We start from the raw sequence: 72089 nt of genomic DNA on the forward strand, positions 1-72089 counted from the left end.
TTTAAATAGAAAGTAGACTGTTAGCTCAACTTGTGCTGAAAAGAAAAAAAGGAGACAAAACTTACCTAATAAATGTTTATTGAATGTTGCAAAAATCTTTGTGTAACTCTATGCTCCACGAATGATTAATACCTTACTAGTTATGTAAGGATAGGTGCTGTTTATCCAGTTGTGGATTAGGGAAGTTCTAGGTACAGCATTAAGGGGGGAAGAACATGACAATGAAACCAAGTAAAATTGTATACAAAGATAATGGACATTTTGTGGTGTTGTAGGATGTAAAAGAATGAAAACAAAAAGCTAACTCCAAACGTCTGTATATAATGTAGCAAACATCAGTCAACAGGGCATTATCTTCAACCACTTCACTTCTTCATCGTCTCACTCACTCACTCAGTTCCTTTATTAGGATTTCACTGCCCTCTAGTGAACATACTCAGTATTACAATGATTCACAGAACACAACATATTCCCTCTCTTTTAAGAACACTGCTTGAGTAAATAACCACTTTTCATATTATGAGATTATTGCAATAAAGGCGGCAACAGTAGTTACATAAGAAGGTGCAGTTTGAATTAACATAACTAATATCTGGCAGTCAAAAGTCTTTAACAAAATTCCTTACCACTCAAATTAAATGATTCCACCTTCATGAACTCAAAACATTTTTAAAGATTATTTATTTCACAGTTTGGTTCAACCAAATACTTAACCCTCCCAATCTCGATCAGTTACATTACATAGTCTCTGTGCCACTTAGGTTTGGATCTAAGACGTGGCTGTTTTGAAGTACCCTGAACGGGTTGTGTGTACGTTGGTGTACCATCTTGACCTCTACTCTCAGGCACAGAATGAGAGCGAGCCAAGTGTGTGGCATTCCATCTCTTCCCATCACTTAGCAGAAAGGTGTTTGGACTCACACGCTTTTCCACTGTTAACGGATCAGAGAACCTGGGGTGTGCTTTAGGGACTAAGCGAGGAATTCTGACCCTCACTCTCTCCCATTGAGCAAAAGACGGAATACATGCATGCCGCTTAATGTCTGTACCATTTCATCTTGGCTTGTTTCCTCTCCACAGTGTCATGGACAGATGAATTCAACATAGGAGCAATTGGCAAAATGTCCAGTCTGGTACGCATTTTACGTCCATAGAGCAGTTCGTAGGGTGAGGTTGAGGTAGTGGCATGGTGTGTCGCGCGATACACTTGAAGCCAGTTGGTCACAGCGTCCTTCCACGGCTGTGACTGCAGAATGGCTGTCTGTATGCAGCCCTTCAGAGTACGGTGAAACCTCTCAATAGCTCCATTGGCTGCAGGGTAGTACACAGATGTCTTGTTATGGTGTATACCCCGGGTCTTAAGAAATTCAGCGAGGCGGCTAATGTGAACTGTGTCCCATTATCAGTGACAATGCTTTCAGGATTGCCATGACGGCTGAAAATGGTGTTCAGAAAATCTAAGACACTGTCCGTTGTGGCAGATGGACAAAAGGCAAGTTCAGGCCACTTTGAAAAGTAGTCGTTCAATGTCACAGCATACCGACAGGCAGGAATGGCAGTCTCAAATGGCCCAACAATATCAAGGCCTAATATTTTCTGGGCAACGGCTCGTATAGACGGAGGCCAGCCACGGCTAATTTGTTCACGAAGAGCTGCCATTTCCAAACACAAGAAACAAGCACTCTCGAAGTCAGGGACTGGAAGGGAACTCAGAGTGGAAGAAATCAGAGCCACAAGTTCAGGTTCCCCATCTGTAGAAGGATCCGCTGACACATGCAGAGGGAGACGTGAAAGGCAGTCTGCTGTATAGTTCTGTGAACCTGGCTTGTAAATGACATCATAGTCAAAACAAAGCAGACGTGCCGACCAGCCGGCAATGCGCAATCCAGCCCTATTCATCCCTTTGGTAGTGAGTAAGGTTGTGAGTGCCTGGTGATCTGTGCGCAAAGTAAAGCGTCGGCCCCACAAATACGTGCGCCACTTTTCTGTAGCCCACAAGCATGCAAGAGCTTCTTTTTCCACTATTGAGTATTTACGCTCTGCCATTGTAAGTGTACGTGAAGCAAACGCTACCGGTTTCTCTGTACCATCCGGCTGAATTTGTGTGAACACAGCACCCAGTCCAAAATCACAGGCATCGGTCGAGATCACTAAGCGAAGGGAGGGGTCGTACAGGGCTAAGGCAGAGCTGGACACTAAGAGCTGCTTGACTTCATCAAAACTGGTCTGGGCCGATTCAGACCATGTGAAAGTCTCTTTATCCTTGACACATTCGCGCCTGGGAGCCACCACTGTTGCAAAATTCGGAATAAACTTTGAGTACCATGAAGCAAGGCCCAAGAAGGATCGTAAGGCAGCAGCGTCAAATGGTGCTGGAGCTTGCAGTACGGCATTAATATGCTCTTGGTCAGGCAAAATACCATCTGCAGCAATGACATGGCCAAGATAGCGCAGTGTGGTCTTTCTGAAATGGCACTTTTCATTGTTCAGAACCAGTCCAGCCTCTTTCAGTTTTTGCAGGACAGTATGGAGTGTCTGATCGTGTTCATCAGTAGTGGCACCGTAAACTATTAGATCCTCTAGGTAGTTCTGGATCCCAGGTACTCCTTCCAGAATAGTTGCCATCATCTTTTGAACTGCTGATGGGGCCGATGCCAGGCCATATGGAACCCGGCGAAATCGAAATAGGCCCTTATGTGTAATGAAGGCCATAATGTCTCTACTGTCCTTGTGGAGGGGCACCTGGTAGTACGCATTGGCCAGGTCGATAGTGGAAAAAAGAGTAGCACCTCGCAGGCTGGAGAAAAGCTCATCGACGTGTGGCAAAGGGTGGCAGTCAGTGATCACAGCCTTGTTTGGTTCATGAAGGTCAGTGCACATCCGTATGCCTCCATTCTCTTTTTTTGTAACAACAATGGGAGAAACCCAAGCAGAAGCATCAATTTCTTCTATAATCCCAGCCAGCAGCAGCCGACACAGCATCCCTAACTGCGAATGGCAAACGCCGCAGTTTCTGCCGCACCGGTTGAACTGTAGGATCAATTTTGACCTTGTGCAAAACTGTTTCACACCCCCTATCTCAGCTGAGGTGGTAACCGTATCAGCATTAATACAGAGATGCAAGTTCCTGATTAAGTCCAAACTGAGCAATGCAGTACCGTCCTCTACTACGAAGAATGTGCCGGAAGTGCTCGAATTTTCTACACACACCTGGGCATGGAGACATCCAAGTACTGGAATGTGTGTTTGTGTGTAGGTCACCAGTCTATCGGAAGGTGGAGACAAGGCGGTGGAGCTAAAATATTGTTTATAGACATGGTGTGGTAGTATAGAGACCGCAGAACCTGTATCTACAGTAAGTTGTATCTCCTTGGCAGCAGAGGCAGGTGTGTGAATGGTGGCATTGCAAAACAGTCTCTTTGGAGCATGCTCATCAATATTGCCTGTATACAATATAGTCACATCAGGCAACTGCACCTCATGTACTTTACTGGTCGGAACAGAACGACATACGCGAGCAAAATGACCCCTCTTGTTACAAGACTTGCATTGGGCATTTACAGCAGGGCATTGAGAGGAGATGGCTAGATGCTTGTCAGAACCACACCTAAAACAAGATCTACGTGGAGAAGAAGTGGCCGCAGCATGTGGCTTAGCTGAGCGGTAGTGCTGCTTGTTTGTGGTTTTGTGCGATTTAGAGTGCACAGTCTGTACTGGAATTCCTTTATCCAGAACACCTCTGTCTGAAATATTTTTTTTTTTGCTTGATCAGCAGCAGCTTCCATCTGTATTGCAAGAGTTACGGCTGTGTCCAGTGTTAGGTCTGACTCCAGTAACAACCTTTCTCTAATACTGTCACTCAACAAGCGTTCCAGTAGTTGATCACGTATCATGTCATCTGATTTGTCATCAAAACCACAGGTGGCCTCAAGAGCATGCAAGGCAGCTACATATTGCACAATAGTCTCATGTGGAAATTGAGCTTGCTTCCTGAATGCATAGCGTTCGACAACAACATTGACTGGGCGTAAAATGTTTCTCTAGTGCACTAACAGCAGAGGCATAAGTGTCACCTGTTTCTGGTAGAGCGTAAAATATCCGCTGTCCCTCCGGTCCTAGACAATGGAGTAATGTGGCTCTTTTGCGGATGTCTGGCCAAGCATCCCCCCTCGCATTAATCACTAGCAGGTAGTTATTAAAGAAGGGGTGAAATGCTCATTTTCACTCAATCTCCTGTTAATCTTGAGTACCTATAGAGTAATATTGCATCCTTCATATCTCCAAAAAGTCTTTTGTTTTATTATATTTTTAATTGAAAAATTGGCTGTACCGAGTCTTTCCGGAAAAAAACGAGCGGCTGTGGGCGAAGCTAAAGCTGTGCTAACGCGCCGAGCTAACAACACACAGAGACATTTGTTCAACAGTTTTACTCACCGTTCCAACGCACGACCGCGAACCTTTATCATTATGACTGCTCGATCCTTAAGCATTAGACGATCTGGGCTTTGTTTATAAAACAATCATCGTCGAAATGCAGGGAACAACAGTCTTGCACAACTCCGTTTATGCTCAGGAAAACAAACTCCATCCACGGGTGCCTTAACGCTGGGTTCTTTGGGAATCTGTGCAGGGTTGTCTTGCCCTGGCAACCAAAAACACACTTCTTTGTAGTGATGGGAAGTCCGGTTCTTTTCCGCGAACCGGTTCTTTCGGACAGTTCGTTTCAATGAACCGGTTCAAAAAACCGGTTCACCAGTTCTTTTACGTCATCACGTAATGACGTCAATTCTATCATCCCGGCGTATAAATATACATTCAAATAAAGGCATTTGTAATCATAACTTCAGTTAAATAATAGTACTCATCGTCATAATCATCTTGGATAGGTTTCTTACATTTACGTTTTGAAAATGAACCCAGTAGGCCCAAGGCAATGCGCAAACGCGGATGTTTTACATGTCTTAAAGTGAATAAACTGGTCTTCATCATTTTTATTTTATTTGTAATTAAATAAACTTACATTTCGCCGCTTAAACTTACATTCGGCCCCTCATTCAAGTCCTTGGTTCACCCGTGCTCATGTAACAGCACAGCACGCAGTATATAAACACAGCATCAGTTGGCCAAAAGAAAGTTCGGTTCAGAGACGGTGCGATCACGCATGCGCAGTCTCTCCAGCTCATCGGTTCTCCGTATCGAACGTGTCCGAAAGAAACAGTTCTCGGTTCTGTACTGGTGATCCGAGAACTGCTGCAACAACCAGTTCTTGACTCGAGAACCGTAGCATATGCCTGTGTGTGAGCTGAAAACTACTGAAACCTTACTAGGCTAATTCAGTCGACAAAACTAAAAACTCGATGCATGTCTGACTCCAGTAGGCTATGTTTAATACGTTATGTTTTGATTAACACATTATAAACATTTAATTTGCACCCTTTAAAACCTTGGAAAGAGTTTACGTCAAAAATGTATATCAACTTACTTAGAAATTAAATGATCTGTTCCTGAAAATAATGTTTTAGTATAATAATAAATGTTTAGTTTTATAATCCATTCATTGTTTCCAATCTTTAAAATAATACAGTGAAAAGGTAGTAGCCTATGTGATAAACATGTTTCTAACATGTTTTATTTTGTTACACTTATTGATGTTCAATAAAATACTTAAGAAACATGCATTTCGTCCCTCTGAAAAAATTGCACGCATGCTCAGCTCATCAGCTCATCGGTTCTCCGTATCGAACGTGTCCGAAAGAAACAGTTCTCAGTTCTGTACTGGTGATCCGAGAACCGCTGTATACCTGTACGTTCGGTAGTGCGCGCATGCTCAGTATCAACTGCTCGTGCTCATCACTTCTCTCAGCACAACATGTCTCAGTTCAGTGAACTGTTGGATTTACTAGAGTAACATATATGCCTATTTCGGGATATTGGTTTATTTTGAGTCGAAGGGACTGTCAGGACTCAGGCATGTCCGAAAGTGAGTAACTTAACTTGTGGATCAGCGCTGACGCAAGACGCGAACTGTTTCGAACGATTCAGTCCGATTTAGTGTACTGGTTCGACCAGTTCACTAAAAAGAACCGGTTCAAAAGAACGATTCGTTCACGAACCGGCCATCACTACTTCTTTGGTGACACTGACTTCCCAAAAGCCGGGCAGGGCGCTTTGATGGCGAACTGCTTTCACTCTCTTGCTCTGTTTTACGAGTGCGCGCGCGCCCGCGATCTTACCGGAGAAGTGCCCTTAGGACCCATATAAGGAAATTCCGCTCTATCTTACGTAAGACAGAGCCATACTCGAAAAAAACTTTCCGAAACTTGTGACAAACCGGAAGGACAATTTTTGGAACAAAAATACTCCTTCAAACGTACAACTTAACTTTTGAAACTTTGACCATGTTTAGCATGGAAATCCAACTCTTTAACAGTGTAAAAACTCAGTAAGCATGAAACAGTAATTCACCCCCCCTTTAAACATACGCAGCCACATATAAAAAGGCATCGATGGTTCTCCCGGACAGGGCAAAAACATCGCTGGCGCAGGAACATTAACAGACATCCTCGTCGCCAATTTGTGGTGTTGTAGGATGTAAAAGAATGAAAACAAAAAGCTAACTCTGAACGTCTGTATTTAATGAAGCAAACATCAGTCAACAGGGCATTATCTTCAACCACTTCACTTCTTCATCGTCTCACTCACTCACTCAGTTCCTTTATTAGGATTTCACTGCCCTCTAGCGAACATACTCAGTATCACAATGATTCACAGAACACAACACATTTATTAAAGATGTACATACAGTACCAGTCAAAAGTTTGGAAACATTACTATTTTTAATGTTTTTGAAAGAAGTCTCTTATGCTCATCAAGCCTGCAGTAAAAAAAAAAAAAAAGAAAACAGTAATATTATGAAATATATTACAATTTAAAATAATGGTTCTCTTTTTTAATATATTTTAAAATGTAATTTATTTTTGTGATGCAAAGCTGAATTTTCATCAGCAAGTACTCCAGTCTTTGGTGCCTTATGATCCTTCAGAAATCATTCTAATATGATGATTTGATACTCAGTTATTATCAATGATGGAAACAGTTGTGCTGTTTAATATATTTTTTTGGAATACTTTTTTCAGGATTCATTGATGAGTAAAACGTTAACAGCATTTATTCATAAAAACAGCATTTATTCAAAATAAAAACATTTCTAACAATATAAATCGTTACCATCACCTTTTATCAATTTAACGCATCCTTGATGAATTAAAGTACTAATTTCTTTAAAAAAAAGTTATTGTTCCCAAACTTTTGAACGGTAGTGTATATTGTTACAAAAGATTTCTATTCTAAATAAATACAGTTCTTTTTAACTTTTTATTCATCAAATAATCCTGAAAAAAGTATTTCAGGTTATAAAAAAAATATTAAGCAGCACAACTGTTTCCAACATTGATCATAAATCAGCATATTAGAATGATTTCTGAAGGATCATAAGACACCAAAGACTGGAGTACTTGCTGATGAAGATTCAGCTTTGCATCACAAAAAATATATTAAAAAAGAGAACCATTATTTTAAATTGTAATAATATTTCATAATATTACTGTTTTTTTTTTTTTTTTTTTTTTTAACTGCAGGCTTGATGAGCATAAGAGACTTCTTTCAAAAACATTAAAAATAGTAATGTTTCCAAACTTTTGACTGGTACTGTATATATTTATCTTAAAAGAGAATAAAGAAAGAATAACAACAAGATGAATTCAATAATAAATAAAATAATCCAAAAATAAATCAGTGAAGTACACAACAAAGTTCAGGAGAAAAGGGTTTTGATTCAAATATCTTTTCACAAGAGTAATCACAAGAGATTCTAGCTTATCAATTTGTTAAAGAGTGAGAGGAAAGAAATCGAAGTCCGGTAGCAGTATTATTTAATAAGTTTAGGTCTAAGATTACTTAGAGCACAACAGACGGTCAATATGTCACTGGAGAGAGGAACAAGGGTCAGAGGGAGCGTTTTCAGAATTCTAATGATCTTGATGCGTTCAATAGCTCGCTCCACATGACTACGCAATGCTGAAAGTTGGCGGGCCCTCTCAATATCACACCCAGGTAGCTGCTTTCTCCCCTTCAAGAATGGAGATATGACCAGTGTGGCACCAAGCCTAGCCAGGTGGTCACCTATCAGAAAACCTGCTATCACCTGATTGCCTGGATTAATACTGTAAAAGCCAGACTTACCACTGATCTCTTTATCTGATATCCTCCCTCCCCACATTTTGGAAATAAAAGATATTGAGCCAGGGTGTGATACCTATTAGAGCCTTAAGAGTATTATGGTCTGGGCTCTAGCCCTGAGATTGAATGGCCTGTCAATGAAAAACTCTGTACAGTCAATAATAACTACGCATTTCTTAATCCTTTTCTTGAACTTCTGTGGCATGTTTTTCCAAAGAACCTCTGCAGATGGCCAGGAGATTAAAAATTGGAGACGCTTTGCAAGGACAGGTATGACTTTGTTGATAACATTTGAAACACATGCAAGAGGACACACCAAACTGGAAACCAAGGTCTAAATGGGCAAGTCCATGTCGGAGCTTCATCAAAGTTAAAAGAAGTTGATTCTTCTTGGATATAACCGTTCTTTCTGAAATAAGAGGTGCAATTAAGTTCAAAATCCAAATAAACACAGCAAAGGATGGCAGTTCAAAATAAAATGAAAAGAATTTCTGTTCCCACTTAATTTGACAAGCTGCATCATTCTCTGAGATAATGAAATTGTCTGAAGTGATGGACAATTTTGACAGCTTGTCTTTGTAAGAGTCTCTTTCTAAATGCAACCTATGTACCTCTTGCTGTAGCATTTCACACATATGACATTGCCCCGCATTGTCCTGGTTGTCCCCTTCTTCTTCCTGGTTGTCTTCTATGTCAGGAACAATCTCTGGTTCTGGTCCTGGTCCAGCTGCAGAATAAAGCTGTCTCCTTCTCACTGCTCGATGGTACCAACCCTGTTTATCTGCTGCTCTCTTGTGGTTGGATCGGCTAACTCAGGTCCCAGGTGTTGTGTGCAGTTCACATTTCATTCTTTAAAAACTGCACAGAACACAGTAGCTTCAATAGAACAGCAGATTTAGGACAAAAGGGGGTGCTGTTTTTCAGTAAAAGCTTGCAGTCTTTTTTCAGTTCAAACAAACACTTGACGAAACATTAATCAAAATTGAGTTTGCTTGCACTACATTAAAAAAGACTACAAGCTTTCAGTGTGTTACAGCTCCTAAATGCCCTTACATTTACATATTTAACTTGACCTTGTACTGTGTCAATTGGAAAGCATATCGATTGGAAAGCTTATCTTGGTGCCTATTGCTTACAAACATTCTGAAATGCAGTATATAGCATATAAATGCAAAAAATGCTTTTTGTCTGATTCCAACAAATCATACATCAAATTTGCTCATTGTGACTCATTTTGCCATTTAAATTTAAATCAATACTTTATTCCAAATCAAACCTATTTGGGGATATAAATTGTGTTTATATAAAATCAACCAACAAGATAGAGAGTATCGTTTTTTTGTGTGTGGTTTAAAAAAAAAAAAAATGAGGGTTAAAAAGTTGAATATGTTTTCCGCCAGTAGAAGGCGCTCATGCAACCGAAGCAATGACACACATCCAAATCTAGAGGAAGAAGAAGAGAAGTGAGCGAGTCCTTTATTATTTGTAATTATGATAGACCAGATATTTAAAGACTTGCATGGCCTAGATGGAGTAGCGTTATTTGCGGATGATGGTGCAATGTGGAAGAAGGGAAGGAACATTGAGTTTATTGTGCGTAAGATGCAAGATGCTGTGAATGCAGTTCAGCAATGGGGAGTGAAATGGGGGTTTAGAATCTCAATAGAGAAGACAAAGGTTATGTTCTTTACAAGGAAAAAATTTGCAGAGAATTAAAAATAATGGTGTCAGGTAAAGAGTTGGAGAGGGTTGAGATCTTTAAATATCTGGGAGTCTGGTTTGATAAGAGGTTAACATGGGCATGCCACATCCAAAAGATGGTAGAAAAATGTAAAAGGATACTAAATGTCATGAGGTGTCTATGCGGGATAGATTGGGGTGCTACAAGGTCAGCATTGAAAACCATCTATACAGGTCTAATGAGATCAGTGTTTGACTACGGCTGTATAACATATGGATCAGCCTCCAAGACAAGCTTGAGCAAACTTGATGGTATGCAAAATCAAGCAATGAGGATAATTAGTGGTGCAATAAAAACTTCTCCAGTAGCTGCAATTCAAGTAGAGGTGGGTGAGATGCCACTGCATTTGAGGAGGGACCAGCTAGCACTGGTATACTGGGCAAATATCAGGGGTCATAAAGAGAACCACATGTCTCAGACAGTATTAAGAGAATGTCAGGAAAAAGAAAGTATGAAAGTTAAAAGTTATGGATGGGTTATAAAAGATAAGGTGAATAACATGGGAATTGGGTCACTGAACATCAGCCCTACAGTGGCATATCCAGTAGTGCCTCCTGGATGTTGGAAGAATTGAGAGTTGATTTAGAACTGTTGGAGGAAAGAAAGAAAGATGGAGTGGATAAGTATGGGGTAAGAAATTATATAACAGGAAAATACAAAGAGTGTGTAAAGGTTTTTACAGATGCGTCTAAAAATATTGAAAAGAGAGTAGGGGTGGCTTATGTAATCCCTGAGATGGGAATAGCAAAGGCAAAAAGGATAAATGATGACCTATCAGTGTATACTGCTGAACTGGTTGCCATATGGTTAGCACTCGTGTGGATAGAGTCTAACAATTGTCTGCAGGCAGTGATTGCCTCTGATTCAAGTTCAGCAATGTTTAGTGTTCAGAATTATCGGTCTGATTCAAGGGAAGATATTTTAATCGAAATTTTACAGCTGGCAAGTGGAATACAAGCATCAGGAAGGAGGGTGACATTCTTATGGGTTCCAGCCCATATAGGAGTAGAGGGTAACGAACTGGCCGATGAGCATGCAAAGAGAGCAACAGACAAAAGCAATATAGATGTAGATGTAAAGTATAGTAAAGCAGAAATAAAAAGTATAGTAAAGGCGAAAACGATTAAAAAGTGGCAACATATTTGGGATAATGGGTACACAGGAAGACATCTTTATAGGATACAAGGGAAAGTGGGAAAAGACACACAAATAACCAGATCAAGACAGGAAGAAATTATACTAACAAGGATGAGGTTGGGTCATACAAAGTTGAATAGTACAATGTTCTTAATAAAAAAGCATGGAGATGGAAATTGTGAGTATTGCCAGAACAATATACCTGAAACAGTAGAGCATGTAATAATGCACTGCCATAAATACAATGAGGCAAGGCAGAGGCTTGTTAATGAGTTGAAAACAAAGAAAATGTCTTTAGAAATTAAAACACTATTGAAAAGAAGCTCAAGGGAAAATTTTGATTTATTATTTCTTTTTTTGAAAAGTACAGGCCTGTTAAAAAGGATATAAGTGTTTTTTTTTTTTTTTTTTTTTAGTGCTGGTATATTTAGTTTGGGAATAGCTAGTAACTCCCGTGCCTACTCCAGTCCAGTGGTGGCGGTAATGCACAAGAAATAGTTGCAAACCGCCAATCAAAAAGAAGAAGAAGAAGAAGAAGAAGAGAAGTGAGCGAGGGGAGTAGTTGTTCCAATAGCTAAACCAGGGAAAGATCATTCCAGAGCAGTTAACTATAGACCAATTGCACTAACATCGAACTTATGTAAAATAATGGAAAGAATGGTAATAGCTAGACTAAATTACATAATAGAAAAGAAAAATCTTTTTTGCCCATATCAAAGTGGATTTAGAAAGGGTCGCAATACAATGGATTCTATAATATGTCTAGAATCAGAAATCAGAAAAGCATTTATAAATAAAGAAGTATTAGTTGGAGTGTTTTTTGACGTGGAAAAAGCCTACGATATGTTGTGGAAGGAGGGATTATTAATTAAGTTGGATAAAATAGGTATCAAAGGAAGGTTGTATAATTGGATAATGGATTTCCTTTTCAAGCGTACAATACAGGTCAAGATTGGTTCTAGTTATTCAAAGATATACACAATAGATAACGGTACTCCTCAAGGTAGTGTTTGTAGTCCAATTTTATTTAATATAATGATTAATGACATATTTTCTCTGGTAGGACAAGGAATAGGAAAATCCTTATATGCAGATGATGGAGCCATGTGGAAAAGAGGACGGAATGTTAAATTTGTTGAAAAAAGCATGCAGAGAGCAGTAGAGGAGGTGGAAAAATGGGTAAACAACTGGGGTTTCAAATTGTCTGTAGGAAAAACGCAAGTTATCTGTTTCTCAAAAAAGAAGAGTAGCCCACAAATAAAATTAAAACTATACGAACAAACCTTAGAACAAGTATTGGAAATTCGATATTTGGGGTTGTGGATGGATTCAAAACTTAAATTTGACAGTCACATAAAGAAAATAATAGATAAATGTAAAAAAGGAATAAATGTCTTAAGATGTCTGGCAGGGGTAGATTGGGGTGCAAGTCGGCAATCGTTAAAAAGGATTTATTGTGCAATGATCAGACCAGTAATAGATTATGGATGCATAGTATACAGCTCAGCATCAGCATCCAAGTTAAAGGAAATAAATGTTATTCAGTCGCAAGCATTACGAATAAGTTGTGGGGCATTCAGAACATCCCCTATCCCAGCAATGCAGGTAGAAATGGCAGAAATGCCTCTGGACGTAAGGAGGCTACAATTAAAAATGTCATATTGGAGTACACTAAAGGGACATGATGAGAATCACCCTGTGAAAAAAATCCTAGAAAAATGCTGGGAGTATGGAAAAGGAGAAATTAATAGTTTTGGATGGAATGTAGGAAAAGAAGCCCAGAACATAGAAATAAGTAATATAAATATTAGTCCCACAGTGGTAATACCATCAATACCTCCATGGCTTTTCCCTAAACCTGATGTAGATCTAACATTGCAAGACAAGTTGAAAAAAAAGGAAATAATCATAACAAAGGATACAGTTGTGAAGCAGCATCTAAGTCAAGAATATTACAATAGTATTCAAATATTCACGGATGGATCTAAGAGTCCAGATACTGGACATACAGCGGCAGCAGTTTTCATTCCTCATTTTAAATATAGTATTGAAAAGAGAATTACAGATCATGTTTCAGTATACACCGCAGAAATGATTGGTATTTTAATGGCACTTCAGTGGGTGGAAGACGTTCATCCTATGGATGTAGTGATTTGCTCAGATTCGTATTCAGCTTTAATGAGTATAAACAGTGGAAAGTCAGCATCCAGGCAGGACATTTTGTATGAAATACTTCAAAATCTGTACAGAATATACAGAATAGGAGTAAACATTTCATTTTTATGGGTTCCAGCACATGTGGGGGTAAAGGGTAATGAGGAGGTTGATCAGTTGGCAAAGAGATCTTTGAAACGCAATGTAATAGACATTAATGTATCACTGAGCAAAACTGAAGTTAAAGCAATAATAAAATCTGCTCTAAACAAAATGTGGCAACAGAAATGGGACAAGGAGACAAAAGGTAGACATCTGTATAAAATTCAAAATAAAGTTGGGGTTGAGAGAAGTAAATACGGAAGCAGAAAAGAAGATGCCATAATATCTAGGCTTCGAATAGGGCACACATGCCTTAATTATTCACTGTTTATCATAGGAAAAAGAGATTCTGAGAATTGTGATAAATGTGGCTTGTCAGAAACAGTTGAACACGTGTTGATTCATTGCATAGGATACAACAGAGAAAGAATCAACTTTATAGAATCATTAAGATACATAGGTATTAATACACTGTCAGTAAAAAAAATATTTCAATACGCACAGAAAGAGACAAGGGTTTATAGTGCTCTAATGAGGTATCTAAGAGAAACAGGATTGGTTAACAGAATATAGGTTATATGTTTTTTTTTTTTTTTTTTATATATAATTAGTTGATTTTTGCTTCACTCGATTAACGCTTCACACTCCTGTCCAGTTGGTGGCGGTAAATGCACCATTTAGCTGGTTTGCCAACCGCCATAAAACTCCGAAAGAAGAAGAAGAAGTGAGCGAGGGAAGAGAACATGAACATGTGAAGTGAAACACAGGCGTTCGTCCTGCTCTAAATCTGCTGTCATTCAGACTGTGAGTACGTTCATTTAATCGTTTATTGGGGAGTAATCTAAATCCAAACGACTAAACGATTCAGTTAATTTAGTGAATCACTCACAAACGAATCAAAATGAACCGACTGATGTTTTGCATTAACGCTCGTGAAACGTAAACAACTCGTTATACTGACTGATTTTTCACATTAAAATTTGATTACAAAAATATTATGAGTTGTGTTTACATTTTATGTAATAAACAAATTAAACCAACATAAAAATCAGCTTTAGGCGTTGAATTGATTGAAACATAATGAGAGTTCTTCATGAGAGTTTAAATGCTGGGGAATATTCCCATCTTCCCACAGGAGAAGAAGCAGCAAGCAGGAGCAATTACTCCAGCAGAAACTACTGACATACTATTGTGAAGATGGAGTTTGAGGAAGAACCCTGCAGAATAAAAGATGAATATACAGGGGAACAAATAGGTTGGTGTTTTTCTTCATTTTCTTTAATGACTGACGGGGAACATTAAAATGAAAACTCACATAATTTCCTCCTTAGACCCAGGCATAGACCTGTAAATAGCAATTTCAGGGCATTTCAGAGATGTAGTTTCACTATTACAACCCCTTCTCCTTGGTCTTTAAAATGATTGGCATTAACTGAATGATCAAATTTAGCACTCTTATGGAAATATGATAATATTTTGTATTTTTTTTTTTAAATTTGACTTTAATTGTTTGTTGTAAATAAACTTCTCAGGAAAACGTTATGGGGTTTCAAATCAGAAAATGACTCTGTTAGGAAACAGGCTATCGATTAGAAGATGGCTATCGATTAGCTATCTGTAGAAGAAACCAGGACTTACAGCATGTTTATCAGGCATTTTGGGGAGACACAAGTCAATTGGGAAGGAAATTTTATATCAATATTCCAATGAAATATTATATATTTTTATGAAATTGTTGCCAAGTTATTACTCTCATTATTAAACTTCTTTTTTTCATTACATGTTGCCAAAAGAACACATCAATATGCTAATTAAATACATTGAATAGAATGGAACTACCCATTTATTGCAATTTTACACACATTGTGCATAAAGTAAAATGGTATTTAAAATCATTCTATTATATTTTTCATAATGTAGTTGAGAATCTCCATTATACATAGTTTGGTTAAAAATAGCCTTAAACCTAAAAATTAATTGGTAAATAAAAAAATAAATAAACATGACATGTCTAATCATGCCATTTTATTTTCTTAACAACTGAGTCCTGGTGTCCTCTACAGATGACATAGCGTAAAATATGAACAAAATATCCTTTTTCAAAAAAGTTTTCATTTTTTTCTTATGCTCCAAACAATGTAATTGTTACGACCGCTAGGGGTCAGCCGTAACAGGAAAAGAGAGAGTCTCTCTATAAGAGAGATGCCAAATAATAAGAGTTTTATTATTTTTAACAAGAGTGTAGTATCAGGGGCAGACAAGGCCAAAATAACAAACAAAACAATCTTTTTTTTAACCTCTACATTTCCTAAAACAAAAATAAAGATAACAAAATACAATTTAAACTTGCCTACCTCCATGGTTCGAATTACGTGGGAGCCAGTGGGAGCTGAGCTCCCATAGAGAGAGGATGAGCTTTCATGAAAGCAGTAAAATCATACACCTGTGGGGGCAGGGAACTACACTGCGACCAAAATGGTCGCATATGCGACCTTTTGAAATGCCATTGCGACCCTAATTTTTAATGGGTCGCAAATGTATCACTGATTATTTTTGTACCAATGTTTTAGGCAATATGCTATGATTTACTATGAGCATTTATTAAAACAGAAATGTGTATTTTAAGAATACGTTTTATAACGTGCTCTGAGCATTCTACACATCAAGTTGGCTTCAGTCCCGCGACCGTTACTTAGATTAAAACGTACCAATGTATCAGTGCTGCGCGAGCTCTCTCTCTCTCACAAACACGGACGCGCGCACACAGAGAGAGAAGATAATTGTAAAATGAAAATTGACGGGCTATCGTTTAAATGTTGTTCTTGCTTGTTTTTTTTTCTGTCAAAATGTCAGAAAGCATTTTGTATTATCCATCCGTGTTTTTAAAATTCGTTAAATGACGGACGTTTTACTGTTAACATAGCCCTCATTATATGTCGGATTCGTCTAACTTATACTTGATATTATTTTTAGAATAAGTGATTCGTTATGCTATTATTGGGCTCCTGTCTATTCTTTGTCAACTGTTTTCTATATGTTTGTATTTGGCTAACATTTATGCAGCTAATGCGTGTCCTGTTTAAAATGTGCAATGTTCAAACGCAAAGACAGCACGACACAAATAGAAGCCCTTTTCCCTGTGCTATTTAGTATCATATTTGGATATTGGAATAATAAATTAAGAAGCCTATCTTAATTGTACACAATGTTCCTGTTTTTTTTTTACTGTTTTCTAGGGGTTTCTTAATTTTTGACAAGTTGACCAGCACACATAATATGCAATACAATATAATGCATGTGTGTCCTATGTGTGACATATTTTGCACACAGGTAAAGGTGCCCAATATCAGTCATTTCTATACAGAGATATCGACATCGGTAAATATCGGTATCGGCCATAAAAGCAATATTAATATCGGTTATCGTATCGCCCACAATTTTCACATCGGTGCATCACTACTTAAGAGTTCAGTAGTCTGCCCATCTGTGCCAACCATAGCATGTTGAAATCCATTTTGCTCTTTATTGTGTACGGTATTTTCTATTGCAGTAAATCTGTCCCAACCAATGTTAAAGAAAACAAAAACAAGAAGGCATGTGGTTTAAAATATGGCAAGTAAAATAAAAAGCACATCTGTATGCAATACAGTTTCATTATTGTTCATTATTATCCAGACGGGCTTACTATAAATAATTTGTGCGACCAAATCATGTTTTGCGCCAGTAACTGAAAAAGTTAGTAGCGCAAGTGCCACCAGTGGAAAAGGTTAGTGTAGTTCCCTGGGGGGTCTCTAAAAATCATCAGCACCATTATTTTAAATTACAAATAAAGCACTTTTTCCTTCAGACTACTGTAGCATGACTTAAAAGATAGGACAAGATGCCAAACACATGGATCTCACGGGATCTCGGATCGTCATCACACTACATCCTTATGCTTAAATCAAGTGATCAAAGTGCTCGTTGCCGCTGCGATCAGTGGCGCAGATACTGTGTTTGTTTGTGGCTCGCGCACAGTCTTCACTCAGACGCGTGCTTCAATCCGTTGTGGAGAGTCTCTATTCGTTCCAGTGAAATTACAAAACAAAATGCACACAAACGTGTCTCTGCCTGATATACAACCACTGATAAACATAATCGGATTTGACAAAAAGAAAAAAGAAAACCTATACGAGTACGGATTCGAACCCAAAACCTCTGACACGCTTGGCAAAAGTTCTACCACTGGACCACTTAAGTACACGCTAAGTATGTCGGAGCTGTTTATATCAGACCTCATTAAACGACAAATTAAACCAAATGTACTATTTAAATTGGATTGTGTTTTTTTTTTTATTAAATTTGTATTATATTTACAAATTTTTATATTACATTATTAAGCTACACCGCCCCTGCTCATAGGCTACTTTTTTTTTTTTTTTTTTTTTTTTTTTAAAAGAGACCCCCACAAAGATGAAATCATAATTCGAACCCTGCCTACCTCCCTAAATCAAAACAGTGTGAAAAGATATATACTAAATAAAATGGCGTCAAACCCCCTACATCCCTTAATTTGGCAAAATTGTATATCAGAATATTTACACAAGATATATACACAGGTTCGTAGCAAACAATCCAAAATCAGAATCCAAATCGTAGTCGATCAGGCATGGGTCATGGGCAGTGGCGGCTACTGGTCTGTTAAAGAGGGGAAGCTCATTTTCAGCCTACATCATAAAATTGTCCATTTATTTAAAAGTTAATTCTGCCCTACGTTCCTTTTCAAGAAAATGGTCTGTGACCCTGTCGTACCAACTAGGCGTCTTTTCCAGAGCTAGGCTGCTTAAATGGCCTTGGCCCATTGTTACGGGTGTAGGACTTGAGCCGCTTTAAACAGGAGAAGCTCCTTTCTACACCTGCAGATGTAGCTCCAATTGTTGCCACTAATGAGAACAGTTTGTAAAGCTGAAGCATTGCACTGTCCAACTCCATGTCTTTAAGGAACACCAAGTAATCACACAGCTTTCCCCTGTTACCCTGCAAGTCCTGATCTGAATACAGGACTTGAAGCTCTGCCCTCAGTCTCCCTGAATCAAAGTGATGGCCATAACTTTTCAGGACACTTTGGAAGGCCTCCTCTGGAAATACCTGTCTCATGTCATCAAATTTCCCTGGATTGACTAATTCTAAGAAGAGCATACTTTCCAAATTTGAAAAACGTAGAGGAATCTGCTCTAAGATGTTATCAAGGATGGCCATGTACAGATTTTTGTATCGATCTTGGGGATCCTGCAATTGGGTCAGACGGCGCTTTCTCATGGGCTCATCTCGTGGGTCTGATATGAGATCTGCTGTTTTGGCATAAACAGCTTGGAAAGCCCCCTCTGACCTCTTTTCTTTGACAAATGCAAGAAGAGACTCAATGCTTTTCTTGCAGTAAAGAACATCCATAGCCCTCTGCTGGACAATATCAAAGACCACATCAGTCTCAGAGAAGATTTGTTCATATGTGTACAACATGAACACAAACTCAAAATCCTCCAGTTTCCTCACAAAGCCTTTGGCACAATCCAGTGTATCATCATCCATTGTCGTATCTGCAATGATGTTCTCAAATGTCTGCAGGAGGCCATCATAATTGTTTGCCACAGTGCTCACTATCTGTGATGTGAAATTCCATCGAGTAGGAGCGTTTCTGGGCAACCTTGAACAGCCTGCAAACTCCAGAAAAGATGTCCTCTTTGTGGATTTTGAAAAAAAAAATGTGGCAAACCCAGAGAGTGATGCAAAAAAAATTCTGCACTCAGGCAAGCATTTAGCCCCCTGTGACAGCACCAGATTCAGTCTGTGTGCATAGCAATGCACAAACATTGCACTGGGGGCTATTGCTTTCACTTTGGCCTGCAGACCATTGAGATCTGAAGCCATGACAGCAGCCCCATCATAGGTCTGTGCCACGAGCTTATCCTTAAAATTGTAGTCCTGCATGTTCTCATTTAATATATCAAAAACGGACTGGGCATCTCGCCCCCCAGAAACATAAAAAAATCCAATAAAGCGCTCCTGAATTTTACCTACACTATCCACATAGCGAACAATGACAGAGAGTTGGGCACGGCAGGATATATCAGTTGTTTCATCCACCTGCCATCCAAAAAAGGGAGCATCCTGAATTTCATATCTGATCTGAACAGAAACGACGGTAGCTGCAAGAGCAGAGATCAAGTCATTTTGAATAGTATGGGACATACCAGAAAACACAGTTGAGGACTCGAATTGTGTGGACAGGACAGAATCATATTTAGCTAATGTTTCTGTGAACTCCCTGTAATTCCCCTTGTTGGATGATTCACTACACTCATCATGTCCCCTAAATGACAGCTCCTGCCGGCCAAGCAAGGATGTCACATCAATAAGGCGGTTTAGGAAGGCCCTGTTTTGTTTGACTGTTTCATTATGTTTAGCCACTTGAATGCAAGCACCTTCATTGATTGCTTGCCCAACCCTGATCCTGCCCATGCAACTTAATCTTGCACATGCATTCACATGTTCATTGCTCTTTTCATGTCTTTTATATGCCCTGTCAAAGTTATTCAGATCTCCAAACCCCATCTTTGACCAAACAACACATCTGTGAGATGGTTTCATCAAGAGGCATGGCCAGAAGTACATTTTATTTGTCACAGCACTTCCAGTCAGCCAGCTAACTTTGTCATACCAGGAGAGCTGAAAAGACCTATTATTTTCCCCTATCTTTTGCACTAAATCAATCTTAGGTGTTGATCTGCCCTGCTGTTTAATTCTAAGTTTTTCCTCGTAAGGAACACTTTCAAATGGCTTTGCCAAAATCAGGTCGACAATATTAGCACTGTCTACCATCGTGTGCAGTTTCACCCCTACACTCTAAAAAATTATGTGTTGGATTTACTTAAAATATATATGCACCATTTTTGCATCACACTTTTTAAGTAATCCCAACTTGGAATAATTTTACTTAAAATAAACAAGAAAACCTTTGTTATATGTACTTAAATATTTGAGTTCACGCAACATTCTTTACTTAAAAATATAAGTACATATAACAAAGATTTTCTTGTTAATTTTAAGTAAAATTATTCCAAGTTGGGATTACTTAAAAAGTGTGATGCAAAAATGGTGCATATACATTTTAAGTAAATCCAACACATATAAATTTTAAGTAAATCCAACACTGTGCAGGCCATGTGAGATCAAAATAAATCTTAGTTGTGTTAACTTAACATTTAAGCTCATTTATAAATAAAAATAAGACAATTAAATGAATTAACATTTTTACTTAACATTTTTAACGTATTTTAGATCTTCAGCTATTGGTCTGCTTACTGCACTGCTTTCAATGTCTTAAAATAAATTAAACATGCAAATCACACACAATAAAGCATTTCACTTTATTTTTTGCCACAGGCTTAAGGATTTAGGATTTTCCAAAAGGTAGACAATTAAGACTGTACATTTTAATATAAGTGCTAATAGTACAAGTTAGATGCTATATAAACTACCGGTCACAATTTTTTGGGTGGTCAGATTTTTTAATGTTTTTAAAAGATGTCTCTTCTTCTCACCAAGGCTTTATTTATTTGACTCAAAATACAGCAAAAACTGTAATATTGTGAAACATTTTTACAATTTAAAAATAAACTTTTCTATTTGAAAATATTTTAAATTCAGTTTATTTCTGTGTTGGCAAAGCTGTATTTTCAGCATCATTACTCCAGTCTTCAGTGTCACATGATCCTTCAGAAATCAATATGATGTTTCGATGCTCAAGAAACATTTATTATTATTATCAGTGTTGAAAACAGTTGTGTACAATTTTTTTTCAGGATATGACAAATAGAAAGTTCCAAAGAACAGCATTTATCTGAAATATAAAGATTTTGCAACATTATAAATGTCTATACTGTCACTTTTGATCCATATAATTCATACTTGCTGAATAGCACAACGGACACCTTATGCTCCACTCTAACTTCTTCTCTAGACATTATCTGCCCTCTCTCCTCCAGGCCAGCACGTGCTACTCCCTCCAACCCCTGGTTGTCTGAGGTTCTTCGTGAACACCGGACCAAACTCAGGGCAGCGGAGAGGAAATGGAACAAATCTAAAGACGCATCTGACCTGAGTATGTATCAATCTCTCCTCTCGTCCTTTTCTGTTGATGTTCATGCTGCAAAATCTTCATACTTCCACAATAAGATCAACAGCTCCTCCAACACACGATCACTCTTCAAGACATTCAACTCCCTCCTCTGTCCACCTCCACCACCACCCGCCTCCTCCTTAACTGCTGACGATTTTGCGAACTTCTTCACCAACAAAACAACAGCTATCAGCAGTCAGTTCTCAGCACCACACACACAGAAACCCAGACCGACCCCTTCCACAGCCAATATCCCTCTGTCCTCATTTTCTCCGCTATCCGAGGAAGAAGTATCTACACTTCTCCTCTCCAGTCAACCTACCACCTGCCCTCTTGACCCCATCCCCTCACACCTTCTACAAGCCATCTCTCCCACACTTCTACCATCACTCACACACATCATCAACTCATCCCTCCATACTGGCACTTTCCCCACAGCATTCAAGCAGGCTCGGGTTACTCCACTGCTTAAAAAACCAACGCTAAACACATCATTTGTAGAGAATTACAGACCTATCTCTCTCCTACCATTCATTGCGAAGACACTTGAAAGAGCTGTTTTCAACCAAGTAACATCCTTCTTGTCTCTAAACAACCAGCTAGATGTCAACCAATCTGGCTTCAAGAAAGGGCATTCAACTGAGACTGCATTACTGTCAGTCACAGAAGCCCTACGGATTGCAAAAGCTGCTTCCAAATCTTCAGTCCTCATTCTCCTGGATCTGTCTGCTGCCTTCGACACTGTGAATCATCAGATCCTTCTGTCCAGCCTCTCATCACTGGGCATCACAGGAACTTCACTCCACTGGTTTGAGTCCTATCTCACAGGTAGGTTCTTCAGGGTCGCATGGAGAGGCGAGGTATCCAGAGCACATCAACTGACCACAGGGGTTCCCCAGGGTTCAGTTCTTGGTCCCCTCCTCTTCTCCATCTACACCACATCACTGGGACACATCATACAGGCACACGGCTTCTCCTACCACTGCTATGCTGATGACACACAGCTCTTCCTCTCGTTTCAACCAGATGATCCCACAGTAGCTGCACGGGTCTCAAGCTGTCTGGCGGACATCTCCACATGGATGAAGGAACATCACCTGCAGCTCAACCTGGCAAAGACTGAGCTTCTCGTCCTCCCTGCCAATCCATCACTACAGCACGACTTCACCATCCAGCTAGATTCATCATCAATCACCCCATCAAGGTTGGTCAGAAACCTTGGAGTAACGTTTGATGACCAGCTGACCTTCACAGATCACATTTCAAAGACAGCTCGATCATGCAGGTTTGCACTGCACAACATCAGGAAGATCAGGGCTTTCCTAACTGAGCATGCAACACAACTTCTCGTCCAGGCCCTGGTCATTTCTAGGCTTGACTACTGTAATGCTCTTCTGGCCGGACTTCCAGCATGTGCAACCAAACCCCTACAGTTGATCCAGAATGCTGCAGCTCGCCTTGTCTTCAACGAGCCCAAGAGGGCACACGTCACTCCACTGTTCATCTCTCTGCACTGGCTACCTCTCGCTGCTCGCATCAAGTTCAAGGCATTGACGCTTGCTTACAGATCTGTCACAGGCTCAGCTCCCTCCTACTTTTACTCACTCCTACGAGTCTACATCCCTACCAGACGCCTACGATCGGCCAACGAGCGACGCCTCGTGGTTCCATCACAGAAAGCCACAAAATCACTTTCCAGAACATTCTCATTCACAGTTCCGTGCTGGTGGAACGAACTCCCCACCCTCATCCGGAATGCAGAATCCCTGACAACATTCAAAAGACAGCTGAAAACCTATCTCTTCCATGAGCACTTAACCTCTTAAAAAAAAAAAAAAAATAAATTTCCTTTCCCTTTGAAACATCACTTATCAGGCTTATGCTACTCTGAATAATGCCTGAACTTCGTATCTTGAGCACTTCTTGCGTTGTTGTTGTTTTTGCCTCTTCATGATGACTCGCTTAATTTAGTCCTAATTTGTAAGTCGCTTTGGATAAAAGCGTCTGCTAAATGACTAAATGTAAATGTAAATGAATAAAAGTATTTTATTTTATTTCTTAAAAAAAAAAAAAAAAAAATCTAACTGACCCCAAACTTTTAAATTGCATCTTAAAATATATTCAAATAGAAAACAGTTACTTTAAATTGTACGTTTTTGCTGTATTTTGGATCAAATAAATGAAGCCTTGGTGAACAAATGGGATTTCTTTTATAAACATTAAAAAAAATCTTACTGGTTGTGTGTGTGTGTATATCTATATCTATATAATTATTATTTTGTCTATATATATATATATATATATATATATATATATATATATATATATATATATATATATATATATATATATATATTAGAGGTGGCCATAGATTAATTTTTTTAATCTAGATTAATCTAGATTAATTTTGAAATTAATCTAGATTAATCTAGATTAAAATGGCTCATTTGAATTCTGCCGAAGCCATTCAGAATATGTGTGCTACCCAAATAATGACTATAAAAGTAGGCTAAGTCTTTGAGAACGGGTTTCTCAAGCCAGGTGGCGCATTAGACCAGGGGCTCATCTCCTGTTTCCAAAATGCACCACAAACTGCTTGAGAAAGCTGTTCTACTCATAGACTGTAAAAGGTTACTTCTGTACTGTTACCGTCCGTAGGCAACATAGGCCTATGTTATTATCAACTACTATAGGCTATCAATTAGGGATGGGCGATATGGCCTAAAATCTATATTTTGATATACATTGCAGCCTCTTGCGATAACGATATACAGTATATTATAATAAAACCATTTCAGAACAGGTTACACAGACCCTGCTAAACAACTGCTAATTTTTTTTTAAAGGGTAGGCTATATGTAGTTTTGAGAACATATATTGTGCAAAACTAAGTATACAACATAATTTTGCAGATAAATAAAATTTAAGTACACTAGCTGCAGAGATCTTAAGTAGGTCTAATGTTTATTATAGCTTTGAGCTTATGAAACCCCAAATTTAAAGTTATAATATTGTCTAACCACTAAGATATATTGGATTGAGAATAATACACGCGCGCTGGTATTCAGTGATATCAGTTTCAGTTTCGTTTTGAATTTGAGGTGGTAGAACGGATTAGTCGTGTGTGAACTTACCGAACCGTTACCCCACACACTCGGATAGTTTGCTGCTGTTTGTCGGACGGCTTAAATCCGAACCAAGTCCCAATAATGGATGTTGCAGCTTTCACTTTCAGCCGTGTTTACTTAAGATGACGACGAATCATGCGTTGCAGCCGGGGTGAGCAAAGCTCATTATCATTTAAAGACACATGAACTGAAACGGCGTGCTGAAAACAGAGCTGTTTTTGACCAGGTAAAATTAGTGTTTTCTTACAATACTAATGAGAATTTTTAATTAAAGTATATTACAAACTTTTAATTTAGACCCTAAAGAATCATATTAGATTGTACAAAAATGGCATTATATGACCCCTTTAATGCAATCTTAATGCATGTGCCAATGCGATGCATGGTCATATCCCACGAAATAAACAATAAATACTCTTGACTACTATAAACACTTAACCTTACATTCGACGGAAGCTCACTGCTTAACCCTCTGAGGTCTGAGCTGTTTTCTGGGCCCTGGAGGTGTTCTGACATGCTCTGACATTTCTGGTTATTTCTGTTACTTGTGACATTTTCATGGCTAAAGTCTAATTACACTGTATTCAGCACAAACTCTGCTACAATAATATATCAGCAGCATGTATGTAAAAGTTTGTAGTTTTGAGATGATGACATTTATGCATAGTTTGTGAAAATACAAAAAAAAATTATCACTGAAATAAGGCAATGAAACCCATACTGATTATTTTTTCACAAGACTTTTGAAAATTGTATGACGTAGCCTAGAATATTTGCTGCAAACCATGTGAAAATCACCCTGACTGCTCATTCAGATAAGACAATATATTGATTTAAAAATTTTACGACGTGTTTTGTGTTAGAAAGCTTTATGCGGGAGCTCATTAATATGTAAGCTTTTCTCACCTGAGAAAGACAAAGAACCTCCCCTAACGGCCCTATTAGGAGCTATCAGGCCCTTTCATTCTGAGCAACCTTGCACAATACTGTAAATGAGGAGATTTAAAAAAGAATGGCTTTTAAATTGTTTTGATTTATTTACAACACAACATAATCCAAAGATACACAACAAATGCCAAAAAAGCACTTCAAAGACAGAGACCTTTGTGCCATTCCTAAAAACATTGTACATACCTTTCATTTCCAAGATTTTCACTTTACCGTGTTCACGTACAGAGACTCATGTGAATGTTGAAGTCCTCAGTGGCATCTGGGCTCTGAAAAAAAAAAAGTGAACATACTGATATCAAGAGAAAGGCCTGCACGATTTTGGAAATAAATATTAGATTTTTCTGGTTAAAATTCCTTTTTAAAATTCACAGAATACACACACACACACACACACACACACACAAATGTTTCCAACAATATATAATATAATGAACACCAGGTTTGTTGTGCATTGTAGGCATAAGGTATATGCGCAGTGCCGGATAAAATAATAATAACAATAAATAACCTATAGCAGTATTTAAATCTTCCAAAAGATTTCAGTAACAACTAAGCTAGAGAAAAATATATTGATTATCATGTTACTTCAAATGTTTCCATCCGTTATGATGATATGAAATGAGATAATAATAAAAACATGAAGCCGTTTGGTGCGTTTTGCTTTCATCCAAAATATGATACAGTACATTCAAACGCGATCGCTATCAAAAATATGATACATTCAAACGCGATCGCTATCAAAAATATGATACATTCAAACGCGATCACTATCAAAATACATTCAAACGCGATCGCTCTCAAATATAAAACATTATGGTTACCATATACATATCTACGTTTGAGCAGATATCCACAAACACAGTAACAGTAAACACGGGTCTAAATATTATAACATTCCCCATATATCTAGCAACAGTTAAACTGCAACGTGACATTTATGCAACAATAACAAACTAATATGTAAGAATTTCTTACCTTACATCTTTCTTTTCTTCAAATCTTTTTCTTCTGAGGTAGCCTAAATCCAATGTAAGCTCAGGCACGTCTTTCAAACTCGACGAAAAGTGAAGTGAAGTGTTTTGTTGTTGAGGTAATGAGCGAGTCCGCGTTCCATGTGGAGATTTGCATGTGAATATCTTTTGCGCGAGTGGGCGTGGCCAAATTAACTGTAATGAGGAAGCGTTTGAGAAGCTGGACATCTTGTTGGTTTTATACAAATTACTTAAACAGAGAATATTTGTTTTCGTTTTGAATCCGATCATTTAAAAGTACACACTTAAATGTTTATAAAGGTATATGGCTCATAAATGTGTGACAAGTATTCGCTGAGTTTTGTTTCAGTTTATAGACGTGCTCAAGAAAAAAAGTTCACCGCGACAGAGAGGCAGAACGAAAAACCCTGTTTAATTTCTTTATTTTACAAAAGCACAATGTTTTGGTTTGATTGTAAGTGGACACATACAAAAGGAGAAATATCACAGATTCTTTTTTTATATTTCTTTTTTCTGTATGACTATAAATGACTGAGTAATTTAAGTTTATAGTGCTACAATGTGGAGAAAATCCAGCAAAACGCGCCCGCACGTTTGTCCACCTCAGAGGGTTAATAATTCAAATAAAATATAGCCTAGCCTATATATATATATATATATATATATATATACACTGCTCAAAAAAATAAAGGGAACACTTGTTAATCAGAGAATAGCATCAAGTCAGTTAAACTCCTGGGATATTGATCTGGTCAGTTAAGTAACAGAGGGGGTTGGTAATCAGTTTCAGCTGCTTTAGTGTTAATGAAATTAACAGCAGGTGCACTAGATGGGCAACAGTAAGACAACCCCCAAAACAGGAATGGTTTTACAGGTTGAGGCCACTGACATTTTTTCCCTACTCATCTTTTCCGACTGTTTTTCACCAGTTTTGCATTTGGCTAGGGTCAGTGTCACTACTGGTAGCATGAGGCGATACCTGGACCCTACAGAGGTTGCGCAGGCAGTCCAGCTCCTTCAGGATGGCTCATCAATACGTGCCATTGCCAGAAGGTTTGCTGTGTCTCCCAGCACAGTCTCAAGAGCATGGAGGAGATTCCAGGAAGACAAACAGCTACTCTAGGAGAGCTGGACAGGGCCGTAGAAGGTCCTTAACCCATCAGCAGGACCGGTATCTGCTCTTTTGTGCGAGGAGGAACATGATGAGCACTGCCAGAGCCCTACAAAATAACCTCCAGCAGGCCACTGGTGTGAATGTCTCTGACCAAACAATCAGAAACAGACTTCATGAGGGTGGCCTGAGGGCCCGACGTCCTCTAGTGGGCCCTGTGCTCACTGCCCAGCACCAGGGAGCTCGATTGGCATTTCCCATTGAACACCAGAATTGGCAGGTCCGCCACTGGTGCCCTGTGGTTTTCACAAATGAGAGCAGGTTCACCCTTAGCACGTGACAGACAGGAAAGGGTCTGGAGAAGCCGTGGAGAATGTTATGCTGCCTGTAACATCGTTCAGCATGACCGGTTTGGTGGTGGGTCAGTGATGGCCTGGGGAGGCATATCCATGGAGGGACGCACAGACCTCTGCAGGCTAGACAATGGCACCCTGACTGCCATTAGGTATCGGGATGAAATCCTTGGATCCATTGTCAGACCCTATGCTGGTGCAGTGGGTCCTGGGTTTCTCCTGGTGCACAACAATGCCCGGCCTCATGTGGCGAGAGCATGCAGGCAGTTCTTGGAGGATGAAGGAATGATACCATTGAAGGGCCACCACGCTCACCTGACCTACATCCAATAGAACACCTCTGGGACATTGTGTTTCGGTCCATCTGACATCACTGGTTGCACCTCAGACTGTCCAGGAGCTCAGTGATGCGCTGGTCCAGATCTGGGAGGAAATACCCCAAGACACCATCCATCGTCTCATTAGGAGCATGCCCCAACGTTGTTAGGCATGCATACAAGCACGTGGGGGCCATACAAACTAATGAGTACAATTTTGAGTTGCTGCAATGAAATTTCAGCAAAATTGACAAGCCTGCTGCATCATTTTTTCACTTAGATTTCTGGGGTGTTTTTGAATTCAGTCCTCTGTAGGTTGATCATTTTCATTTCCATCAAATGATGTGGCATCCTTTCGTTCATAACACATTACCCAGTCCATATTAGTATAGATATCCAGCATGATATTTTTCCCCATTGAGATCTGATGTGTTTTCAAAGTGTTCCTTTAATTTTTTTGAGCAGTTTATATATATATATATATATATATATATATATGTATATGTATGTATGTATGTATGTATGTATGTATATATATATATATATATATATATATATATATGTATATGTATATATATATAATATATGTTTTTGAATACTCGCGCACAGTCACTCATTTAGGCTACATCAATTAATATGTAGTCTACAAACGTTTTCATACGTATTCGTAAGTAACACGTTTCTAATAGTTGAAAATTCATAGCAATTCTGAAATTCAGTTTAAAAGTTAATTTCTTGACCAAAAATGCAACAAACAAGTGTACCTTAAGTTAAAAAAGTTAAGCTTACCTCTTTTCTTGTCTTCATCACGTTGCGTTTCAGAAAATCTTCACCCACTAACACAATAAACAAGTGTTTATTAATGTTAAAATGTCAAAATCTAATATTTTACTAAGTTTATAGAAAGTTAAGCTTACCTCTTCACCATCTTCACATGTGCTTAACAAAATGGCTCCAATTTTTGTCCGGAAAGGCATCACGGGAAATTGCATATCACGTGGCTCGTATAGTTACTTAAAATGTTATGCTAGATTTACTTAATTTTGACGCAATTGTTATACAGTAGTAGATTTGACTTGTGTTTTTTCATTTTATTTATGCATACATTTAAGTTCACCTGGTAACTTATATTTTTGTGTTACACACACTATATATGTTAAATAGAGGTTGAAAAGTTATGAATACTAAGTTTTTTGTGTTTAATCTAATTACTTTTATAAGTAATGGTTGTTCAGCCAACAAAGCATTTTTTAGAGTGTACGATGCTAGCCTAGCCTACTATATGAATGAATTAATGAATGAATGAATGAACGATAAAAAAAATAGATTAAACTCTGTAAAACTGAAACAAGGAATGTGGTGTATAATTGTGTGAAATGTATGATGAAAATCAAGCAATTTCGCCAAGTAAATATCAAGAAATAGGTTGCAGCAGTTTTTATTTCGACTGTACTTGAGAAATCCACGATGGGACTGAGCGCAAATAGCTTCAGCGATTTCTTATAGTACAAAATCGCTGTCAGTCAAAAGGAGATGCAGTCTTTTGACAGACCCTCCAATCATCACACAGAAGCCCGGAGTCCAGGCCAGCCCACTCCTCATTCACCCCCAGAGAAGCTAAGCTTCCGTGGGCGGGACATAATCGCAGCATTTATCCAATGACCGTCTAGTTTCGAAGCGCTGAAAAAAACTGTTTGAAGCAGCCCCATTGAAGTCATTGGAAGCTGGGCTTCAACAGGGAAATGCACTGTGACACTACGGGAATGTATGAGAAGTAGATCGAGTCAGCCGACCTGCTGTATGTAACTGATTCTGAATGAACTCGTCTTGGAGATGAACGTTTTCTAACGCATTTTTAGTCAATAAAATGTTAATACAATAGTACATATTTGACCATTCATTTTTTGACATTATAGGGGAAGCCGAGCTTCCCTTGCAGTCTTAAAGAAATCGTCACTGGTCATGGGTCACTTGTCAAGTTAACAAGTCAAAATAACAATCACACTCTCAATCTCAAATCTCTAGACTAGACAAAACGACGATGATATGAAACAATAGCGAAGAGGTACACAATCACACACGATGCCCTTAAAATGATTATAAAATACACATACAGTGAGGAAAATAAGTATTTGAACACCCTGCTATTTTGCAAGTTCTCCCACTTAGAAATCATGGAGGGGTCTGAAATTGTTATCGTAGGTGCATGTCCACTGTGAGAGACATAATCTAAAAAAAAAAATCCAGAAATCACAATGTATGATTTTTTAACTATTTATTTGTGTGATACAGCTGCAAATAAGTATTTGAACACCTGAGAAAATCAATGTTAATATTTGGTACAGTAGCCTTTGTTTGCAATTACAGAGGTCAAACGTTTCCTGTAGTTTTTCACCAGGTTTGCACACACTGCAGGAGGGATTTTGGCCCACTCCTCCACACAGATCTTCTCTAGATCAGTCAGGTTTCTGGGCTGTCGCTGAGAAAGACGGAGTTTGAGCTCCCTCCAAAGATCCTCTATTGGGTTTAGGTCTGGAGACTGGCTAGGCCACGCCAGAATCTTGATATGCTTCTTACAGAGCCACTCCTTGGTTATGGGCAATTCCAGCGTTATGGACGTGACATTTGCAGTCAAAACTTGAAATATAAATTCTCAGAAAATGCATTTAATACCAATATATTGTAAACGTCTGTTTATATATCCATACTCCCTTAATAAAGGAGTCCAGACATTAGAAAAATATCAGTCTACGCATGCGTTTTACATTTAATATAACTTTTTTTTATATTTTAATATAATTATATTTAATAACTTTTTGTTGCCAAAATATTTTTTAGTAATTCTGTGAATTACACTGCACAAACCAAAAGTAATAGTACCCACCGAATGAAGAAGGGTTGGCTCTCCACAGAACATAAAATATTCATTTTATGTTATTTTTCGTTTTCACATTTATGAGGAAAAAACAATGTTACGGACGTGACAGTTCTCCGTTACGGACGTGACCGCTCTGAAAGTGGCACTAAAATACTGCTTTAAAACGTTCACAGAGACCTCAAACAGGCATTTAAAACACCAAATATTAAGGATTGGCATTATAAGCAAAAATAATATTCGATGTTTGTTCGAAAATCGTAGCCTACCTCTCCCCCAACATGCTCACCGGTAAGACGGCGTTCACTCAAATCCCGCTCCAACATTACATTTGAGTAGGCATTTAGTCTCATATTAATGTTTAAATAAAATAATTTTATTTTTTATTTCATATGTTGATTATATGAAAGGATAACAGCATGAGTAAGACCATAAGATGCGCAATATATCGGATACAGTATATCAGTGGGCAGACATGATTTTGACCAATTCTTTATTTTTATTTTTTTTATTTGTAGAAAGCTTTTCTTTAATGTGAATTTCGTTTTGTATAAATTGTATCTTAATTTTAATCAATGTTTCATCAACCAATTGCCTGGATTTATTAAATAAGAAGCAAATAGGCTATAGCAGACAATATAATCAGGACACGGAGGCGCCGTCGCGTGAAGTGGAGCGCGCCTCATAAATTAACCGAAACTCCGCGTATAATGTAGGCTAGTTGCCTCACATACCTGAGAAATATATCTATAGGACGTCTGAAATGTCTACTTTTAAGTCGTGAGTCAAAATGATTGCAATATCACTATTATTTTGTCAGCTTGATCGCGGGATTATGATGAATATTCATGTTTTAACCAAGAGGGAAAAACGCGACATCCCGAAAGAAGTGTCCTATGGCTATAAGACACATGCTCTTCTTTAAGTTGTACTGTATCATATACTACCTTCTGATATTCATATTTCGTCCTGTAACTGGCAGAGGAAGAGAAGATCCGTTCATGTGCGCTTTATCCACTGCGCACTGAGGCGCTATACAGAAATATACCACGCCGTATTAAAGAGCGGTCTCTATTGTTTACATTTTGTTATAAAATAGACTGAATTTGAAACTTGAGACATTTTTTCATATTAAAACTAACAAAGCACAAATATTATTGCGATTATTGGATATGCACTGAATATATGGTAAGCCTGAAACCGATCACAAGTGCATATGATTTGATGTGAAGCGTCCGTAACGGTCACGTCCGTAACGCATTATTATGGTTGTTCAGAGCAAAGTAGTGGAATGAAATGTCGATCCTAGTAAGCATAAACATAGTTTAGCTTTGCATGTAAAGTTTCAAGTTATTTGCATTTATAATTGTTATATTATATAAACTTAATCTTTAAAACGTTACGGACGTGACAGAGCACTGAAGCGTCGAGACCTCTTTATTAAGCCCTTATAAATTCAACAGGCAGTGCTGTTATGACCAAATTAGTATATTTATTTCTCAGGCATGCCTCCATCTTTCAGCAAAATGCTTTATGTTCAAATTAAGTTTTTAAAAGGGGGGTCTTTGATACCTCTTTTGAAAGCATGAAATATGGCTGGTTGAAATTAAAATTTTAGCATTGTTGCTCACCTCATATGTGGTGGAAAAACAAGGCAATTTTCTTCAAATTTCTGATACAGCACATTAATACAGTATATTACAGACCAAAATGGACAACTTAAAAGGGGTTTTGATCTTTAGGTAAAAACTTTATTTTTTCATGGTAAGGATGACCTTTGTGTGGAGTTGCCCTTATCCTGGCTGTGTTTTTCGGGTCATTGTCATGTTGGAAGACCCAGCCTCGACCCATCTTCAATGCTCTAACTGAGGGAAGGAGGTTGTTCCCCAAAATCTCGCAATACATAGCCCCGGTCATCCTCTCCTTAATACAGTGCAGTCGCCCTTTCCCATGTGCAGAAAAACACCCCCAAAGCATGATGCTACCACCCCCATGCTTCACAGTAGGGATGGTGTTCTTGGGATGGTACTCATCATTCTTCTTCCTCCAAACACGTTTAGTGGAATTATGACCAAAGTTCTATTTTGGTCTCATTTGACCACATGACTTTCTCCCATGACTCCTCTGGATCATCCAAATGGTCATTGGCAAACTTAAGACGGGCCTTGACATGTGCTGGTTTAAGCAGGGGAACCTTCCGTGCCATGCATGATTTCAAACCATGACGTCTTAGTGTATTACCAACAGTAACCTTGGAAACGGTGGTCCCAGCTCTTTTCAGGTCATTGACCAGCTCCTCCTGTGTAGTTCTGGGCTGATTTCTCACCTTTCTTAGGATCATTGAGACCACACGAGGTGAGATCTTGCATGGAGCCCCAGTCCGAGGGAGATTGACAGTCATGTTTAGCTTCTTCCATTTTCTAATGATTGCTCCAACAGTGGACCTTTTTTCACCAAGCTGCTTGGCAATTTCCCCGTAGCCCTTTCCAGCCTTGTGGAGGTGTACAATTTTGTCTCTAGTGTCTTTGGACAGCTCTTTGGTCTTGGCCATGTTAGTAGTTGGATTCTTACTGATTGTATGGGGTGGACAGGTGTCTTTATGGGGCTAACGACCTCAAACAGGTGCATCTAATTTAGGATAATAAATGGAGTGGAGGTGGACATTTTAAAGGCAGACTAACAGGTCTTTGAGGGTCAGAATTCTAGCTGATAGACAGGTGTTCAAATACTTATTTGCAGCTGTATCATACAAATAAATAGTTAAAAAATCATATATTGTGATTTCTGGATTTTTTTTTTAGATAATGTCTCACAGTGGACATGCACCTACGATGACAATTTCAGACCCCTCCATGATTTCCAAGTGGGAGAACTTGCAAAATAGCAGGGTGTTCAAATACTTATTTTCCTCACTGTATACAAAGTTCAGGAGCATGTTCAGATAATTAAGCTAATTACTAAGCCCTCCCTCCAGACAGCACACCAAATAGGCATAATCTTTACTCTAATTTTATGTAAGTGTGAACTTGTGAAACACAAAAAAAGTTCTGGTTCTTAGGAGGATATAACAATACATCTAAAACTAGATACTAGTAGACTAAATTAAGAATGAACTTTATTTCTTTGTTTCTCATTTGTCCTCCTTAAATTGAATTTTGGGAATTTAATGTTGATTTCAGACCTGATGGATGTGAATGAAGACAAACACCAGCATTTCACAAATGAAGATGGAAAATGTACATATAAAAATGAAGACCAACAACATCTGTTTCAAAAACCTTATCATTTCAAAAATGAAGATGGAAATGCAGTCGTTTCAAAGACTGAAGAAAATTTCACACAAAAACAAGCTGGGAAACCTGGACTTGAAGGATTTTTCACCTGCTCTGAGTGTGGAATGTTTTACGTGCATAAAACAGACCTTAAGAAACACATGAAATCTCACACTGGAGAAAAACTGTTCACATGCATTCAGTGTGGAAAGACTTTCTTACATAAATCAGACCTTAACAGACACATGAGAATTCACACTGGAGAAAGACCGTTCACATGTTCTCAGTGTGCAAAAAGTTTCAGTTGCAAAAGAGTTCTCAAAAATCATCTGCGCTCTCACTCTGGAGTGAGATCATTCAGCTGTGATCAGTGTGATAAAACATTTGTTGTGGAATCAATCTTAAGGAGACACCTTAAAATTCATGCTGCTGTGAAACCTCACGTTTGTTCTTTTTGTGGAAAGAGTTTTTCACTACTGAAGTATTTAAAAGTGCATGAGCGTATTCATACTGGTGTGAGACCTTATGTGTGCTTTGAATGTGGGAAGAGCTTTGCTACAACAACACATTTAAAATTACACCAGAGAATTCATACTGGAGAGAGGCCGTACAAGTGCTCAAACTGTGGAAAGAGTTTCGCTCGGTCAGGAGACATGAAAGATCATGAGAGAGTTCATACTGGAGAGAAGCCGTACCAGTGTACTTCGTGTGGGAAGAGATTCACCCGATCATCTCATCAACGGACTCATGAGAAAAAGCATTGCCCAAAGTTGTCTAAGTGAGCCCAAAGTTGCCCATTGCCTAAAGTTGTCTAATTTCTTTCCTTTTGCTTTTCTGTTTTATCTTGGGATGCCCATCCCGAATTAACTAAAGAGTACGTCATCTCCAGTTTGGAACCAAACTCTTATGAAGACTTCAGATGCCCCAATACCTGTGAAGATATTACACCAGCTCTGAATCAACATGCACCAATGCTACATTTTTCTATATATCCCAATCATTTGTTAACAAACATGTATTTATGTATTTATTGTTTCTGCCTTAAATTAGTACATTATTAGCTATAGCTGTGTGATTTGTATATACATTTCTAAAATGCATAACTTGGACACAGTCACCTCTGATAACACATCACTCTAAATTGTAATATAGACATGCATTTTCAGTAAAGCTGTTTTGAAACGATATGTATTGTGAAAAGCCAACTACAAATAAATGTGAATTAAATTGAGCAAAGTTCACATTCACACACATGATTTACAAATATTGCACTTACAAAATGATTTGACATTCAGATTGTTTCAACAGTGATTTAATCTAAGAGGGTAATTTACTAAAAATGAGTTAAGTTTAAATCTGGTGACAGTTTGGTCAAGCATTGCCCTTTTCTTTTTAGAACCGGTGTAATATGAATATAACCGTTATTGCAGTGTGTAATATAGCTGTCTGTGAATGTAAACAATCTTTAAAGTTGTGAAGATGCACAATAAATTAAGTTATTGTCTCTCAGAAGAAAGAATCGAGACTGAAAACAAGCTGTCAGAAATTCGAATGCCACTTTGTTACGGCTACACGTCACTGGGTAACTCATTTGCATAATACCCGCATATAATCTTCATTGGCTGCCTGATAACAACATCTACTTTGACCCACCCTCAAATGCTGTAGCTGGTTGTGTTGTGTACGTGTTGAGAAGATGCTGGCTGCGTTCGAAACCGAATACTTCCCAACTGTATAGTAGGGAAAAAGCAGTAGGAGAGAGAATAAGTATGTATGAAAGAGTAGGCAAGAATTACCTGGGTGACGTGAGAATTCTCGCAAGATTTGGATGTGCGTATATTATAGTGTGTTCGAATATGCCTACTTACCAACTATATAGTAGGAGAAAACAGTACTTGAAAGGAGTAGTATGTCCGAAACATCAGGATTCATAAAAGGATGAGCTACTGCTTCTGCCCAGATTCTGAAGCACCCATCGATGGATACTTTTCTATCCCAGGAGGCCATGGGAGATAATAATAGGAATAATCATAATCATAATGTTCGTCATAATCGAACATCGCAGAGATCAGCAACGCTGGTGTTTTCAAATGTGAGTAAACACGGTTCCTTTTGTTAAAATTGTACGTGTTGAACTACTGTAGGGTAAACTGTTGAATTGTTGGTGTAAAGACACTAGACAGTATAGTATAGTTGTGATTTTGATGTAAAAACACATTTTATTATGTATAGCTAACAGGGGAGATTCAGTAAGCACACATACATCCCCAAAGTGGATTTACATAAACCATATACATCTTAAAGACTTAAAAAGCCCAGAGCTAAATCCTGGAAATGGTGCCATGGATGAGACCCTCCTGTCCTCATGAGACCCTCCATCACTCCATCTGTCCTCATGAGACCCTCCATCACTCCACCTTCCCTTATGAGACCCTCTATCACTCCACCTGTCAAGTCAAGGCAAGTCATCTTCACTTATATAGTGCTTTTAACAATGTAGATTATTCCAAAGCAGCTTAACATTGATAATAGGAAATTAAAGTAACAGATTGTTTTGGCTTTATAGCAGCTCTAGAATAAAGTTAGTTTGATTGATTCACTTCCAACGATCATTAGTTATTAACTTAGGGGCCGCTAACACGACACTGTTTTAACAGAAAACTCTTAAGTTCTTTCTGCGCAAACTTCAAAAGCACGAACCAGTGAGAACGCCGATGGCGTGCACATGCACATTACAAGTTCAGTCTATAGGTATGCGCGCTTGAATATATGTGCGCAGGCGTGTAGTCCTTCCCTACAAATCAACCCTTAACATACTACTTGTCTGGCCTTAAAATTTATAATACATCATTTTTTCGCTTCCACGAAGCCACGCGATCCAGAATTATCCTGACAACGCTTTATCTGTAGAGAGGTAAAGGGAGGGGAGGGATGCCATCACAGGGGAGATACTAGTTGACATTTCAGGACTGCGCTGTTGTCACGTCCAGGCGCAGGTCCTTCATGAGATCTGGATACAGCCTGGATCCGGCGGACTGCAGTAAACCTTGGGATAAACAGAGAGACTAATATTAGCATAGACGCCATTTTTCTTATGATGTAACGAGTACATCAGGATTTATGGGAAGTGTTCCCGGTTCCGGCTGACCTAATCTATGCAGCCTAACATTGAATTATAGAAGTCTATAATGTGTTATGTGTATGCTAAATCAAAGAGATGTGTTTTTAGTCTAGATTTGAACTGACAGAGTGTGTCTGCTTCCCGGACAATGTTAGGAAGACTGTTCCAGTTTTGGTGCTAAATAGGAAAAGGATCTACCGCCAGCAGTCGATTTTGATATTCTAGGTATTTTTAACTGGCCGGAATTTTGAGATCGCAATAGACGTGAAGGACTATAATGCGTTAAGCGCTCACTCAAGTACTGCGGAGCTAAACCATTTAGTGCTTTGTAAGTAATCAGCAATATTTTAAAATTTATATGATATTTAATAGGGAGCCAATGCAGTGTTGACAAAACTGGGCTAATATGGTCATACTTCCTGGTTCTGGTAATAACTTTAGCTGCTGCATTTTGGACTAGCTGTAATTTGTTTATTAAGCGTGCAGGGCAACCACCCACAATAACATTACAATAATCTAGCCTTGATGTCATGAACGCATGGACTAATTGTTCTGCATTTGTCAATGAGAGCATATGATGTAATTTAGATATATTTTTAAGATGGAAAAATGCGGTTTACAGATACTAGACACGTGACTTTCAAATGAAAGATTGGTATCAAAGAGCACACCCAGGTTCCTAACCGATGACGAAGACTTGACAGAGCAGCTGTTGGATTACATATTTTATTAAATGTTTAATTTAGTTTGCAACAGTAAAAGTTGAGTATATTGAAGTTAGCATTTTAAGGTTAGGTTAGGATAATGGTATCAACAGTTCCTGCCAGTCCTGTTTTCTCTATTGTGTTTTAAATGAGTCTTTAATGGCTCTAGCCAGTAGCTCCAAGACGCACCTTTTGTCTTTAATGGCTCTGGGATGACCCGTGGAACCAGAGTTCCTGGCCAGTATCAGCATTTGAATAGGTATGCTGATTAAATTGATACTTGTAACACGCTGGGGTCTGGGGCGGGTTCCTTAACCTGTATACCTAATTTGCATGCTTTGTTCAACCTCAATGTAAATCCCTCCCCCTAAATGTCTATAAATTTGCAAGGCAAATGTCTTGAGTTAGTCTTGATGATGATGATGATGAACTACAGACTACTTTGAAGAATAAATCTCTTCTGCTTATAAGATCCATCTCAAGTCTCCTGGTTTTTGCTTCGATGAAGGAATAATAAGTTCCCAACAAAGCCAATAAGTGTTAGACAGTATTGTAGATTATTACGTGAGGAAGTTTTTTGTCCAATAATTAGAATCTCTGTTTTTTCAGAATTAAGTAGTAGGAAATTACTAGTCATCCAATTTTTTATATCACCTATGCATTCCGTTAATTTTGTGAATTGGTAAGTTTTGTCAGGGCGTGAAGAAATATAGAGCTGAGTATCAGCAATTAGTAACAGTGAAAACTAATTCCATGCTTCCTAATGATATCTCCTAGGGGTAGCATGTACAGAGTGAAAAGCAACAGTCCTAGTACTGAGCCTTGTGGTACGCCATACTGAACTAGTGATCGATGAGACATCTCTTCATTTACTGCTACAAACTGATAACGGTCAGATAAGTATGATTTAAGTAAGGGTTAATGCCCGACGAGGTGTCCATTATCAGGTTTTAATGGACGACGGCGAGGCGTGAACCGTCCGACGCGCAGCGGAGTGAAGTCCATTAAAACCTGATAATGGACACCTCGAAGGGCATTAACCCGCTTATACCATGGTTACTTACGAAAGAAAGAAATATTTAATCAATTAATAATACTTTAATGTGTTTTAGAGTAAAAATAGTGAGGGTTTTTATTTATTAAGTCGAGCGCACTATTTAATATCTCCCATATACAGGCGTTGCCAAGCAACGTGGCCACAGCGACCCGACTGCAGCATTGACGGGACGCCTTTCCTAGGTGTCCATTATCACTTTTTAACGGACACCCTGCAGCCAATCAGAATCGAGTATTCACCCAGACCATGGTATAAACCATGTTAATGCAATTCCACTAATGCCAACATAATTTTCGAGTCTATTTAAAAGAATGTTGTGGTCAATGGTATCAAATGCAGCACTAAGATCGAGTAACACTAATAGAGAGATACAACCATGATCGGATGATAAGAGCAAATCATTTGTGACTCTAATGAGAGCAGTCTCAGTCACTCGCGTAGCTACGGGTGGGCCTGGGTGGGCCTGGGCCCACCCACCTGTCAGTCAGGCCCATCTAGTCACTCAGTGGCCTCACAAGGTAGCCTAGGAAATTATGTTGCGATTATAACAATTTTGACCTATAAAAATAAATCTTAATGTTTCTTGATTCTTGTTTGGTTGTCATGGTGATGACGAAATGCCCGCGTAGCGCGCAGACTCGGATGATTGCGAACAGCCCATCCCCCCTTCACAACGACGAGCACATTTCACAGAGGGACACTGAAGTTTAGCTAAGGAACGTTATGTTAAACTAAAATGAAACAGAGCAACAAGTTTGTGTCAAAAAGACCACGGCCACCAGCCACCACAGGAGGAAGATAATGCAGATGTTCAGGAGAATTGACTGAATCGTTGGACTATAACGAAATCATTGCAGTGTTCAACTCTTAAGGGGGTCGCACACTGGACGCGCAGCGCCGCGTCTAGGACAACTCTCACCTGAAAATCCGATAATGTCAGCAAATTTAATTCAAGCAGCTGATTTCTGTACATGAATATAAAACTAAACGTATATTGCAGCCCAGGGTGAAGTCAGATTCATTAACTACGATTTGAGACAAATAAATGTAAATTTAATATAAAACTATGTAAATAGCGCTCTGTGACGCGGCAAGATTTTGAACAAGGTCCTGAGCCGTTGCTGGGCGCAGCGGACAGACACCGCCGGTGTGTGTACACTCAGAGAATAATGTGTTCGAATTTAAAACTGTGTGCGACCCCCAGCCCCGTCGTCTCCTGTTATAAGCTAGTCATCAAAAGTAAGCCAATCTACGTTTATGTAGTTGCCTAGTCAATGTTGTTTATATAACGTGGTTTATGTGGCCGCTGAGCCAGACTATGACCAAGCATTGTTTTTGGTTTTTACACACTGTCCACTACTGTCCTGCTGCTGATTTGATGATGTTGTTTCGCATCTGTCAGATGCGCGTGTGTGTGTGGTGTGGCCTGGCCGCGCGCAGTGGAAATGCTGTTCTTATCGTTCTGTTCTTTATTAACACTGCTTATGATGACTTACATGCTTGTGCTCTGATTAAACTGTGGTGTATTCAAGCAGGTGTAGTTGTGTTGGCCTATTTTGATAACAGATGCATTTTAGGCTGTGCCCACCTGATTTTCTCTGGGCCCACCCACATTGTGATTCCTGGCTACGCTACTGGTCTCAGTACTATGGTACGGTCTAAATCCTGACTGGAAATCCTTGCAGATATAATTTATTTCTAAAAAGGCACATAGTTGTGAGGATACTGCCTTTTCTAGTATCTTTGGCAGAAAAGGTAGATTCGAGATCGGCCTGTAATTGACCAATTCTGTACGATCAAGTTGCGTTTTTTTAACAAGCGGTTTAATCATAGCTAGCTTAAAAGTTTTTGGTACGTATCCTAATGACAAATATGAATTAATGATATTAAGAAGAGGATCTATGACCTCTGGAAGCATCTCTTTTAGTAGCTTAGTTGGTATAGGGTCTAATATATACATGTTGTCGATTTAGATGATTTAACGAGTTTAACAAATTCTTCCTCTTCTATAGCAATAATGAATCAAATTTTTCCTTAGGGACACTACAATGCACTGCCTGATGTGATACTGTTGTAGACGGTTACATAGTTATAATTTTCTCCCTGATGTTATCAATCTTAAAGTGAAGAAGTTCATAAAGTCATTACTGCTGTGCTGCTTGGAAACTTCTGGGCTTGAAGCTTTATTTTTCGTTAGTTTAGCCACCGTTTCAAATAAATACCTAGGGTTTTGTTTATTTTCTTCTAATAGGGTTGAAAAATAAGCAGATCTAGCAGCTTTTAAGACCTCTCTGTATGCAATCAAGCTCTCTTTTCATGAAATGCGAAATACCTCTAGTTTTGTTTTCTTCCAGTTGCGCTCCATTTTTCTGGCTGCTCTCTTAAGGGCCCGAGTGTGCTCGTTGTACCACGGCGTTGGACTATTTTCTTTAATCTTCTTTAAGCGCAACGGAGCAACTGTGTCTAAAGTGCTGGAAAAGAGAGAGTTAAAAGTTTCTGTCGCAATATCAAGTTCTTCTAAGCTATCTGGGATACTGAGATGATGAAACTGATCAGGAAGATTATTAATAAAGCAATCTTTAGTGGCAGAAGTGATAGGTCTAACATATTTGTAACGCAGAGTCGGCTTTGCAGCCTTGGCTAAATGAAGTTTACACGAGACTAGATAATGATCTGAGAGGTCTTCACTCTGCTGCAGAATTTCAACGGCATCATTGATTCCGTGTGATAATATTAGATAGAGTATGATTACGACAATGAGTAGGTCCTGACACATGTTGTCTAACTCCAGTAGAGTTAAGAATGTCTTTAAATGCCAGTCCCAATGCATCTTTTTCGTTATCTACATGTACAGTGGGGAGAACAAGTATTTGATACACTGCCGATTTTGCAGGTTTTCCCACTTACAAAGCATGTAGAAGTCTGTAATATTTATCATAGGTACTCTTCAACTGTGAGTGACGGAATCTAAAACAAAAATCCAGAAAATCACATTGTATGATTTTTAAGTAATTAATTTGCATTTTATTGCATGACATAAGTATCTGATACATCAGAAAAGCAGAACTTAATATTTGGTACAGAAACCTTTGTTTGCAATTACAGAGATCATATGTTTCCTGTAGTTCTTGACCAGGTTTGCATACACTGCAGCAAGGATTTTGGCCCACTCCTCCATACAGACCTTCTCCAGATCCTTCAGGTTTCGGGGCTGTCGCTGGGCAATACAGAGTTTCAGCTCCCTCTAAAGATTTTCTATTGGGTTCAGGTCTGGAGACTGGCTAGGCCACTCATGGACCTTGAGATGCTTCTTACAGAGCTACTCCTTAGTTGCCCTGGCTGTGTGTTTCAGGTCATTGTCATGCTGGAAGACCCAGCCACGACCCATCTTCAATAGGGTGGTCCTTGTCAAGTCCATTTTTTTTTTTTTTGCAAAATGTTAGTGTCTTAACCTTTTAAACTGTTCATTTTAACTTCAAAATTAGAAATATGCAAAAATGTTGACAAAAAAATTATATTTAGAGGTAGCTCAATCATGTGGAAGATTGCCTATGTTAAGCTGTGAGGCGTTATTGTGATATGCAAGTAATATTAAAGGTTGCTGCAAATGAACTACATTTTATTGAAATCGGAGCAACACTGACATGACAACAATCTCAAAAAAGCACAAAGTTTTCAACAATCCCTCATTTCTGATGCTCAGCAGCCAGTGTTGACTTTTTGCAGTCTGGATAGATCCGTCGGTGATCTTCCACCACATGCAGGAGAAACTGCAATTGTTCTTCAGAGTGTGGGAGCCATTGTATTCTTGAATCAGAGCCACTCCTCTCTCGGTGTGATCATTAACTACTTTCATTGCATGGTTGCTGTGCCTCCTGATAATCTGCTTGATTCGGCCAAAGTTCCGGGTCAATTTCAAGGAACGTAATGTAATTTTTTAAACCAAAAAATGTGCTCTAAACCCGAACAATAACCAAGGTGATCATCAATAGAAATATGTATTGATTCCACCAGGAAAGGTAAATCTGCTAAACCGGGTCATGGATGGATTAATTTGGATTTAGTTTCTACAGTAAGTAAACTGAGATATGTATCTAAAATACATATTTAGGAATATATGGTGCATTAGGTGCTTTAGATCTGTTTTTACGAAAATCATCAATCTCAGAAAGTTTAAAGCTATTGAGCTACCAGTAATTATTATGTTACTGCCATAAAAATTGGCATGCTGTATTTTCTTATATAAAGGAACAATTTGAAGGGTTAAGAGCATGACAATTGGATACTTTAAAAATAAGGACCACCCTAATCTTCAATGTTCTTACTGAGGGAAGGAGGTTGTTGGCCAAGATCTCGCAATACATGGCCCCATCCATCCTCCCCTCAATACGGTGCAGTTGTCCTGTCCCCTTTGCAGAAAAGCATCCCCAAAGAATGATGTTTCCACCTCCATGCTTCATGGTTGGGATGGTGTTCTTGGGGTTGTACTCATCCTTCTTCCTCCAAATACGGCGAGTGGAGTTTAGACCAAAAAGCTCTATTTTTGTCTCATCAGACCACATGACCTTCTCCCATTCCTCCTCTGGATCATCCAGATGGTCATTGGCAAACTTCAGACAGGCCTGGACATGCGCTGACTTGAGCAGGGGGACCTTGCGTGCGCTGCAGGATTTTAATCCATGACGGCGTAGTGTGTTACTAATGGTTTTCTTTGAGACTGTGGTCCCAGCTCTCTTCAGGTTATTGACCAGCTCCTGCCGTGTAGTTGTGGGCTGATCCCTCACCTTCTTCATGATCATTGATGCCCCACGAGGTGAGATCTTGCATCTCTGCCCCAGACCGAGGGAGATTGACCGTCATCTTGAACTTCTTCCATTTTCTAATAATTGCGCCAACAGTTGTTGTCTTCTCACCAAGCTGCTTGCCTATTGTCCTGTAGCCCATCCCAGCCTTGTGCAGGTCTACAATTTTATCCCTGATGTCCTTACACAGCTCTCTGGTCTTGACCATTGTGGAGAGGTGGGAGTCTGATTGAGTGTGTGGACAGGTGTCTTTTATACAGGTAACAAGTTCAAACTGGTGCAGTTAATACAGGTAATGAGTGGAGAACAGGAGGGCTTCTTAAAGAAAAACTAACAGGTCTGTGAGAGCCGGAATTCTTACTGGTTGGTAGGTGATCAAATACTTATGTCATGCAATAAAATGCAAATTAATTATTTAAAAATCATACAATGTGATTTTCTGGATTTCTGTTTTAGATTCCGTATCTCACAGTTGAAGTGTACCTATGATAAAAATTAAAGACCTCTACACGTTTTGTAAGTAGGAAAACCTGCAAAATCGGCAGCGTATCAAATTCTTGTTCTCCCCACTGTATATTAAAATCACCAACAATTATGACTTTATCTGCAACCAGTACTAACTCTGATAGAAAGTCACCTGCCCTTATGAGACCCTCCATCTCTCCACCTGTCCTTATGAGACCCTCCATCTCTCTACCTGTCCTTATGAGACCCTCCATCTCTCCCTCTGCCCTTATGAGACCCTCCATCACTCCACCTGTCCTTATGAGACCCTCCATCACTCCACCTGTCCTCATGAGACCCTCCTTCACTCCACCTGCCCTCATGAGACCGGATCACCAAATTTTCTCTCTCATATTGCTCCTCATAACCACTGAAAACTGTCAAAAAATCGAACCCAAAGTCCAATTATAATGGACGTTATCTGACATTAAGCGTTTCTGCTTCATTGAGGCTTGTAGGAAAAAGCTTAACGGTTTAATGTAGGCTACCTAAACAACGATCAGTGATCACCAAACTTCTGGTTAGATTTTTTGACAGTTTTAAGTGGTTATGATGAGCAATAATATGCATAATAATATGTACATGAGTCATATGTAACACTTAATACCAAAAAAGTGGTGGGTACAAAATGATTCATGACGAAATCTGGTGGGTACGCGTACCCACCGTCCCCACCGAAATCAATGCCTATGTGAGACCCTCCATCACTCCACCTGTCCTTATGAGACCCTCCATCACTCCACCTGCCTCAGATTGTGAAGCACAGCGCAGGACGCAACAAGCTCAGGCACAATGGCACGGCTCACCTCTGGCCGTGATGAAAATAGAGCACCAGTGTGTTGTCAGCGTGTCAAAGGCTCGCTGTTCTATGCTTGGCTCACGGGAGTGTTTCTCACGTGGGGAGAGACGAGCCTCACAGGCTCTCTGTATGAGGTGATGAGGCAAATGGTGCATTCAGGCAAAGATAGCCTCAATGTCCCTTCCCCATCCATGATCAGATTCCAGTCTGACTGCAGCAATGAGGGGCATATGATGGACAGCAGAGACAGGTGAAGGTGGGCACGGTGTTCAGCTGATTCATCAGAATAAAGCCATAGAATGAGAACAGCTGTGTTGAGATGGCAGTAGGATGTGTAGGATTTACACCGCCTGTAAATACATGATTGTTAGAACAATAAGTTTAAATAAAGCTTTGTTTCATGTGTTGTTGAGTATATGCATTTGTTTATTGTGATGGTTTTATTTATGTTTCTTATTGTTTTCAGTAAATAAAATGAAATTTAATTTATTTATGCATTAATTCATTGCTTGACTGAAAATTAAGATTTGTTCACTGCATTTATCTAGTGTGTATTCATGCATATCTATGTCATATGACAAAACATTACATTTTGCTAGTTTTGGCTAGTAATGCAATTCATTCTGGGATACTGTTAATTTTAAGGAGTGATACTTACATTTTTCTCCAAAGGTGAGATCTTTGAGCAGCTGCCCATCTCCTTTGTACAAACATTGCAAGTGCACCTATCACTCATATATTTTTGTTATTGCAGAACTGCTTATATTATTATATTATTTTAATTCCTTTCTGTGCAAAGCACTTTGAATTAACATAGAGTATGAAATGTGCTATATAAATAAACTTGCCTTGCCTTACATAAAAGATCAGGGGAAGATACCATGGTTGTATCTTTAACAATGAACAATCATAATGACCAAGAACACAATCATGGGTTTGCATATATCATAATATGAGATTATATACACAGGAAAAAATATCTTCGAATAATTCATCATAACACATAATTTTTTTTAAAAATCATTATTATTATTATTATTTTGTTATTTATAAGCCTGATGGATGAAACAAGAGTTAAATTCCACAAGAAAAAGAGGAAAACAAAGGAGATTTAAGGCAATTTTGCTTGTGGGTGAAATTTTTTGAATACAAAATAAATAAATTCTAAACATATTCTAAATGATGATTTGGGGTTTTCGTAATAAAAATGATATCTTTAAGGATAAAACTGTGGGTCACATAAGTAGGGTTACAAATAGAAGAACTTAAATCAAACCAAAATGTATTGGTTATACTCATAGGCGTAATTTGCGGGTGGGACGGGTGGGACATGTCCCCACCACTTTTTGCTAAGGTCGATATTGTCCCCACCACTTTTGAAACATCTCACGGCACGAATGTACCAATACAAATAAATAAAACATCTCCAGTTAACTAGCAGAGCATTCATTTAGTTCGTGTGTAAGAGGCGATCTAGCGCTGAAATGTGGTGTTTCTGAAATCAAGTGATCAAAGTGCTCGTTGCCGCTGCGATCAGTGGTGCGGATAGGCTACTGTGTTCTCTTGTGGCTTGCGCACAGTCTTCACTTCGCGCTTCAATCCGTTGTGGAGACTCTATTCGTTCCGGTGAAATTACAAAACAAAATGCATACAAACGTATGCTTGCCTGATATACAACCACTGATAAACATAATCAGTTTTAATGAGAAAAAAAGAAAAAAAAAACCTATAGGAGTGTGGATTAGAACCCTGATTAGAACCCACAACCTCTGACACGCTTGGCAAAAGTTCTACCACTGGACCATTTCAATACATGTACTCATAATGTATTTACCCACACCAACATATATCAAACCTCATTAAACGACAAATTAAACCCATGCACTATTTCAATCGATTGCTGGACATCGTAATGTTATTGTACATACATCGATTTATGATTTAGCATTCATAAATCCCCCCCCCCGTTTAAAAAAAAAAACCCGTCCCACCCACTTTTTAAAACAAAGTTACGCCACTGTACAATCACAAAATAAATGGGCTGTTTCTTCAACAATACTACAAAATGAGCAGGTTTCATCAATATCAGTATATTTACAGATAGATGAATTAAACCTGACGCTCATTTCTTTTAAGTTGTTTGCGCTTATTATAACGTCAACATGTCGGCTGATGTCCGGATCACATTTATACTTAACGCGATCAGGCTATATAGTACCTATAGCGCTCGTTAAGTAAGTACTTATTGAAATCAAGTACCTGCTCAGTGAGTATGCGGTTTCAAACGCAGCCGCTGTTTTCTGCTGTATCCTTTGATATCCCACAATCCTGTGCTTTCCAATCTGTGACAATTGAGCTAAAAAATAGTTTTCTACATCTGACCTTGGACCTTTTTTTAGGGTGCCATCATTTATAACTGACTTTGTCAATAATTTTTTGCCAACTTTTCTGAACTTTCACACACATTCAAATGCATTGTCACTATCTGAAATGTTGTGTAAATGTATTATTGTTTCAAAAACATTAAAAAGCTTTATTAACATTCAATTTCATATTGTGCAGTATAATTCATTTGGAACTCACATGTGAAAATGTCAAAACCTTGATACATTCAGATGCAACTTCACTGCCTGCAAAGTAGTGAAACCATTTCTTAGTGCTTTAAAAAAACATTTTAAAAATCTTTAAAATTGTTTCCTTCTAGGAATTCCAAAGTAGTGTGGCACAAGTAGAAATCAACAAGATTTCTTTTTCAGGGTAACCCCACACTTTCCACATGTAACTCTATTTTGACCTGTTTAGTCCTCATTTTTGGAGCTTCCCTCAATCCCTGCTTGTCAGTGTTAGTGAGACTAATAGGCAGTGGCATCTTTCCTGACCCCTGGTTGTTGTGTGGATCCCATCTTCCACGCTGGCATAGGATAATGTATCCAAATGTCTGAATTCCAAACAAACAATGTCTTATACTGTATTCTTCATCTCTACCTTCAACCTCACGGCTTCTATCCTTCTTTTTCCTTTCTTACAATGACCTTTTTTTCTGATGCACTGCCAATGCTATCATCAGTACTTTCTTGAAAAGGTACAGCTTTTCCTATGTTTTCAAAAAACTTACTAACATCAACCTAAAACACAGACAAAGAGGCTTTTATACTGCCTGCCAGAACTGAACAATAGTGCAGATACACAGAAAATGTGTGTTAAAGGATTTTGTCATTTATGCATAACTCACATATTTTTTGGTCGAGTTATTGTTTTTACTAAAAGTGCAAGAAATAAATGACCAAAAATATTGTCAAGGCTCCATTTTGAGTTCATTATTGACTAGGAAATATAAATTAAATTAAAAAAGATCATTGTACATCCAGATGTGCTTTATAATATTTTTGGTCATTTATTTCTTGCACTTTTAGTAAAAACAATAACTCGACCAAAAAATATGTTATGCATAAATGACAAAATCCTTTAACACACATTTTCTGTGTATCTGCACTATTGTTCAGTTCTGGCAGGCAGTATAAAAGCCTCTTTGTCTGTGTTGTCAATAATGAACTCTCAATGGAGCCTTGACAGCATGTGACCTAACATGGGCTAATGTCAAGTCAAGTCAAGTCATCATCATTTATATAGCGCTTTTAACAATGTAGATAGTTTCAAAGCAGCTTTACAGAGATAAACGTATAATTTAAGGTAACAGTGATTGTTTTGGCTTTATAGCTGTTCTTTAATAAAGTTATTTTCCAACTAAAGTTAGATTTGATTGATTCGCTTCCATCGGCCTCTAAGACAACAGCATTCTCTCTACACAGACTTTAACCCTCTGGGGTCTAAGGTGTTTTTGGGGTCCTTGAGTTGTTCTGACATGCCCTGACATTTGTGCTTTTTTCAGTTGCTTATAAACATATTAATGGCAAAAAAAAATTTACACACTATTTAGCACAAACAGGGCTACCATAATATGTGAGCAACAAGAATGTACATGTCTGCATTTTTGAGAGAATAATGTTTATGCATGGTTATTGAAAAAACTAAAAACTAAAGTTTCTGAAATAAGGCCATAAAACACATTCTAAATATGTGCCAATAAGACTTTTGTCTAATGGATGTCATCACCTAGTGTTTTTTCTTCAAAATGATGTGAAAATCCCCCTGCCTTATCATTCACATAACACAAGACATTGATTTGAATTTTGCAAAGCACTTTCTGTTTGGAAAGGCAATATGCGGAGTGGGCGTCAACGATCATGCATATTTAGTGGTTCACACCTTAGGAGACAATGGGGCCTGCATACTTAATTAGCCATTCATTCAGGTGAGTCACTGAGCCACAAGAATGCAAGAGCAACAGTTGGAAGCATCTCAATTCTTTTTTATTTTTCCACATATTGTGCTTGCAATTTGGCCTATAATATCCAAGGTAAACATGTCTAGTAATTGTGCAGTTAATTCTCATACTGTATTTTCAGTTTTGGAATATTTACCCTCTCCCCAAATTTGTCACTAATAAAACACAATAAAAATTATTTAAAGAAAAGGCTTATATTTACCTTTTAATAGTTTGTTTACATCTACCTTGTAAATATATTTTTTTAATAAAAAGGTTACAATTACAACAACAATTCAAGTGTAATCTTTCTTTGTAAAAACTAAAGTATACATTTTATCATACATATTTCAAAGTTAAGGATTTGATTGATTATTTGATTACTTTATTTTTGACAAAACATACTATATTTAACATGAGCAAATATTGGCAAACAAAAGCTTATTTGAGGTGGCAGATATTTTACAGTAAAAATGTATAATCTATCCAAAACTAATCAACGAAATGTTGTCTTTCATATGTCTGTAACATAGGTCTTTCATTTTTATTATAAGAAATATAAATGTTAATTTGCAGTTTAATACGTTGCTTATACAAATACATTTTATTTCAACATATTTCAGTCGATTTTTACTCAGTATAGCAATACAGTTTGCTAAAACCGAAACATTCATTCACAAACAGAAACGCCTGACTGTAACGTTGTTTTTATGAAATATTAGGGCATATAAATGTTAATTTTCAGTTTAATACGTTGCTTATACAAATAGCCTACATTTTATTTCAACATATTTCTGTCGATTTTTACTCAACTCAGTATAGCAATACAGTTTGCTAAAACATCATCATTCATTCACACAGAGACGCAATTTAAATTTAAACTGTCTTTTTGCGAGCTGTGATAAACAGCGCGCATCTCTGCGACTGCCGTTCATTCATTCACACGGAAACGCGATTAACTTGAGAAGAAAAAAAAACTTACTACATATTCGGATCCTCTCTCCTGCAATACCAGCACTCTGAGGTAGATTTTCCATTATTATTATTCCTCACAGCGCTGCCAGATGGTGTAAACAGTAGGCTACAATGATATGATTAAACTTGTGTTTTCTCGAGCTGATATGGGGGCGTTCACAGGTTTGCTTGGATTGCCTCAGTAATTTGCGTTTGAATAGGGGAATTATCACCCTACGTCACACGGCGTCACGCAGGTTCTACTGCGCATGTCGGGACCAAAAGACAACAAACGGAAAAATGTCGTGTTGTGCAGTCGGATGCCAGAATCGTAAATCTGTAAACAGTGGTCTTAAGTTTTACCGAATACCATCAACGCACACTCCTTTTAACGCCAACCGCAGACGTCTTTGGTTACAAGCCATCAGAAGAGCCGACTGGAACGAGGACAAAATTAAAAATGCCCGACTCTGCGGTTCACACTTCATATCAGGTAAGTTAACGGTTTACAGTTACGCTAAATCAGACACAACATCACTCGGTTAATAATGAGTTGTACAACACAGAATAAAGTACAAGTTTGAGGCGAACTTGCTTACTAGCTAACTTACCTTCAATTTGGTTACATTGTCTTGCTAGTTACTAAGTTTGCCTAAGCTTGGTAGTAAAGTTAGTTCTTGGCTAATACGTTATAGTAAACTCAGGCTAAGTTTGCTGTTACACTCTATCGTACTGTCAATCACTAGAATACACCTTTTTTTGTGCAGGAGAGGTATCCATGGAATTCAATAGTCCCGACTTTGTCCCTTCTGTCTTTTTATTTTCAACCCAGTGTGAAATAAACAAAGGTGATGCAAAACTTGAGAGGTAAATATCGTCAATTTTGCCTTATTTAGTTGCTAACTGGGATCATATTGCATGCATCAATATGCAGAGAATGTATGGCAAGTAATGTCACATCTTTTTTGTAAATATAATTTGTTAGACCAGATCGTTTTTGTGTCTACTAACCAATTAAACAGTTTTGGACTGACTGTTTGCTCTCATCTTTGATATCAGATTTAAGAGGAAAAGAAAAAGGGATGAACCCACCCACAGACCACCAGATCAAGTTACTGATAAGATTGCATCAGAATCTGCAGAAGCTTGCCTGTCCTCAGATGACTGCAGAATAGAGCCTGTTGCTGGTCCTTGCATTGGTAAGAACTTCTCATATCTTAACTAATGGCAGTCTCTAGGCTTGTTCGATTTGAACCGGCGCTGCACAGACCAATCAGTTTATGACATCAAAGTAACGCAAGAGCGATTCAAAACCTTTAGGAGCCGTCTACTCTCTAATCACTCTTGTGGTACTTTGATGTCATTCACCGATCGGTCTGTGCAGCGCCGGTTCAATTCAAACTAGCCTATTATTAGGATGAATCAGGTCATTCTGTTTTATATTGTTCAATACAACAGAACTGTGTTGTGAATGAAGTTGAACATTATTCTGTTTAGCACATGCTAAAACATAAGATGAAAACATCTTATCACATAATTGAGAAAAGCTAAACTAAAACAAGTGACAATGTATCTTTTATAAGTCAATTACAATCTAATCTCTATTTCAGAAGCCACAGTCCCAAAGGTTCTCCATGATGATCTGAAACACAAGTACAGCCAACTTTCTACAGAGTGTGACAACCTGCGTTTGGACATAAAAAAACTGAAATCTGAGAATGAGGAACTAAAGACAACACTCAGAAAAACACAATTTTCCTTTAGCTCTATCAAAAGCAAGGCAGTGCATGTTCTGTTTTTCACAGGTCTGACAAGTGTAATTTTTGAGTGGTTGATTAGCAAACTTAAAGACAGTGTAGAGGTTGTGCGTGGCTCTATGAACCTGGAGGATCATCTATTAGTCGTCTTACTAAAATTAAGATTAGGGCTCAGCAACAAGGATATTGCTTTCAGATTTAATGTTACAGAATGTGATATCTCTAGAATTTTGAGAAGTTGGCTCCCTGCTATGTCTCTGGCTTTAAAGCCTCTCATCAAGTGGCCAAGCAAGCATGCAATATTAAAGAATATGCCAAAATGTTTTAAACCCAAATATAAACGTTGCAGGTGCATTATTGACTGTACAGAAATTTTTATCAACAGACCCACAAATTTAACCTCCAGAGCCCAGACGTACTCGACTTATAAAAGCCACAACACTTTTAAATATTTGGTTGGCATGTCACCTGCAGGAGCCATTACTTTTCTGTCGGCAGGTTGGGGCGGGCGGGTTTCGGATAAACAAATTACAGCTGAGTCTGGATTTTATGACCTTCTAGAGCATAATGATGAGATACTAGCAGATCGTGGTTTTACCATTAGAGATGAGCTTGCCACACGTGGTGCCACCCTTAGGATCCCTCACTTTACCAAAGGAAAGAAGCAGCTCTCTGCTCAAGAAGTGGACATATCAAGGCGTTTGTCGAATGTGCGAATACACATTGAAAGAGTTATAGGTAGATGGAAAAATTGTAAAATTCTGACAACTGTTATTCCACTCACACAGGTTGACCTCTTAGATGATATAGTGATTGTGTGTGGAGCATTAACAAACCTTTGTAAATGTATAGTCCCAAGAAGATAGCTTGATTTAGATTCCACTTATTGAAGAGGTTTTTTTTACATTGTTTTTGTTTTCTATTTACTTGGTTTTTATATGATGTCTTTTTATCGCCCTCTTCATACTATGTCTTTTTTAAATCAATCAATCAATCAACTCACACAGGTTGACCTCTTAGAGTATATAGTGATTGTGTGTGGACACAAACCTTTGTAAATGTATATTAGTCTCAAGAAGATAGCTTGATTTTGATTAGTTCTTTATGTAACTGTTTATTGTAAATAACATAACTTATTGCACATTTAAGTGTTTTTATGTAAAATATTAGTATTGTATTAAATAATTTGCTTCGAAGTACATTTCATTCTGAGTTGTTATTTTTTGCACTGATCACAATACCAATCCACAAGCTTTCTTCTTACTCTGGCACATGTGTAGTGAAAATGGTTCTTGCACTTTGCACAGTCAATCATCATCCCAAAGTCTGGCCTTTGACAGTGTGAGCAGACTGCAGGTGCTTGCATCAGTGGATCCATGGTGCGCGTTAACAGCTCAGGCAAAACTCTGCGTTTAAAGAACACTTCAGCTTAGGCAGGACTGCTTGCAGCATTTCTTCATCTCTGGTGATGCGGTTGATGGTAATATCTTGCTTTGTCCAAACCACGAAGTCGCAGTACTGGGCGTTGCATACAAACATGTGAAGCTGAACTTGATGGTAGTATTCATGATTTTTCTTTAGTTTAAGTGCTTTGTCTAAGCAGAACTGTGTGTCCTCACTACTTCCTGTCAGACCATCACGGTATTTGTATGGGCACTTAATCTCTAAAGTTGCTTTCCCACAGCAGGTACAGTTTGCCATTCCATCCGGCGATGCCCCAAGATGTGGTTTGTCTGGCCGCACAACAAGACCGCATAGCTCCACGTCAAAGTTGTGATGTTGTGCTTTCATTATTTCTGTGTATTTTCCTCTGGCTGTGTTCTCCATATCTCTTCCCCAAAGTACTGCTGGGACATGGGACAACTCATGTTTGTTGTAGTGCATTACCTGTTTTACAAGGTTTGTTTTAGCGCTCTCGGTTACTACAGTACACACACGATGTAGGGTTGTGCTCGTTATCCTTCCAGTTCTGTGTGTGTGCCAGGCCTGAGAGTGGGCCTGATTTTTAGTCGCTAGCTCAAGGTTTACACACTGGTCATTCGTTAACTGCTTCCCCAGTTTTTCGAAGGTCTCTTCACACCTCTCTTGTAGTTCATTTTGGCAGAGGCATCTCAGATTGGCATCATACAGAGCTACGAGTGGCTCTGGCAGGTCCCCGGTCTCTGTTTCAGATTCTGATGCGGAGTCTGTGTCACTGAAGTGCATGCTAGTGAGAACAGCTGCATTAGGTGCCAATACTTTAAGGTCTGCAATGTCTTCATCTGTCAGTTCTGAATACACAAAATAAATGTTAGATAACTTATTTTAATACAAACTACAATCAAAGCTGGTTACATGTCATTAATAATTACATGGCACTGATTATAACTTTAACTTTTTATTAACAAAACTGTTTTTACATTAATTACACTACCGGTCAAAAGTTTGAGAACATCCCCATTTTGTAGTTTTATTGAAATATAAGTAGTTCAAGTCCAGTAAATTATACAAAAGTAAGCAGCAAACTGCCAAAGTTAAAAACAACATTTAGGTATTAACAGGCTGTTCCAATGCGTTCACAGATTAGGACACCTTGTAGAGTAATGTAGAGTAAATGTGTTTTTGCATCAATCATTTACTTCCATTGCTTCAAAATAATCAAAACTCAGAAATAATGTAACACCTTGGAACAACATGTCCTAATACACCCTCAGAAGCTTTATTAGTGCAATATTGCAACTAGTCTTTTTTCATTAATTGCCCTTTTCATTTAAATAAAATAAAACGAATTAATACCTGCTTGTTATATGTACGACCTGATCTTTTCTACATTCAGATTGTGTCTACCTTTTACATTGTTCTTTCTACACTTTACTCTGACTGGCTGCAGTTGGGTGTCTGTCCTCTTAGCCTTTCTGAAGCTGATCTCACTCAGTCTGGCTGGTTTCACCTCTCTCTTGGATGTGTTAATCCACATATTTGTCCCTGATGTACAACACTTCTCCGTCTTTCCCATCCTGACCCACAGCTCAACTTTAAACATAAGTGCAGCTGCATGACTGCAGCATGACCCTAACCTGCACAAAATTGTATAATAGTAACACACTGGTTTAAATTGTGCTTTAGGCTATACATAACAACAGTTGTATGATTTCAGCAAATAAGAAGTTACATTTTGTTTGATTGAATTGCTGAGACTGACTGAAATGGGTAAATAATGAAAATGTAATATAGTAATCTTATTTTGGTTACATACCCAGCCATACAGGTGCAGTTGGCAGTAAGGATACAGTTGTTTGTCTTGTTGACGATAACCCAGGCCTTGTACAATTCCGTCTTCTTACTCTGTCTTTGGCTAGGCAGAACCTCCGTCTTCAGCACAACGAAGTTTTGAACTTGATAATCATGAAATTGTATGTCTTGGACGTGACCACACAGAACAAAGTTGTACGCATCAAGCGACTTGTACGCTTTTAACTTCTCCCGGGTATATACACTCGGAGTTTCGATAAGATAATTGTATATCTCTGGCCACTGGATGGCTGGCCATTTCGTTACATCGTTTAACCATTCAGAAGGTTTTATGGCAAATGGATCTGTAAGATGTATCCCACTCACTAACGTTAATTTAATTTTATGACAGTTCTTATCGCTGGGTGACAAACTGTTAAAATACGCGGAGAACATGTATATGAAAATGTATATGAAAATGTTTTAAATCGAACTATTAGTATTATAGTATTATTCTTTTCCGTATCCGTGTAATGATCAGCTGTAATGATCAGCTGTTAACGGTCTTTCTGCAACCATGATGCGCGCGCATCCCGGATGTTTACAAACCTATAATTGGTCTATAGCACACGCTCTCCGTGGGCGGAGTCACATTACAATTGAATTAGCTCTAATGAGCTCGACTGGAATCGCTCTCTTTTAATACAGATTTCACAAGATGAGAATATTTGTTTTTTTATATAAATTACCTCATTTAAAAGAATAGAATTCAAGCTTCATGCCTGTGTGTCTGTATGCCTGTTTGACTGAGTATTCGCTGAGTTACAGTTCATTTTCGGACGCGTTTCAGAATGGTCTTCACTGACAGAGAGAAGGCAGAACTCGCATCACGTTTATTTTTCTTTATTTGGCAAAAAGCACAACACTTTGTTTTTATTGTGAGTATACACAAAAATAATACACATTTAACAGAATCGATTGATGTATGAAACTTGCTTGTAATATCAAAGTCCACAGAGCAAAATTAATTTCTTTTGAACTGAACTGAAAAAAAGCGAGCTGGTATCGCCGGCGATACCGTCGACCCCAGGGGGTTAAACGCGAACCTGTGATAAACGCTGATGGCGTTCACATGCCCATTAAGAATTGGTTCTATAGTTATGTGCGTTTGAATATATGTGCGCAGGTTTGTAATTCCCTACAAACCAAGCCTAAACAAAGTACTGGTCTTTCCTTATAAATTTTGATACAGAATTTTATTTTATTTTGTCACTTCGAGCTAGGTACGCGAAACGAATTTTCCCAACAACGCTTTACCTGTAGAGTGGTAAAGGGATCCTCCATAGGGAGAGACTAGTTGGAACTTCAGCACTGCGTTGTCATCGGGTCCAGGCGCAGGTCCTTCATCAGATCTGGATACGGCCTGGATCCGGCAGGCTGCAGGAAAACCTTGGGATAAACAAAGACACTAAAATTAGCATAGATGCCATTTTTCTTATGATGTAACGAGTACATCAGGATTTATGGGAAGTGTTCCCGGTTCTGACCTAATCTATGCCGCCTAACATTGAATTATAGAAGTCTATAATGTATTATGTGAATGCTAGGTCAAAGAGATGTGTCTTTAATCTAGCTTTGAACTGACAGAGTGTGTCTGCTTCCCGGACAATGTTAGGAAGACTGTTCCAAAGTTTTGATGCTAAATAGGAATAGGATCTACCGCCAGCAGTCGATTTTGATATTCTAGGTATTATTAACTGGCCAGAATTTTGAGATCGCAATAGATGTGAAGGACTACAATGCATTAAGAGCTTGCTCAAGTACTGCGGAGCTAAACCATTTAGTGCTTTGTAAGTAATCAGCAATATTTTAAAATTTATGCAATGTTTAATAGGCAGCCAATGCAGTGTTGACAGAACCGGGCTAATATGGTCATACTTCCTGGTTCTGGTAAGAACTCTTGCTGCTGCGTTTTGAACTAGCTGTAGTTTGTTTATTAAGCGTGCAGGGCAACCACCCAGTAGAGCATTACAATAATCTAGCCTTGAGGTCATGAACGCATGAACTAATTGTTCCGCATTTGTCAATGAGAGCATATGGCGTAATTTAGATATATTTTTAAGATGGAAAAATGCGGTTTTACAGATACTAGACGCGTGACTTTCAAATGAAAGATTGGTATCAAAGAGCACATCCAGGTTCCTAACCGACGACGAAGACTTAACAGAGCAGCCATCAAGTGTTAGACAGTATTCTAGATTATTATGTGTGGGAGTTTTTTGTCCAACAATTAGAATCTCTGTTTTTTCAGAATTTAGAATTAGGAAATTACTAGTCATCCAATTTTTTATATCAGCTATGCATTCCGTTAATTTTGTGAATTCGTAAGTTTCGTTAGGTTTTGAAGAAATATAAAGCTGAGTATCGTCAGCATAACAGTGAAAGCTAATTCCATGTTTCCTAATGATATCTCCTAATGGTATGAACAGAGTGAACAGCAGCGGTCCTAGTACTGAGCCTTGTGGTACACCATACTAAACTTGTGATCGAAAATACATCTCTTCATTTACTGCTACAAACTGATAACGGTCAGATAAGTATGTGTGGCGAGCAGGACGAGGCCGAGGGCCGTGAGAGAGCGGCACGAGGCCGGTGGCGTGATTACTCTGATGAGCGACACCTGCGAGACGCACCGGTCTCGTATCTCTCACGGAGGAGCGGAAGCATAAAGGAGGAGCGACGACAGTGAAGAGCGAGAGAGGACAGGCCTGAACTTATGTTGTGTTTTGTTTTGTTTTATTGTGACAGCAGTCGTCTGTGAGGGGCTGCTGTCTTTTACTTTCATTTTGTTGTTGATTTATTTTTTATCATTAAAATGTTCGAATGTTCGCCGGTTCCCACCTCCTTCTTCCCGTAACATCTGAACTTCGTTACACTGGTGCTGAAACCCGGGAAGAAGGAGGAACGCGTTGTCAAAGAGCCCTCACCGCTGTGGGGAATCCGCGGTGCCATCGAGCATGGTGAGCAGAGTCCGTCTCTATGCCATGGACGTTTGTGGCGGTGCGCTGGACTGAGTTGCCGGGGGGACGGACGAGCTCGCTGCCGGCTGCCTGGGTGCTGGAGGGACGGCTGCCGTCCGTGAGGGAGCCGAAGTCTTTCCGAAATCAGAGGTAAGTTCGTGCGCAAATGCTGCCTACAAAGTCATTGCCTAAAAAGTTTTAATTTTGAAGGTTTTAAGGCTAGTGTTGCTATGCGGTTGCTGGGGTTGTTTAGGGTGGGTAGAGTGTTACTAAAGTATTTTGGGCCATTTCTAGTGTGTTGCTATATGAAGTTGCTAGGGTGTTCTGGGTGGTTACAACTGGGTGTTGCTATGTGGTTTCAAGGGTGTTGTGGGTGGTGCTAGGCAGTTGCTATGGTATCATAGGTGGTTGCTGTGGTGTTCTGGATGGTTGCTAGTGTGTTCTGTAAGTTCATTTCTGTCACTGATGGAGTTTGGCTTCCTTGCCACTCTTGCCTCTGACTTACTTTGTTGGGGACATAATATTCAGCAAAATTATTGATCTGACTGCAGTGACACTATTAGATGAGAACTGAACTGAGCTGGACGATGACATCTGTATTGTCCTTTAAGGAATTTAACTTTCAAATATCTGCTTTAAATATTTGTTGGTACATATTCTCAGTGTCAGAAACCAATCAGCAGACTCTGCATCACGATCCACACAACGTTCAATCTCCCCAGAATTCTAATCGCCCACACCTGTTCACAATCAGTAACCTCATCAACCAGCTCCATAAAACACTCACACTCATTGCAGTCTAGCGTCAAGCCTCCAACAGGAACTGACCGTATTTCCTCTGTCTCTGTCTATTAGAGAAAACCTTTGAATACTCTGTTCACTGAAAATACTCACCTGTGTATCACTAACCTCTGACTCTGTCTGTAATCCTCAGAAGAGCTGCTGTTGATCACCGATGTCCTAGCTTCCAGCACTCATCCAAGGCTCATTGAAACCTCGGTTTCTCCCGCTGAACCCTCTCCTTATCCTGTAAGAAATTAGGCCAGTGTTACCATTCTGGGATTGGATTCACGGAATACCTGATTTCAAGAGTGTGTACTAACCTGTTGTGGATCCCGCATCTTATGTTCACTTAAATCCTCTCGTCTGGAAAAGGCAATTCACATTCACAGATCTGAAGAGGAATACTCACCCATGGTGGATCCTGATCCCCTTTTTTGAACAATTCTGAAAGAATATTTGAGTTCCTAACCCGTTGAGTGAAAATTACCCGCTGTGGATCCCGAATGCCTATGTTTTGTTGCTCCGGGTTCTTTCCCCGAATCCCTTACACCTGCTATCCTAAAATTCAATAAAATTGTGTTATTTAACATCACCTCGATCTCTGAGTCCATCGTATCCTGACACTCAGGTAAAAAATTTAACTTCATAATTTTATGTTTTTCTACCTCATTTGTAAAAATAATATGATTTGTGTCATGTGATGTCACTGCCTTTTTAGTCACTTCCTGTTAGTCCGCCCTGGTTCTGTATGGAAACAATAGGCTTGTTTGAGATGAGCAAAATCTGCGCAGAACCGATCACCGGTGATCAGCGCGAGATGCATGCCAGTTAGAAATGTGTCCGAGTACAGTCCGCCTTGCTCTGATGTCACGCTGACGTATGTCAAAAATCTCTCACGAGCGCAAGGCGGACGTGTTGGATTCTGCAGTCGGGCGCAGTTGCTCTCCACTGACTGTGCTGATCAAAAGCACGATGGGAAACGACTTGCTTGACGACACAGCTTAATGCTCATTGGTTTAAACAACTGTGATATATTGTTCTCTTTAAAAAAATGTTTGATTGTAAAACTCTGATATCATGTTTTATGTGTATACGTTATGTGTGAATATTCCCAAACTATCTGACAGTGCAATCTCTATGGGTTATGCAATGTAATTTTTAAAAAAATAAATAAAATAATAAAAATACATATGTCTGTATTAAAGAAAAACTATTGATAAACATGTATTTGGAAAGGAATTAAATAACAAGTAGGCCTACTTTGGGTGTCTTGTTCATTTGATTTATTTTCATATGCAAGTGTGGCATAATGAGCTGAAAGCCCATTTGTCCGCATTCTAAGTTATGTGACGTCATTAATCTGCGCTTGCATTTAGGCCGTGTGTCCACCAAAGCGTTTTTACTCGCGGCTGGCGTGTTTTTTCAATTGTTTTCAATGGGAGCGCCGCGTTTTTAAAACGCCATGAGTGCAGCGAGGCGCTGAGCGTTTTTTTCACGCTGAAGCGCCGAGCGCTCTTCGTTTTTTACAGGTCGCTGAGAGTTGAAGAATGTTCAACTTTGGGTAAAACGCAGCGCTCATCACTGTCACTTTTTACCCAACCATCCAATCACAGTGGAGGAGAGGCGGGACTAATACCACACCGACCAACCGCCACATTCTGCTTGTACAACGTCAACAGATGACGACAACAAGCAGCGACTCCCAGAACAAAATCATTTAAAAAAAGAGCCAGAGAAAATACATTATATTGTATCGACATTGTTATGTAGAATCAATACAGAAACAAAATATGTGTGAAATGAGATACTAGTAACACTTTTCCGGATATTCCGTATCATAACGAGCAACGTGTCTCAACTGAAAAAAACGCAACGCTGCCAAAACGTTCTCAAGCGCCCACAGCTATGCGTTTTCAGCAGAGCGCCTAGCGTTTTCAGCTGGCTAAAAACGCTTTGGTGGACACACGGCCTCATGGTGCGTTCACACCGCACCATGAGTTCACACCGTGATTTCAATGTTACGTCAATGCAAAGACGCGTTACGCGCGTAAAAAATTCCTGCGGCGCGAATGAGGCGTTTAGCGCGGCGCGGTAGACGCGAATTCGCTTGACGCGCGAATGGCGCGAATTGAGCATCTGGTGCGTTAAGCGCGTTACGCGCGAATGATTTTATTAGTGCTTTTTGTGCATTCACGCGTTTGACGCGAATTCGCGTCTGCCGCCCGAGTTGAAAAATCTGAACTTCTGCGTCAATTCGCGCCGCGTTAACCAATCAGGAGCCTGTTTGCTGCATCACGTGGTGAACTGACAGTTTATAATGTTATTTTATGTTTGGCCTCAATACATTATTTTGTAATATGACTAAAATGCACAACAAAGCAAATCTTTCACATAAAAACTCGATTTCAATATGGGAAATACTAATTTTTTATTGAATGCTATTTATTCCATATCTATTCTAGATTATATGAAACTTTATTAATCTAATGTAAAGACAACAAACACAATTTAGTGTATAAAAAATAAATAAAATCACAGGACAGGTTTCACTTTTGGAGGCTGGCTCCATTTATTATCAAAACAAAAATAAATGACAGATTAGGTGCGGGCGAGGGTGAACCTCGCGCCGGGCTGTACAGCGCGGGCTCGTCAGGCAGCGACCACCACTCGAGGCCGAGGCTTATACGGCCTACGCTGTCCTCGTCAGCGTCGTCATCGTTAGGTCCACCAAACCTACCTCCTGGAGCAAATTGTGAAATTCCTGAAACCATCCGGAGGGTCTGGTGGACCCGAGTACAGCGACGATGTCCCCTACGCTGCTGTTTCTGCTCTCCAGAGCATATACGAGCGGTGACTCTCTCGATTAATGCTAATGCTAATGCTCGATAAACATCTAAAAAAAGATGGCCGCCAACAGGTTTCGAAACTTTCGCCTCTGACGCGCGTAAATTTCGATTCAAACTTTTGATTTTACGCGCGTTAATTTCGCTCTTGACACGCGAATGCAAACAAGGTGGTCAAGCGTATAACTAGATGCGGCAGGCGCGAATTTGGCGCGCTGTTCGCGTCCGGTGTGAACGCACAGTCAGGCTCCTTGCGCGTCTTCTGTAAACTCTCGCCTGCTTGCTTAATGATGCACGCTGTACGCTGCTGTGACCGCTACTAGCGGACAAAAATTTCCCATTGCGTTTCATTACAAACATGGTTTTGGCTTCATTCGGATGGCTGTTGTGCGGCCGTCTGTGGACTTCAGGTGCAGGTATGACAGGTTTTAATTTATTGTTGTCGCCTTATTAAAGTGTAGCAACTGGTTAGATGGCAACTCTCCTGCATTTGTTTTGTTAGTTCGTGATTTGGTGTGTAAATGACGACTGCATTAAACTATAGCTGCATTAAACTATAACCCTAATGCTCAAAATAATTAATTGGTTTGAATAGGACAAACTTAAATTAAACTAATTAGTTCAGTCAAATTAACTTGTATGAGTATTTAGCACTTTCTTTTTTTCAACTTCACAGCATTGATATATTTTAAGTAAACTGAACTGTTTCATTGTTTTGAGTTTTATGAAATTATTTATTTTAATTGAGACAAACTTAAGTTTAACTGAAATGGCTGGGATGTCTATTTTCCAGCATGCTTTGCCAATAGCACTCGAAAGGGAGAGTGAATGCTAAAATTAAGTGTAATATAATGTTTTTTTTGTGTGTAAGATTAATGTTAAGTGTGAGATTTAGTAGTGATTAATGTTTTGTTATGCTAATTTAGAAGAATTTCTGTTAATGTTGGCTTTACACTGTAAAAAATAAAATCTTAAAAAAACGGTCAATGACTGTCAGCTACGGCTGCCAAACAAAAACCGTAAAAATAAAGTAAAATATCCTTATTTAAAGGTGCATTAAGCAAGTCTCTGAGTTTTTGCAGAACTATGCAAGCGAAACTGCAACCAGAGGTGTGCATGCTCACGGACAAAAGTTTTCTTTTTTTTATCTTACGTGGAGTTTGCGTTGGTGTTTGAAATGAACTATAAGCCGGTCTCTTACAATCCATCTTCTACGGAGAATGCCGGCGAATACACAAACCTGCCAGGCATAGCTATGTGAGCGTGCCGTGAACGCGCATGACGTCACGCCCAGTCTAAAATTCCGGCCCGAATCCCTCTTATTTATTTTACTTTACAGGATTATAGAGACAATCTCAGTGATCAGAGAAGGGCTCATTCAGCCCATCAGGCAATTGTTTAAGCATGTATGGGTTAGAAAACGGGTATTTTTAACATGAAAAGTTGCTTAATGCACCTTTAAATGAAGTGCAAAAAACATTTACAGAAATTTTCCTTAAATGTTTTACAGAAAAACACTGTTATTTTATAGCTATTTGCTGAATTATTAGGAATTATTAAAAAAAATCACATAAAAAAAAGTCAAATGTCTGTCAGCAATGGCTGCCATACAAAAACCGTAAAATTAATGTAAAATATCCTAATTTAAATAAATCTGCAAAATACTTTTACAGAAATCTCTATTAATCTTTTTTTAACAGAAACAGTTATTTCACTTTTTTTTTTTTTTACTAAAAACCATGCAGTTAACTACATGCATGATTTGCTGTAACTATACGTCACTGCATCAGCAATTACACAGTTACTGTCAGTTAAATAAAGCAACATGCCGCATATCATCAGTGTTTCTCTGCTCATCCTGGACTGAATGCCAGGCTCTACTCTTCAATACAACGGTGACACACGAAACACACCATACAGAAACACTTTAAACCCCAACAGAACATTAAACACTAACAGATCTGAAAAAAAAAATCTGATCAACTCTGAACTACTATAAAGTCACAAAAAGGCTTTGTTGGTTGTCACCATTGTTGAGATTCATATGTTGATTCTTGATGTCTCTATACTACAAATTAAAAATTAACCCGCTCTCAACTTTTTCTATATAATACATATTTTTTTTAAGTTTCAGATTGTTATAATACCACAATATTTCAAGGGTCATGTGAAAAATTATGGCATTAATTATAGACTTTGTATAAAGCTAAAATCCGTCTACATGTTATATAATCTAAGCTAACATATTCAGAGATTTGACTGACATATCAATGAATCAGATCATCATATGATGACTATACCATCACCATTAAATGACCACGATCGTCTAATATTTTCTTCTGCATTTATTGCTATAACAAATGTGTATTACTGTAAATACACAGGTAAAGCAGCCAGAGAAAACTAAAGTTATAAACAAGGGTCATGAGCCCAACTAAAGCAGACACTCATCTCAATCATGGTGACATAAAATTTCTTTTAAAGTTTTTTTACACTTTATTTAAATTAGAATATTTTACTTTAATTTTATGGTTTTTGTTTGGCAGCCGCAGCTGCCAGTCATTTGACCCTTTTTTACGATTTTTTTACAATGAAGGTATATGATCACAATAATGAAGGAAATACCTGTGAAATAACAGTGTTTTCCAGTTTATATAATTTAGGATGTTTTACAGTTTTTTGGGGGGCTGACTGTCATTTGACCATTTTATCATTTAACTGTTTTGTTACTGTTTAATTACAGATTATATTTTACATTTTTATGTAATTTAAGAAAACAGAAATACTGTATGAAAAATACAATCAATTTTCTGTATAAAAAATGTGAATTACTGGAATTTGTCATTAATGTCACAATACCTAAAATAACAGCTGAATATTTATTTTACAGATATTTGTAATTTTACAGTGTTTTGAGTACAATTTAAAATTAAAGAAAATGATCATCAAAAAATCACAGTTATTTTCTGTAAAATTAGGATTTTTTTACAGTGTAGGATCGATACCATCATGGTGACAAGTGGTGCATGCAGCTTGACTTGAGAGCAAATAATCTCTTTATATTGTTGCGCTCATACAGCAAGCTCTTCTGTATAACATACTATTGCTAGTATGTTAGCAAATTAGTATGTTAGCAGATTAGCTTTTAAAAGCTAAGTTTATACTAATAAAAGTATTCACATTGAGATTATATGAAAGTTTTAAGTTAATTGTATGAATTAATGTACTTTGAATTTCAGAACTTAAAAAAATTTGAGGCAATTGATTGCCTTAAATGTTTTGAGTTCTGCCAACTTATTCGGGTTTACAGTGTACTTCATACACTGTAAAAAGTGAACAGTTGGATCAACTTAAAAAAATTACTTCAATTGGTAACACCTAAAGAAATTAAGTTTTCTCAACTTAAATTATCACATTTTTCCACGATAAAACGTGATAATTTAAGTTGAGAAAACTTAATTTCTTTAGGTGTTAACAATTTAAGTATTTTTTTTAAGTTTATCCAACTGTTCACTTTTTACAGTGTAGATTTGAGCTATTGAATGGACTTAGTACTATTAACTTTATTTACCCAAGTTATCTTAACAATAAGTTATTGAGTTACTTGGTGTTACGTCCTATGTTGTTATTTGTTTGGAGTTGGGTTTTTTTTTCCTCCCTTTTTCTCTCTGTATTTTCACTTTTAGCAGGACGAAGCGGCTATCTGATTGGTTGATCCATCTGTCCATCATCAAAATGTCGGGTGACGACACTACGCGGCTTCTCCAATGAGGGTGCGCCATGTGCCTTTGTAATAGTGAGTACAGGCCGTTTGTGTTTGTACATTTCTTTGTAGTCTTTGTAATATAGTGTGATGTTAATTTTCCAATACTTTTAAATATGGTTTAAATGCTTATTTGTGCTTTATGTTTAAAAAGGAGTGTGTGTCATGCGCATTTATTCATATTATCATTTTCGCTTGGCATACCAGCGTGATGACGTCATCGCACGCATCGCATAGTAACGCGAGCGCTAGTGATGCCTCATTCGTAGTAAATGCAGAGACAAGAAGCCATCACAACTGCGTTCTTCTCTTCATTGTCTTCTTGTTACTTACAGGTAACTGCAGAGTATAATGCAAAACACACTTCGGATTTGAGCATAAACACTGTTAATATAATATATATAATAATATATGTATAATATATGAATGAGTTGTGCGCATGTTTAACGCCGTTGTTTTGTTATATGTATAGTGCGTCATGAGTTTGTTATGTTGAGCACATGGTTAGCATAAGTGCTCCGCGATTAGCGCCAGAGTCCGCCAAATAACTGGTTAAAGTATACTATTTGAATCTATAATGTATAATATTGTTTAGCGTTATACATTTATTTCTAATTTACATATGTGGTCGTTAATCGACGGGGATGTCAGTAAACTACTTAGGTAAAGTTGGTTTTATATTCGCACATTCGCGGACTTCCGCGTTTAATAACTCGTGAACTAAACGTCGTTGCTACACAGAACACCTATCACATATAACTACAGATTAAACATCAGAAGCTACAACATAATTTTCCTCAAAACGATCTTTCCTTCTCACTGGACAAAATACATTGATCTCTATGCGCAGGCTGCTAAGAAGGGACCATCTGCAAAGTGCAAACCCGAAGGAAAGCTCATTTTAAGAAGAAGATTTAAATATTAAAACAATGTTATTTGTGAAGTAACAATATTCAGCTCACAAGATATTGAACGCAGAACAACGCAAATATACGAAGCAAATATAAAAAGCAATACCCAAGTTGCAGACTTGATCATGTAAGACCTTCACTATGAACATAGTCAAGTTTAAAAAAAAAATAAAAATAGTTTCAGGTTTGATATTTGCTGTGTATTCACCTAGACTGCTTTAGTGTACTTTTGTGTAGGCTATTGTACATACAGTACGCAAAAATGTTTTATGTAAAAGTTACAATTATTCACCAAAGAGATTTTTTCATGTTCCAAAGGTTGTAGTATGTTCCTACTGACCAGACTGACTTACTACAGGTGGAATTTTCACAGTATCTCCCTTACTGTACGTTCAGTATACAAATATTAATTTAAAAAAAATTACAGTAATTCCCCTAAAGTATTTTTCCTGTTCCAAAGCCTGTAGTGCTTTCTTATTGACTTACACTATCCCACACTGACTTACTACAGGTGAAATTTTGACAATACCTCCCTTACTGTACGTACTGAAAGGTTGGGGTCAGAATCCCCTGTTTCTTCAATTAAATTATATATATCCTTTTGAATGATTACTTTATTCTTATTAAAAATTCAACAATCAAGTAGTATCCTAATCATTTCTGTATTCATTTTCTTTTAGGTGCATTCCAGTGTGTGCCCTTGGGTTGTGTTCACATGCAAGGGGCCTTTTGATGATAATTGTCTTGGGATTGTCTTGGGACTCCTGGAAACTCCATCTGCATACATTCAGTGTTTTACAGCCAATTGGTCAAACACAAAATCTTGAACTGTTATTATTTCTGGAAGACCCCTTAGGACTTTCACATATAAAACTCTTCGTCTCTTTTTCTGGACCCTTCCATCATGGCTGTATCTTCTGTATCTCGTCCGCAACACATAGACGGTAATGATGGCATTTTTCTCCTTTCTTTTGCAAAGCTCTTTCTAATACATTTTCAATTCCTCTCTACTCTGCCACCATCATCTGCTTAATAAATGCTTAAAACCTTCAGTGTGGTATGCTTTTCTTTAAAAAACATTTTCATAATAAAAATATTTATAAAACAAGTTACAGTGTTTTCCTTAATAAACCAGCTTCATAATAAAAATCTTTATAAAACAAGTTCAGGTGTTTTTCTTTATAATTTTCTCAATATATGGTTACAATCATTATTAATACAAGTGTTTTACACACTGTAAAAGAAAAGTTGACTAAACTTAAAATTCTAAGGCAACTTGCTGCACAGATTTTTTGAGTTGACTCAACTAATAGAGTTTACTCAACTGGAGATGTTATAGTCGAGTCAACTCAACTATAGAGATGTTTTAGTTGAGTCAACTCAAAAAATCTGCAGCAAGTTGCCTTATAATTTTAAGTTAAGTCAACTTTTCTTTTTTTACAGTGCAGTAAACACTTTCTTAATAAATTGTTTAACAACTACTTATGGTACCTTTCATTATAAAACCACTTTTTTATTAGTTACAATTGTGGTTTACTATGACCCATAAATACTTCATATACAACAAGCCATGATTACAATAGAATAATTGCATATTTCACAACAATATCCACATATCATCATCTGTATATCTGTCTTAGTTGACTTCTATAAGTTTGAGGGTCAATTTATACATAATTTCACCTTATTTTCATCAAGTGAACATCTCATGTGTATTTCTTTAGGGAGTGGAGTAAAGGGGCATATTATCGTTCCTGCTTTCCTGGAGTGAAATGTTTTATCAGCCTGTTTAGGTGGACTGCTCTTCTGATAATGAGCTCAGGCCTTCTTCAGCCTCAAAGAGAACTGTTGTTTGTCAGGCAGTGTTGTGTGTATGTGTGTGTGTGTGTGTGTGCGCGTTTTTTATTCTTTGCAGGTTCAGAACTTTGTGATATACAACATTCTTGGACCCTGGAAGAAGGTCACCACGGACTTAAATCTCGGAAATGGACGACAAATATTCTGATTAACGGCGATATACCCACTTATCTATCAAAAATGTATTATTGTTTAGACTTTATGTTCTCTTAGCCAATCAGAAGTAAACGATTATGTAATGCATGTCTTTGAAAAAGGTATAATTATGTGAGATTTGTTTGTAAGGTAGAGTTGGCTTGCGACCTTCTCGTGACTTTGACGCTGGCTCTACCAATTTGACTGCAAACTATTCTTCAGTAAAATTGTACTTATTTGATTGAATTTCACGACTCCTGGTTTTCTTTCATCATATCTGGTCCTGGGTCTTACAACTGTACCTCCCCCCCCCCCCCCCCAAACAGTACAATAATCAAATCATTTTTTCCTGTTCCAAAGGCTGTAGTGCTTTCCTAGTGACCACACTGACTTTCTCCAGGTGGAATTTGGACAATAACTCCCTTGCTGTACAATTATCAAATATATCTATGTAACAAACATTATTACATGTGTTTATTACATATGTTTATGTAATAAACTGTAATTCACCTATAGTGTGTTTTTAAATTTATATTCAATGGTTGTAGTACTTTCCTAGTGATCAGACTGACTTACTACAGGTGGAATGTTGACAATAACTACCTTACTGTACGTACAATAAACGAATACGTTTCCAAAAAAATACTGTAATTCCCCTAAACTATTTTTTCCTGTTTCAAAGGCTGTAATGCTTTCCTAGTGACCTGACTGATTACTCCAGGTGCAATTTGGACAATAACTCCCTTACTGTACATACAATAAACAAATAAGTCCAAGAAAAAATTACTGTAATTCCCCTAAACTATTTTTTCCTGTTTCAAAGGCTGTAGTGCTTTCCTAGTGACCACACTGACTTACTCCAGGTGAAATTTGGACAATAACTCCCTTACTGTACGTACAATAAACAAATAAGTCCAAGAAAAAAATACTGTAATTCCCCTAAACTATTTTTTCCTGTTTCAAAGGCTGTAGTGCTTTCCTAGTGACCCCACTGACTTACTCCAGGTGAAATTTGGACAATAACTCCCTTACTGTACGTACAATAAACAAATACGTTTCCAAAAAAATTACTGTAATTCCCCTAAACTATTTTTTCCTGTTTCAAAGGCTGTAGTGCTTTCCTAGTGACCTGACTGACTTACTCCAGGTGAAATTTGGACAATAACTCCCTTACTGTACGTACAATAAACTAATATGTTTCCAAAAAAAATTACTGTAATTCCCCTAAACAATTTTTTCCTGTTTCAAAGGCTGTAGTGCTTTCCTAGTGACCTGACTGACTTACTCCAGGTGAAATTTGGACAATAACTCCCTTACTGTACGTACAATAAACTGATACGTTTCCAAAAAAATTACTGTAATTCCCCTAAACTATTTTTTCCTGTTTCAAAGGCTGTAGTGCTTTCCTAGTGACCCCACTGACTTACTCCAGGTGAAATTTGGACAATAACTCCCTTACTGTATGTACAATAAACAAATAAGTCCAAGAAAAAATTACAGTAATTCCCCTAAACTATTTTTTCCTGTTTCAAAGGCTGTAGTGCTTTCCTTGTGACCACACTGACTTACTCCAGGTGAAATTTGGACAATAACTCCCTTACTGTACGTACAATAAACGAATACGTTTCCAAAAAAATTACTGTTATTCCCCTAAACTATTTTTTCCTGTTTCAAAGGCTGTAGTGCTCTCCTAGTGACCACAGTGACTTACTGCAGGTGGAATTTTGACAATACCTCCCTTACTGTACGTTCAATAAACAAATAAGTTTAAGAAAAAATTACAGTAATTCCCCTAAAGTATTTTTTCCTGTTCCAAAGGCCGTAGTGCTTTCCTAGTGACCATACTGACTTCCTCCAGGTGGAATTTTGACAAAACCTCCTTTACTGTACGTACAATAAACAAATAAGTTTAAGAAAAAAATACAGTAATTCCCCTAAAGTATTTTTTCCTGTTCAAAAGGCTGTAGTGCTATCCTAGTGACCACACTGACTTACTGCAGGTGGAATTTTGACAATACCTCCTTTACTGTACGTACAATAAACAAATAAGTTCAGGAAAAAATTACAGTAATTCCCCTAAAGTATTTTTTCATGTTCCAAAGGCTGTAGTGCTTCCCTAGTGATCAGACTGACTTACTACAGGTGGAATTTTGACAATACCTCCTTTACTGTACGTACAATAAACAAATAAGTTCAAGAAAAAATTACAGTAATTCCCCTAAAGTATTTTTTCATGTTCCAAAGGCTGTAGTGCTTCCCTAGTGATCAGACTGACTTACTACAGGTGGAATTTTGACAATACCTCCCTTACTGTACGTTCAATAAACAAATAAGTTTAAGAAAAAATTAAAGTAATTCCCCTGAAGTATTTTTTCATGTTCCAAAGGCCGTAGTGCTTTCCTAGTGACCAGACTTACTTACTCCAGGTGGAATTTTGACAAAACCTCCTTTACTGTATGTACAATAAACAAATAAGTTCAAGAAAAAATTACAGTAATTCCCCTAAAGTATTTTTTCATGTTCCAAAGGCTGTAGTGCTTCCCTAGTGATCAGACTGACTTACTACAGGTGGAATTTTGACAATACCTCCCTTACTGTACGTACAATAAACAAATACATTTAAGAAAAAATTACCGTAATTCCCCTAAAGTATTTTTTCCTGTTCCAAAGGCTGTAGTGTTTTCCTACAGACCAGACTGACTTACTACAGGTGAAATTTTGACAAAAAGTCCCTTACTGTATGTACAGTTGACAAATATGTTTTTTTGAAAATTACTGTAATTCACCCTAAGTATTTTTTCATGTTCCAAAGGGTGTAGTGCTTTCCTAGTGACCACACCGACTTACTCCAGGTGAAATTTTGACAATACCTCCTTTACTGTACAATTATCAAATATTTTTATGTAATAAACATTATTACATGTGTTTATTACATATGCTTATGTCATAAACTGTAATTCACCTATAGTGTTTTTTATATCTATATTCCAAAGATTGTAGTGCTTTCCTAGTGACC

General features: G+C 38.2%; 1 protein-coding gene across 2 annotated transcripts; it reads left to right on the forward strand.

The window, feature by feature from the left end:
• Positions 1-14080: 14080 nt before the first annotated feature.
• LOC308705114 (uncharacterized protein) lies at positions 14081-37256 on the forward strand. 2 transcript variants are annotated; one of them, XM_081389964.1, is made up of 3 exons: positions 14081-14176; positions 14508-14627; positions 34437-37256. In XM_081389964.1, the coding sequence occupies exons 2-3, from the start codon at positions 14570-14572 to the stop codon at positions 35309-35311; spliced, it is 933 nt and encodes a 310-aa protein (XP_081246090.1). In that variant the 5' UTR covers positions 14081-14176; positions 14508-14569; the 3' UTR covers positions 35312-37256. The 2 variants fall into 2 exon arrangements, with proteins under 2 accessions (XP_081246090.1, XP_081246091.1); XM_081389965.1 differs by having other exon boundaries at positions 14095-14180.
• Positions 37257-72089: the final 34833 nt, after the last annotated feature.

This window comes from Scardinius erythrophthalmus, assembly GCF_964197995.2.
Source record: "Scardinius erythrophthalmus genome assembly, chromosome: 17".
Taxonomy (NCBI): Eukaryota; Metazoa; Chordata; class Actinopteri; order Cypriniformes; family Leuciscidae; genus Scardinius; species Scardinius erythrophthalmus.

Coding starts and splice junctions, on each gene's coding strand:
- LOC308705114 (XM_081389964.1), top strand. CDS start 14,570: ATGGAGTTTGAGGAAGAACCCTGCAGAATAAAAGATGAATATACAGGG. Junction 14,628..34,436: donor ATATACAGGGGAACAAATAG/GTTGGTGTTTTT, acceptor TGTTGATTTCAG/ACCTGATGGATGTGAATGAA.